Source organism: Lipophrys pholis (genome assembly GCF_963383615.2).
Source record: "Lipophrys pholis genome assembly, chromosome: 5".
Classification (NCBI taxonomy): domain Eukaryota; kingdom Metazoa; phylum Chordata; class Actinopteri; order Blenniiformes; family Blenniidae; genus Lipophrys; species Lipophrys pholis.
Genome location: NC_137628.1, coordinates 18,117,039 through 18,189,127, shown reverse-complemented (window position 1 = coordinate 18,189,127; position 72,089 = coordinate 18,117,039). Strand labels below are relative to the sequence as shown.

The 72,089-nt window shown below is 42.1% G+C and overlaps 2 protein-coding genes across 5 annotated transcripts in view; both read right to left on the bottom strand.

Moving 5' to 3' along the window:
* The window catches only part of grin2bb (glutamate receptor, ionotropic, N-methyl D-aspartate 2B-b), a gene marked incomplete at its 3' end in the record, with an annotated part of 108,689 nt that extends 86,091 nt beyond the window's left edge, over positions 1-22,598 (bottom strand). Inside the window, exons 1-2 of the mRNA XM_080464446.1 lie at positions 22,587-22,598; positions 2,516-3,211 (exon numbers count right to left, since the gene is read on the bottom strand). Of these exons, the coding sequence (XP_080320572.1) occupies positions 2,516-3,211; positions 22,587-22,595 (705 nt within the window). The 5' untranslated portion in view covers positions 22,596-22,598. The remainder of the gene's footprint in view (positions 1-2,515; positions 3,212-22,586) is intronic.
* An 11,549-nt stretch (positions 22,599-34,147) lies between these two features.
* atf7ip (activating transcription factor 7 interacting protein) lies at positions 34,148-68,320 on the bottom strand. Of its 4 annotated transcripts, none has more exons than XM_080463749.1 (15): positions 67,732-68,033; positions 46,887-46,930; positions 45,512-46,024; positions 45,369-45,426; positions 44,967-45,182; positions 44,363-44,547; positions 44,123-44,260; positions 43,926-43,997; positions 41,370-41,434; positions 39,779-39,843; positions 36,803-37,456; positions 36,487-36,588; positions 36,330-36,404; positions 35,635-35,717; positions 34,148-35,230 (listed from the first exon to the last, which is right to left on the bottom strand). In XM_080463749.1, exons 3-15 carry the CDS (start codon positions 46,016-46,018, stop codon positions 34,772-34,774), a joined length of 2,679 nt encoding a protein of 892 aa, XP_080319875.1. In that variant the 5' UTR covers positions 46,019-46,024; positions 46,887-46,930; positions 67,732-68,033; the 3' UTR covers positions 34,148-34,771. The 4 variants fall into 4 exon arrangements, with proteins under 4 accessions (XP_080319875.1, XP_080319876.1, XP_080319873.1 ...); XM_080463750.1 differs by having other exon boundaries at positions 44,363-44,544; XM_080463747.1 differs by having other exon boundaries at positions 44,967-45,426; positions 67,732-68,320.
* Between the last annotated feature and the right edge of the window lie 3,769 nt (positions 68,321-72,089).

Sequence of the window (72,089 nt, the reverse complement as noted above, 5' to 3'; positions counted from 1 at the left end):
CACGCTTTTTTTTTTTTTTACATGTCTGATGCTCTTATCTTCTTTGGCTCTAGGCTCAGTGCACACGACAACGAATAGGAGTGTATCCGCAAAACTTTCTTCACTTTTGGGGGGGTTCGTCTACGCGACACCGGTGTGTGGATCCACTGTAAGGTTTTTATACCGGCTCCTGAGGTGGAATATTTCGAGGCCATGCGCACGGACTTAACTGATTTACTCTCACTTTATGGCCTCCGTCTCTTTTTCAGCTCTAAGATGTGCTAATTACATGTTGACCAAACTCCTCGTCCTCCCTGACACCCACACGAGTTGTGCTATTTCATAACCTTCACTCCTCCCTCACTTGTTTATTCTGTTCTCTCCTTCTTCAGCCCCACAGTATCATAACTTCATTGTTCTTTTCTTTCTGCACTGGTATGCCACTAGAAGATTCTTTTTTTTATTTTGTTTTTATGCGAAAAGTCATTCACAGAAGGAGAAGAAGAAAAGGAGGCCGTGAATGGTTTTTTTCTGAATGTCTCTGAACCTGACAGACAGTTTCAATATCTCAGATTTTTTTTTTTGGGCTTTTATGACAAGGACATTGGAGCAGCTCTCTCCGGTTCGGATGTGCTTCCTCAGGTTTATTCAAAGTGATCCAAGTAATTTTTGACAAATGACTGCCGAGTATTTGCTTTCCAGATGACGAGAGACTGCCATATGAGTTGGTTGTTGTACTGAAATATTAATAATAATAATTACTCTAGTTTTCAACAGTGACGAGTCAGTAACTGATTACTAGTATGAAGTTGTCACTATGAACTGCTTCACACACTAAAGCTTTATCTGAGGCCACAACATTTTCAAGTGAAAACGGAAAACCTTTGTTGCGTTCTGTGTCGGTGTACACGACATGGCTCAGAGCCACTGAAAATGGCTCCCAAGGTGTAACTTTTTGGAAAACGCTTCATCTTCATCTTTTGCACATGTGCGAGCAGATCAACAATAACAACAATGGCAGGCAGCAATCCAACTTCACACAAACATCAGTGTACTTGCTGTTCTTTTATCGTTTATAGTGCACTGTTTTTTGCGCGAGTGTGTGTGTGTGTGTGGTTTCATTACAAGAAACAATCAATAGTGCCAACTCATGGCCAGCTATGCTAACTACATTTCTTTCAGCGCTTTGTTTCCGTGGAAACAACAATCACTTTCAAAATCGTTGCCGTGTAGACGTGGAACGTTTCTGAAACAAAAAATGCAGAAACGATGTGTTTTCATTTGAACCGTTTTCATGTAAACGGGGCCTAAAGCTGTGGTCTCCTTTAAGATGTGCAGCTGTGTTACTATTTCACTAAACTCCCGTTCACTTGAGGAGGAGCACCTCATTGATCCTGAACAACTCATGACAGCAACATGAGACAACACAAATCCAGACCAATAGTGTAAACTATAAAGGAGACCAAAATATTGCCTTACGTCTTAATCACAGGTGGGAATCACCAGATGCTCCTCGGCACAATATTGTGAAGATACTTGTCACAGGTGTGATGGATGATGATAATAATCAAGGGTCAAGATCTAATACACCACCCGTTAATCTTATCTACATTCTTCTTTTTGTTTCGTAGTTTTACTTGTATTCTCCACCTTACTCTCAATATTTTGTCATGAAATATAATCAGAGAAATGTATTTATTTATTTATTTATTAGACACAAAAGAGGCTAAACTGAAATAAGAGTATCATGATAAAACTTGAACAAAAAGACAGAAGACAAACTTTCCTAAGGGTGATAGGTCAGAGAACGGGCAGTCAAAACAACGGAAATAATTTAAACAAGACTAAATCAAACCTGCAATGTTTTTGAAATACCATCATCCGTACCCTGAAATGCCGACTGTAGAGAATCTGCTTTGCTTTACATTTAAAAGACAGCTCGTTGTGGTGATCGTCCTGTCAGACACGTCTCAAAGGTTATTTTTTCCCCATCATGGCATCCTTGTGCTGCCTGATTTAAGCCACGTCTCCTGTATCACCAACCCACTGTGACAGCTTTTGACTTGTTATATACTCTTTTGTTTCACACTGTGGGGAGCTTCAGGATGACGTTGGGCTCAGACAGGGGGTCAATTAAAAACACAATCAATCAGCAGCGAGGCTCGGTTTGAATAAAGTACTGAGCGGTACGTGTCTGGTGTTGCATAATAAAGAGTGCAAGGGGAGAAAAAAATAAATAAATTATATCATTTGAAGACTTGAGATTGATTCATAAAGTTGAGTAACTTGAAACTAAACATTCATTTTCTGTAAATCAATTATAATTTAGACGGTCGAAATTAAGCTGAATGTGATTGTTTTCGAAAGTACCACAATTACATACTCGTGTCAAGTATTCTAAAATAAACCACAAAGATTACATTCAAACTCCAATCAATCCAACATTTGACTTGCTGATTGTGAGGTGAAATTATGCAATAGTCACCGTGCAATGCTGACGTTTATCATTTTCCAGCAGAAGTGAACCCTTTCTTACCTTGGCAGCCATGACCATGGAGGAGCCTCCTCTGATGCCCAGGATGGGGAGATGCGTCTGTGCAGAGATGAAGTCCAGGATCTGAGCGATGGCCTCCTGGTCCGTGTCGTCACCGAACACAACGCCTTGCAGTGAGTTTCTGGTCATTTGAGCACAGATCCTATTGATTATACTCTTTGGGTCCGTCTCATTCATCAAGACCACCTCGACTTTGGGGGGATAAGGGATGTGAAGGAAGTCCTCTTTCTCAAGTCCAGCCCCTAGCGCTACATCACTAGAGTTTCCCACGAGGATGACAGCGATGCTGAGTGAGCTGATCAGCTTTGGATTGATGGGAGGCAGCGCCGGGGAGCCGGGAGAGTACTGAGGAGGGATGACAACGCCCCTCTGTGTGTTGCCTCCCCTCTGTCCTCCTTGTCCCCCCGGGGAACCTCCAGGACCTGTACCCGGACCTCCTCCTCTGCGGCACTCGCAGACAGGCACCAGGAGAACGGATAGCAGGAGCAGAGAGAGGGACAACGGGAGGATGGGCAAGGTTAGCCGAGGCTGGGGGTAACAGTGGTGAGGAGACTGGTCCGGAGGAGGAGGAGGAGGAGAAGCACGGGGCGAGGAGAAAGGGGAGACCGAGTGCTTGTCCTGAAGATGGGAGAGAGGGCGGAGGCTGACAAGCATTGTGGAGGAGTGTAAATGCCGTCCCTGCAGGGAAAGAGAAGAGAAACAAAAGAACCCCATCAATGCAAGATACCTAGGAAATAAAGTGGAACAATGAAAATGTGACCAACACTAGAAGAGTTTTGTCTGTCCGGACTATATTCACCAACATGATGCTTAAACTAAATGAAACAAAACATGAAGACGGAGCAACTTTCTGCGACGACAATGTGACAAGGTCATCCTGATGACCTCCTGAATAACTGTTATCGCAATATAGTGCTTACAAGGTTTTAGAGGACACTGCACCAGGACACAAATGTGAACTTTGACCTCTGGTCACCACAGCTCAACTTTTCATGAGAGTTAACATAGTTGTCCAATCTAAAGCAGTAAAATAGCAATGTAGAGAATCTAATGCAGACTACAATACATTTTCAGTGGTGACTGAGCGAAAAGAAAAGAAACTGGCAGCTCTAGCAAGTATTTGTGAAATCAATAGCATTAAAAATATATTAAGAAACAAATCCTCCAAGGTATTGTTGCACTGTTTCTACTTCTTCTTGTGTATAAAATAAAAAGGCAAAATATGAAGATGAAGTGAATTAGGTCACATCAAGATCTATGAAGCTTTTGAGTTCCATGGTCTGAGGATGTGAAGGGTGGTTGGATGGAACGGTGAAGCCTCGACATGACCTGACAAGCCACGGTAAACAACTGGGATTCAGCACCTCGGATACAGCTGGTCTTATGGGGGATGTCAGGAACAGCAGTAGGGGTGGGTTCTTCTCTATGAGCAGGCTGCAAGGTGTTGTTGGGGAATTTGCCAGAACATGTTCGATTCACAACAGCTTCAACTCGCAACTTAGTGGACTGCTGTGCTCCCAGTGCCAGAAACCGCAGGACGCCTTCAGAGGTTGTTGTTGACTTCATCTCAGTCCGCTGTGTTTGGCTCAGCGAACAGTAAATCAGATGGGAGCGGCTCATGTTTGTGGACAGCCGGGTGCTGAAACACTTGCACACGGACCGATTTTGGATCAATAACATAAAAACTAACCTCGCTGCTGTCTCATCCCAGCTTGTGTGTCATATCAGTGGATTAACGACACAACATTAGAATCAGCTTCAGGGACAGGAAGTGACTATCCCTGTTCTTAACTTTCCTGACGCTTCCTGCTTAAACCCCCAAAAGGTTGGACTTTAAAATGAAACAAAGCGACATTTGTAGTGCGTGAAAACACAGACAAACAATATATCCCAAAAAAAAGTAAAAGGTCTGATTAATATACACTTAGAGTCAAATTTTTGGGTCTGTAAAATAAGAACTGACACCTTATTTCAACTGTGCAAAATCCCACTCAAACGCCCACTCCGAAAGCATTTCAATCACACGCCTTTACTGCCGAAACTCAACGATCCTTCAGTAATCACATCCACTTAATGTGGCAATGTTAATTCAGAGTAATTTAACAATTACAATTTACAAATTAACAAACACTCAATTTTCCACAAATGGAACAAGAAAACAATTAACTATTATTATGAAAAACAAAAGAAGAAGAAAACGAATGGTGGTGAAACCAATCTTTGACAGAAATGTGTTTTAAATACGTGTAAAACGTGATATATATTTCATACACTGCTTTATTGTGTGGCTCCTTCAAGTGTTACTTGCCATCTCATGAATCCCGGTTAATAACATAAACTATATTCTCCAATAACGCTTGTGCGATGATCTTGAAGTGATGAATACAGCAACTAAAACCCAGTAATGGTCAGGGTTTGAGCACACAGATGACTCAGGCACCTTAATTGCCAACCCAAACTAATTGACCCACATAGCTGGATATCAAACTTGAGAGAGAGAGAGAGAGAGAGAGAGGGGGGGGGGGGGCTCTGAGCTCTCATCGAGCATCAAGTGACAATGCCACATCCATTATACTGTGCTATGACTTACTCCGAGGAACCCTGTGGCACACATCAAAGCAGGCATGAGACTGTGTGTGTGTGTGTGTGTGTGTGTGTGTGTGTGTGTGTGTGTGTGTGTGTGTGTGTGTGTGTGTGTGTGTGTGTGTGTGTGTGTGTGTGTGTGTGTGTGTGTGTGTGTGTGTGGCATTCTGACAGATTGACGGGCTCACAGCTTCATGGACTACTTGCCCGGCTAAGTGACCATTAGACACTCAGACCGAGCTTCACTGAGTCTCTCCCTCCTTTATTTTTTTATTTTGGTCTCTCCCTCTCACCCACACACACAATTTTATTGTTTTTCCTCCCCTTTACCCTTACGACCTTCTCCGCTCAGGCGCTCCCCCCAACCCGCTGAGATCCCCGAGCTGGTATTTGAAGTCAACAGCAGCCCTATTATTTACTATTATTGCTATTATTTAGTGCTCCTCTATTAGCAGACGTACAGAGATCAGCAGAGTAAAATACAGCAGAGAAATGATGAAGGAAGGGGGCGAAGAGAAAGAAAGAGAGAGGCGGAGTGAAAGATGTAAGCGGAGGGAGTCGACAGGCAGGAAGAAACACAATTAGTCATAGCGTGATGTGAAAATAGTGGCTGCTCGGTAGATGCACTTTCAAGTGAACAATTTACTTTTTCCTTTCTTTTTCTTGTTTTGTATAGATAAAGATGAAAACTCTTAATGAGTACATGTTCCTTCTCATATTCTAAACTGAATGGCCGAGCAGCACTTTAGAAGACGAATAATGGAAGTGTGGACTCAGGGGCCGTCCACACGAGCAAGCCGGTTAACCTAGACGAGCTGTTATTGACCTATCATCCAGACCAGGCGGTGTTTTAGAAGCGTGAAAACGGGGGCTTTTTGAGCGGGTTCCAGAGTGGTTAAATTCTAAAACCCCGGCTCGTGTGGACGAACAAAGACGATCATCTGTGGAAAAATAGATGACGTAATCACCCCCCTCCTCCCCCCACCGCGGTCCGCAACGTCACCTAATAACCACAACAATCACCGACTACAAGGTCGGGCGTAGCTGCAGAAGCTACGGAGTCTAATTCTAAATTTCTATGTGGTCTGTCTTCTTCTGCGTTTTTGTTGTGTTTGGTGAGTCACAGCGCCCCTAAAGGCCTGGCATGTGTACTACATGCCCTGAAACCTCGTGTTGAGCCTGTTTATAGTGAGGTGTGGAGAAAAAATATCACTTTGCCTGGTGTGGATGTGGCCTAAAAGGCTTTATCCTGTTCTTTTCTTACACAACACCTTGTTTAATGTTTTATTCATCAAGCAGCGTTGATGTTGTGGAGCTCAAACATTCATTCCCCCCCTCAAAAAAACAGCAGTGAGTGAATGTGTGAAACAAGGTGATCGTCGGGAGGAACGGCCAGAACGAGTCGAAGAAGATCTAAAGAGGAGGAAAAGTGATCTTTGCACAAGAACAAACAGTTTGTGTAGAAGGTCTAATTATCAGAGGTTTGTCAGGCTTAATTGCAGGTGCACATGCTAATTGTAAACAGGCTGGATTCTCCACGAGGGCCTCGGAGTGGAGCGAAAGACTATAGAGAGAGAGAGAGCGAGAGAGAGAGAGCGAGGAGGAGGAGGAAGCGAGTGGGAGGAAGGCAGCAGAGAGAAGAGAACAGGAGAGAGAAGAGCGGGGTGAGAGAGAATAAATAGAGACACACAAAAGAGATGGAGGTGGAGGAAGGAACAGCAATAAGAAAGCCAGCGCAGGGAGGAGGGAGAGAGAGAGTGAAGGAGAGAGGTGTCGAGGAGCAACACAGCTGAAGAAGTAAAGATGAAAAGAAGACATGATTAGTACAAGATGATAAAAAAAAAAAGCAGCAGAGGTTGGGGAGGAGGTTAAAGGAGTGTGAAAAAAGGGGGATTTAAGATAAAAAGAAAGAAACTCTCAAGCCGATGAACTTTGAAAAAAAAACAAAAAAAAAAAACGATCGAAAGCCTGCAAATGGGTCAGCGCGCGCACTCAGAGAGGGCAGTGAAGGAAAACTACTAAAAAAGATCTTTTTTTAAAATCATGCAAGAAGTGTGACGGCAGAGGAGGGAGCAGAGAGAGAGAGACAGACACAGAGACTCATCCGGATATGTGTTGCTGTACAACAGCCGTGCTCGGTTTCCATAGTAACAATTCAAATATGCCTCCATATAACACCCTGATGGACGGGAAGATACGCACAAATCGCAGCAATTTATGCAGTATATGACGTGCAGTGCTCGTCCTCTCTTAATAATACACAATTTACTTTTATCTGAGCTGGCACACACCGAGACACCGGTTCTCTTGAAAGCCTTGGAACATTAAATGGGGGGGGGGGGGGGGGGGGGGGGGGGGGATCACTGCCACACACACACGAGGCAAGTTGGTGCACTTCTGCAGATAGAGATGATCTGGCACTTCGCCTTTTAGCGTACCTCGCATTAAAAATGAATGTCTGCGAGGACTACAGGCAAATAAACAGAAATAACACGGCAAGTAGGAACTGCTGTGGCATTTGGACTAATCGGACCTTCACGCCACATCTCCACCACCATTAACACACCCAATTAATGTAATATATAATAATCTAAATGCAACGTGTCGAGGATTACTTACTTCGATCATAATACACCAAAACACTGTAAACGAATCCAAGTTGACATATAAATTCATGTGCTCTTATGTGCCCATTAGATGCTCTCACGCAGCAATTACGACAACTTATGCGGGGAAGAAGCAAGGCACAAACATGGATAAGTGGCAGTAAACACCTACTTGTCTTCATCTCTTGTATCCAGCAATTTTCCCGCAGCCGTCGCTTAACCATCCACACCGTGTCCCGATAACACACGCATGAACACTAAGTGAGCATTTTAAATGGTATCACCGTGTGCACTCTGGGTCAACCACACTTCAGGGGCCCCTACGTTCACACATCGGAGCCACCTAATTGTCTCCACACACACACACACACACACACACACACACACACACACACACACACACACACACACACACACACACACACACACACACACACACACACACACACACACACACACACACACACACACACACACACACACACACACACACACACACACACACACACACACACACACACACACACACACACACACGACCTCGCTTGCACCAGTGAAGTCACAGTGAAAATGTCCCGATTTGCCGGACTGTTCAAGTTAGTACAAGTTTGTTTTTTTTGTAGTTGTTTGTGTGTGTGTGTGTGTGTGTGTGTGTGTGTGTGTGTGTGTGTGTGTGTGTGTGTGTGTGTGTGTGTGTGTGTGTGTGTGTGTGTGTGTGTGTGTGTGTGTGTGTGTGTGTTTATGGGGGGGGGGGACTTCTGGACACTACAAACAAAATGAACAGAGTTGTTTATGGGAAATTCATCCAAATTTCAATTCTCTTAGAAATTAGGCCATTTTGGTAACTTTGTACAAACTCTGTTACTCTTTTTCTCTATATTTTCAGCAAAATAGTATGCCATCAACTTTCACTTATAAAAACATACAAACATCGATTTTAATCCTCATAGACGATACAAGATTTTGAGGGAAATTTTAGATAAAAACTTAATCATTTAAAATTCAACAAAATTTCTCCCCGCTCATTTTCTCAAAGTGTCGTTGAGCGAGACGATGAACTATAAATTGCACCCAATGGAGCCCGAGGGCTTTGTGAGGTGAGGTGGTCGCCATTGGTGTGTCAGTGTGAATGGGTGAATGTGACTAACAATCTAAAGCACTTCGGTAATGCTGAAGCAGGGAAATCTTTTCAACATTTTCCTTAGATTTGACCTCAAACCTCTGTTGCATGCTGCACCTGCATCTGGGAGCTTGTTAACCTTCAATACCCACCACAAATGTGTAACTAGTCTGCCATCAAACTGTTAACTGCCGAGCATTAAAAAAACTAAAAAAAAAAACCAACAAGGCTGAGCCGGATCATGCCAATAAGACTGAGACGTCAGGCATGTCGTTCTTAACATTTACACAGAGCATCGATCACAGAAGTCTGTCAAATGGCACAAACCGCAGACTGAATAACCAGAGCGGCTCGAGGCGTGCGCCCGCACACACTCGTAGACTTCCAATGTGCCAATAAGGATTCATCACGATCAATCAAGCCCTGGATACTGGATCTTGATCAACCTGCCGTTCCTCGGTTTCCGCAGTAACATGAGGACTTGTACATTTAGTGCACATCGCAGTGGATTACAGACTATAAAGGATATACGCTGCAGAGGCTCGAAGCGGCAGCCTGACACATTAAAACGGAACCTGCCACACAACTTAAAACACACGTAGGCCATCATTATCAGGCTCTGCTATATCCCCCAGAGACTTGATGCAGGGGGGGGGTTGGCTGTGAGGTATATCGGCTGAAAAGCGTTGTGGATAACAGAAGCTGACAAGCATATCTATTAAGGAGCTTGTTTACATTCAGTGGTTGGTCAGTTACAGGTAAGAGTGGTACTTTTTGTCATCTCCACTCAAGCACACACTGCATCATAGAGGATTTATTAATTAGAACAAATCAGATTAAACGGTACACTTTAATGTATAAACAGCATTTCAATTACAAGCACCCGACAGCCGAATACACGATACAAACAAAATCTTTTGAAGTGTTTTTTGTTTCATTTATTCCTTCCCCTGGAGAGAAACAGCGACAGGTGGCTGTGTTTCACATTTCAGGTTACTCTCACAACTCCAACAAATCATTAATAATTGAAAAAAAAAAAAGAAGACAAAAACCTTCCCCTACTGGTGGAAACTGGGCAACTGGTTTTTCTCATCCATCTACCAAATGTGTTTACTATTACATCTGTTCTCCTCCTCACGCGAATCGCTAGTAAACAAGTGACAAAACAAGGACACTGCCACTGGAGAGGCTTAGAATAATCTCAGGGTGAAACGCAGCAGGCTGTTTATATTCAGGATCCTTCCAGCTGAAGGATGTTTTTAAACATCACACCTCGGCTGCACCTTCCTGAATCGTGCGGCAGCGTATCAGCAACTGTGCTCAGGCTGTTTTACCGCGGAGATTTTGGCCCGTCCCAGTTGAGAGACACGTAATTGTGGCTTTATCGTCGATGGTGGCTCAGAATCTGTTCTACAGCGAGGACGGTTCCCAGTTGGCTCTTTGTCCCGCAGACAGCCTGAGATCATTTTCTGACTATTTAAAAAAAAAAAAAAAAAAAAAGTCTCACTAACAAAGCACGGCACGACTGCTGCTGCATGGTAATGCTACTAACTACCAATAGAACAAAAACCTTCCCAGGGAGGTAAAATGTTGGACCACGTCCACAATCTTCATCTCGAGTGTTTTTCCCTGCACATAACAACCGTTTGATTACCGGTTTAGCTCCATTTCTTTCTTTCCCTGAAGGCACTGTTGGCCAACATACACAGCACAGTGTAACAGCAGATAAACTTAAAACTGCTAAAAAACTCGACTCTTTACACGTCTCAATCAAAAGACACTACAATCGTAGGTTGGTAATCAGATCTATTTGACATCTGCAAGCAACAAGAGAGATTTATATTGTTTTCACTGTGGGCTCAGAGGGCTGCATGTGCTCATGCTGACAGAGTCACTGAAAATGATGGCTCAACAGAGTGGATCCACCGAGCCCCGTCGCTGGATTTTTGTCTTTCACTTCACCGTTTTGGTCGTTACGATACGCTTCTTTGCGCAGCATCGATATTAGCCGCAGCGAAACATGCATTGTCAGCAGAAAAATACAACTAAGGAACAACATATTTCCCCCAAGAGTTGGAGAAAAATCAAAAACAGGAGAGTAACTATTGTACTTATATTTGACAGACTGCAACAAAAAAAAAACTGGACAAAATTTATGTTTTTACTCTGCTGGTTGTTTACTTTTGGCTTCACAGTGAAGTTTCTAAGCTCTACTATAGCAACAACAAAAAAAAGAACACAATCATATGAAGAGATTGCATTTACTCTACTTCTGTTCCTGTTTTTGTACATCACACCAATACATAATAACGGGTGTGACACTGGATAGTTTTACATTACACACAAGAACTTCCAGAACTTCTAAAACAAAGATAAATGTGTGAGTACATACATTTATGGGATTATCATAGTGGCTTATTTCTCAGTAGGAACGTCAGAAGCAGCTGCAGCAGGTCTTTTTGTTGCAAACCATCAAAGTTATGCAGCATGGACGTGTGCATTATGATGTTTATTACACTTTGTTTTTAAAACTTTGAACGAATCTCACACCAGGATATATTGTGTTTGTGTGTCTCACAGATAGAAGCCAAACGACAAAATCTCGCTGTGTTCCACTTGAAACGTGAAAAGGGGATTTCTTCTTCTGTTAAATCTTTCTGAGGCGAGTATTCAAATAGAGCTGGTGAGTGTACATCCAAATGTTTGCTGAGCAACAACAAGAAGAGGGAAAAAAAAAAAAAAGGAGGCGAGAGACGGCATCGTCTGGGTGAATGACGCTGGTTGTGATTTGTCAGTACGAGCCGTGTGACATTTGTTGGGTTCAGACAGGTAATCAGACTTCATGTTGCTATAATGACTCCCCCTGTAGGGGCGGTGGAAGCCAACACAAGCTCTATTTGCATCCTCTGTAATTATTCAATTCACTTCTTACAAACTGATCCGTCAGAGCGGGTTCGATGTGGCTGCTGACTCGTTACCATACTGTCGCAGACGCTTCAAATTAACTTTATTGCGGAAATAAATCCCCCTAAACAATCAGAACCAACGAGAAATAAGTCATTTTCTCAATATTTACCGTGAAACACTGCCGTTTGTGATGTGTGCGTGCAAAAATGGGTCACAAGCACAACTTTTCAAAAAAGATGAAATAATCTCAACAACGCTGTGTGCTTTAGTTTCTACCGGCTGTTTCTCCAACACGACAAAGTTGTTTGTTGTGGAATACTTTCAGCTGTGAACAAATACACATCTGGTGCTCTAATGAGTATTGAAAGCTGCAGGCTTGTTATTTTGTAAGACAGACGTGACGTTTTCATTGTAATATAGAAGGTAGTCACTAAATGGAGTTGTGCTGCTGGATTGTTTTGGTTTTTTTTTTTTCCAATGGAGACACATTTAGTTGTTTGGTCTTTTATTTTTGGGAGATTAAGATTGCAAGAAAATGATCAAATATAGTTTCTTATATATTGTAAGCCTCTTCAGACACTCGGGATTGTGTAATAAAATCAAAAAAGCGGAAACATTCAGCAATCCTTATCATGATACTATAGTGTCCTTCGAGCCCCTGTTTAATCTCCTATAATAGTCGTCTCTATTGAATAATCTGACACCTTGCTGCTGTCTTATAGGAGCTCCAGAATGGCAGATAAAGAAAAAAAATCACTACATTATTGAAGAGGGTCTTGGGTGTTTCATTAAGTGCACTTTAGTCTGGTCAAGAATCCTCTCTCTGCTAATTGCACTTATAATGAGACACAGTACGGATCTACAGTCGTAGTGAGGCCGCCTCTGCTCTCTAAATAACATTATAGGGTCTCTTCATCAGGGGCAAATAAACTGACTGAGACGAGAGTGTGTGCAAACAGCCAACTGCAAGTACACCCACACCCACACCCACACCCACACCCACACCCACACCCACACCCACACCCACACCCACACACACACACACACACACACACACACACACACACACACAATCGGAGGCACGGGGGTGACGAAAATACAGCATTGAGGAAGGATCCATCTATCCCCGGGGGTCTTCATTACCTTATTGAAGCCATTTATTCCTCTGAGGTTATATCTCATGCTCTGGACTTAATTTAGCAGCGATGTGACGTGTCCCTTTCTACAGCGTTTCAGGGGCCTTAAGAGCCTCAGAGGGTCTGGACCACCACTGTTTCATGGCCACTAAATGCGTGCAGGCCCATGCCATGTCACTGGAACGCAGCACTACAATACCCCACACTGGATCCTATTGGTTTCTCTCCTTTTGTTCCTTCTTCTACTTTTCTAAAGGGTATTATAAGTCACTCCGATAGTATGTGTTACCCTCGGCGCAGACTATAAAGAACCAGTCACAACATCTTTTCAGCCTCGGCTGAAAATGTATTTTCCTTGGTTTCTTTCAGCGCGGGCTTTGAAAAGCTGAAAGACGATACTGAAGTTGTCTCATTCAGAGTCCAAGTGATTCTACTCGCTACTACTTTACTGGTGGCAAAAATTGAACATTCAACAGCTCCAGCTCTCTGTGGGGTTTGATAGTTCTCCTAAGGCACGCAAGACTCATGAGAGCCTTTGTAATGACTCTGAATATCTACTTCATCTCTGCTATAATTCTCCTTCATTACCTGAAGCCTCTCACCTGCCCGAGACCTTCGGATTTACCCACAAGCATCCTCATACCTCCGCTCCCTGCGCCCGCAGCAGGACAGCCGTCAAAAAAAAGCCCTCCGAGTCGGGCCAAGTCATTTTGTCGAATATATTGAGGTGTTATGCAAATAATGTGCCCCGGCTGTTAACCGCTGATAATAAATATTAAAGAAAAGTGCTCTGGATGTAACTCAGGGTGAGCTCAGAGTCTCCTGTGTTTCACAGTCGGCACAGGCTCATCAGGCACACGACATCCAGAAAAACATCTGTTCTGTAGAGAGGCCCATTTCCATTGATGTGCAAACACACACATCATATTGAAGATGTGTTGTTCTATTCTTTCACAAACCAAATGTGTTTTATTGATTTACTCTCCAGCACACGGCAAAAGCTGGGAACTCATGTAAAGACCCGAGTGTTGTCTGCACAATACAACAGGAACAGATATTAGCAGGTTCTGAAGAGCTCATCAAATCACTTTCCTTCAAATTGTTGTTTGCTTTTTTTTTTCTCTCCACCTGTAAATCACGAAAGCTTCAAATATATTATACAGTAACTTTAATAAAGACACAAGAAGCAAATTTATGCAGAAAAGATCATAATGACGACAATTAAAGGGGAAAACATTACCAAAGATAGTAACCAAATAGCTTTCTTCTGAACTCAATGTGTCATAATCACACTGTATTTTAAATGTTTAACTGCAGATTCAAAAGGACACATGAGCAGAAGGTCCAAGCACTTCAGGAAAACACAGATTACCTCACCAGAGCCTGAAATGTTTAACCCAACAACACAATTAAACTGGAGGAGTCACACACAGACTGGCAGTGACAGTAAAAGATCATTTACCACCCAACCCCTAATCAGATTAGAGCAGGATCACAGCGTATTATATTTAGCATGCTCATCAGGGACGGTGTGATGTGAACAGACTGTGTCTCACCTGTGTACGACAGGTGTATCAGAGCTTGAGGTTCACACTGAATATTAAAGGGAAGAAAATGCGATTTTTTTTTTTCTCCTCGCTTCTTATATACTCGTAATGCCTGGTCATGGGAGAGACCTGATCCCTTGCCCCACCCCACCCGCGGCAATTACGTGCTTAGCAAACACTGCCTTTCTCTTTAGACTTAAATGCAGCAGCAGACCCCAGACGCTCAGCTACATGTCCTCCTCTTCTCTTCCCTCACCTTCCAATTTACCCCCCCCCCCCCCCCCGAGAGGTTAGCACTACCTTTTGGCCTTGCCTCCGTCTCACTGATCACCCATTCCTCTGCTTCATTAGGAATAAAAATCACTGACAACTGCAGCTCTTCCCCACTGGGCCTGTGTTACTCCCTCATGTCCGGATTTGTGAGTGCGGAGGGGCAATTTTCATCTGCGCTTGTGCAGCCGTCTGCCCTTCAAGTCCACTCCCACACTCAAGTCACGGCTAATTAATTGACAAGTTGCCCCCACCGAGGGTCAAATGGAGACAGACTCGCTGACGCTTTGAACAGGTTTGGTAACCACAGGCACTGGACATGTCAAACAGATACCACCTGCCTACAGCACTGCAGGAAAAAAAAAAGAAAGAAGGAAATTACACTTCGCGGGTAAACACAGGAAGTAGAAAAATACTTTATTTAAATGGCTTTCCTACAGAAGATGGAAATAATAGCTATAATTTCAGCCTTTTGGGGAACAGGTGTTATTGTTGCTGTAATTTTTCCAAATAAATGAGCCACCTGGTGGCCCCAGTTTGGATTTTGTCTAATAATGCAAAGTACATCTGTTGCAGAGAGCTACTTCCTCTTTGCAGTCAAATATTTTTGCTTCTTTTCAATCTTTCATCAGCCCCCCCCCCCTTGAGAACTTAATTATGAGCTAATCATCCGCTCTCAGCAAACCCATCTGCATGACATGATTTCTTGGTCGTCCTGAAGTCTGCTTCTCCTGCTCCGTTTGAGGACACTATCATCAAATATTACTCAATCTTACTCAGCTATCAGCCCCTCTATCAGCTCTTCTCATCTCCGCACTTCGACCCTTTTCTATTCTCTTTTTTTCCCTGCCGCTTCTATCCATGTGAAAAATTATATTTAAGAAAAAAAAAAAAAAACCTGCCTATCTTCCCTGTCTCTCTGTAGAATAGCTTCAAACGGGCTCCCTTTGGCATGACATGAAAAGTGACCGTTTCTGATGAAATTCCTTCATGTGGCGGGCCAGACGTTGTGATCATGGCATTAGTGAACACATACAGGATGAAAGAACGATCTGCGGCTAAATTTCTGCACGTGAAACCCCAGTGAAAGATAACGTGTCTGAACATTGAAACAAGCTGCAGTTTGTACAGCGACGGTTTTCAGCGGAGACTGCGTAAATAAAACTGGTAGTGCGCCTGTTCAGTACCAGAACGGCACACCAAGAAGCTCAGCAACGTGGGTAGAGGCGGCATCACAGCATCGGGCCCCCTGTTCTCTATTCTTAGCTCTCCCTCCTTCTCTCACTGTCACACATGACTAGGTATTGAAGAGGAGAGGTAGAAGAGGCATCTTCAGCTTCTATCTCCAACAAAATCGGGATACTATCTAGGCTGCTTTATTAAAGGACGCTGCCTGCATGGACTTTTTCTAGGAAATAAAACAACTTTCTTTTCAATCTGTTCGAAGTTAAACACTGTGTCTTTTCTACCAGGTGCATGTGAGGCTTCCAGTCTGCTGTTGTTTTCTTTGTCAGACATCTCACGAACAAGATCAAAATCATCCGAGTTGTGATGTAAGGAGCTGCTCGTCTGCTTCATTTGAAAAGAATATCATCCATGACAAATGTGGCTCTTTTGTGGATCTTGCAAAGCTGCTCCTTTGAAGTAATATAGATAATGTGACTGAAGTGAGGGAGCAGAGAAACTGCAAATGAATAGATCAATGTCAATTCCAGGGCGCCATTTGGGATAAGGGGTCGAGTTATGTTATAAAACCGCTTTCACAACATGTTGTCCCACTTAATCAGGACCTACAAGTGTCTGTTTGTTCTGAAGGGCTTCACTTGAAAGTGTATTGAAAAACTGGCAGTTATAGAGTGGAGGGGACACATGATGATCATTAAAGAGGACATATTTGTTTCTCACACCTCCACCTCCACTAGAGAGGCCTTTCACGATTCACAACTCCGGCAAAAAAAAAAAAAACTTATTTATTTCATACTATGCTTGTTACGCATCTCTGCCTGAAAAGTTATTTTTAGCTTCTTTATCTTAAGGTAGTCCTCTTCTGAAACAAATTTCCAGGAGTCCGCTCTTTTAACGGTGCTCAGTCTGCCGATATGGAACACCAAGTGCCGGTAATTTGACACAACCTCGTTTTTCAGAATCCATTGCGTACATCACCCCCCCCCCCCCCCCCCCCCCCCCCCCGTCCTCTCACCAAACCCGCTAGAAAGATCATTTGTAAAGGAGCCACTTCCTCCCTACTCCACGCCTGTGCACGAGCCATTTCCCAGGAGAAAACAAATGTGACAGGACTCACGCTTTTTTCAGATTCACGCACCCAAAATGCATTGCGTGCTACGTCACGTCCTCTCAACCCTCACCCCGCCCGCTCGAAAGTCCGTTTGAAAGAGGACCGAAACTGGTGTTTTGAAGGGGAGCAGATTCCGCTTGAAAAATCAGGAACCAAGTTCGGGGTGCTTTCACATTTCACCAAACGAAACATAGTTTTACCAGAAAGTCCCTTAAGAGAACTCTGGTCCACATCAAACAGGGGAATGTGAACGCGTCCTTAGTGATCTGTAATAAGAACTACATTCACCCAGTCATGCACCCACATGAAAGCTCCTGACATTCTCAGTGTCCTACCCATGAACACTTCAGTTCATGGACAGGTAGAGATGGCGAACAAACACAAGGACTTGAAGACAAACTTGCTGTTGGTTTTCAACCGAAATTATTGATCCTCATGTACGAAGCTCTATACAAACAAATCACTTTGTTTGTACACATAACTTTTGTTGAAATACTCTTTTGTTTGACATTCACCAACGTTCTGTTCCAGCAACTCTTCTCCTACAAATGAGAGCATTCGTAGCAAGAGAAGAGTAAACATATTGTTTATACAGTTTAATCCACTCAAGTCAATTAATCATATAAAGCGTTGCATTACAAGATTTACATTCGAGTCCTTTCATTCTACAAACTGCAGACATGATTAGAGAACTGATATCGATGATACCGATTTAACATTTCACTTGTTCCCAACCTTCTGCTGAGACACCTTTCATAGTATCACAAATGTTTTGGGCTTCTGATCTTTAAGGTTGCCATAATGTCAGAAAACCAGTCAGTATCTGACCACCATTTGCCTCACGCAGTGCAACACATCTCCTTCGCATAGAGTTGATCAGGTTGTTGATTGTGGCCTGTGGAATGTTGGTCCACTCCTCTTCAATGGCTGTGCAAAGTTGCTGGATATTGGCAGCATCTGGAACACGCTGTCGTATACGCCGATCCAGAGCGTCCCAAACATGCTCAATGGGTGACAGATCCTTGCAACATGGGGCCGTGCATTATCATGCTGCAACATGAGGTGCAAAATGCCGTCAATATAATGCACCTGTGTTCGTTATCCATAACATACGCCTGCCCATACCATAACCCCACCGCCACCTTGGGCCACTCGATCCACAACGTTGACATCAGCAAACTGCTCACCCACACAACGCCGCACACGCCATCACCCTGAACAGTGAAAACTGGGGATCATCCGTGAAGAGAACACCTCTCCAACATGCCAGACACCATCGAACATGAGCATTTGCCCACTGAAGTTGGTTACGACGACGAACTGCAGTCAGGTGGAGACCCCGATGAGGACGACGAGCATGCAGTTGAGCTTCCCTGAGACGGTTCGTGACTGTTTTGGGAAGAAATTCTTTAGTTATGCAAACCGATTGTTGCAGCAGCTGTCTGGGTGGCTGGTCTCAGACGATCATGGAGTTGAACATGCTGGATGTGGAGGTCCTGGGCTGGTGTGGTGACACGTGGTCTGCGGTTGTGAGGCCGGTTGGATGTACAGCCAAATTCTCTTAATTGCCTTTGGAGACGGCTAATGATAGAGAAATTAACATTCAATTTACGGGCAACAGCTCTGGTGGACATTCCTGCAGTCAGCATGCCATTTGCACGCTCCGTCAAAACTTGCGACACCTGTGGCATTGTGCTGTGTGATCTAACTGCACATTTCAGAGTGGCCTCTGATTGTGGGCATCCTCCGGCTCACTAACACAGATTTAGACAGATTTGTGAACAATATTTGAGAGAAATAGGTCTTTTGCGTATATAGAAAATGTTTTACATCTTTGATCAGCTCATGAAAAATAGGAGCAAAAACAAAAGTGTTGCATTTATATTTTTGTTCAGTATATAATTGGGTGGATTTGCCTTTACATTCCCATCCCTTCCTCGCTGATAGGATTTGGCATGTGTCGTTGTCATAATGATGACTACAAGATTATTTATGATATGATATGGTTCTTCCATAAATTATGAGGAAACCAGAAGGCAGATAGATATGCATTTGCACCCACATACAAATCATCGAGTCATTACATTGGTATTATTCAAGAAGTGCCCAATATTGAAAATCGACCCAACGTTTTCATCCCATATGTGTCAGCAAATTTCTATTTACAAGCTTGCTTCCCTGATTAAGAGGCCACAACTGCCCCCTTAATAAATAAATCAGGTGCACCAGTGATAAGAGTATCAATAAAATTTACGGCATTTTTTTGGTCAATTCACTTAACATTGCTCCCATTAAAAAAACTGAAAAACAAACAAGAAAATAATTGAAAGGCATCAAAGGAAATTGCATTTGTATGAGGCCTACTGAGTCCCAAGCTTGTCACACAAAAAGCAGCTCTCATAAAGCGTACTGGCAGTTTTCGGCTGCAGGGGCTAAATTCAAGCTCATTCAAAGTGATAACGTGTTAGCCGGTCTAATTTGGTCAAACTGGACGTTTTCACAAACTGACAGACTTGTTAGATAATGCAACAACTGTGCCATCAGTCCAACCGTCCCGTACAACTTGTACAATCACATCTTCACTGCATGGACGCGACTAATAAAAAAACAAAAAAACAGAAGCACATTCTCAGACCGACAAAATCTGAACTAAACATTTAGATCAGAACCTTAATGACTGACCGTTTATTACATATCACTACGAGAAGCTTGGTTGGTTGGACTCCTGTCATAGTGCAGACGCATTCAAATAAGTGAAGCAGCTATGGGTTCATGTCTTAAAAAAAAAAAAAAACTGCCTTGTTAAAATCTCTAAACAAAGCTGGAGCCCTTCATGGAGACGAGTCTTTCAAATTGCCAGTTTAGTTTCAGCTTGGCTGAGGTACGTGTTATCTTTTCTCCAGCATGCTATGTGCATCATCTGGAGAAAATAAAATGGAAAATGCATGGATTAAAGAGGAATTTCTGAGGCACTGTGAAACTACTTTGCGCCTCTCCTTCCCTCTCTCTCTCTCTCTCTCTCTCTCTCTCTCTCTCTCTGTCACTGAGTAAACAATAAACACCAGGCTGCTCAGCACCTGTAATCCTTCAACGACTCAATCAACATTTGTAAAGCTGGTCACATGAGGCTCGTATCCAAAACTGACTCAGCCGGCTGTCTGTGAGTTTCAGCATCATCTCCACACCCGTATAGTCGCGGCGGCAATTCACTACTGCCGCTCTCTTCACGGTCCGTCGATCAGAACTGGGAGGTGGAGGGGGGGTGGGGGGGACTGCGTGTACCGCCTGGCAGAGAAAACGCTCAGATCCAGTAATCCCCTCTACCCAGCCCACTCTCCAAAAACATGCGGCATCACGACGCCGCAACAACACACCCCTCCTTGGGCTCGCTGCTTACGCACTCAGAACTACATCTGTCTACAAAGCTGCCTCCTTCATCCACTGTCAGTGAGGCTCCCTCAGGATTTACCGCCTGCGCCTGGATCTTTGCCTGTCTGTCTCGTTCTCTGTCTGCCACTCCTTAACCCCTTGTTTGCGCTGTGCCCTCACCCTCGCCCGACCGCTCCTTAACTCAAGATGCCCTGCAAACGCTGTTCACACGCTTTCCTAACGCTCATCTGTTGAGACGGAAAAATGACTTTTGACCCAAACGTGATGGCCAGTAAAGTGAGAGCTGTGCAGTGAAGTGTCTGTGAGGCAATATGGTAACAAGTGATCAGCACGACAGTAGGTTGGTTCTCTCTTGAAGCTGTTGTGTGATGAGTGAGGTCCAGGCCAGCTGTCACACCTCCTCCAAGTCACGCTTCACCAAAAGACGAGCATCATAATCACAGAGTTACATCGAGTCTTCTGATTTGATTATTGCAGGATTACTTCAGATTTAAATGAGAAAGAAAGTCAATGCAGCCAACAGTGTCATCTACGGCGCCACAGAGAGAGAGAAATCCTGGAGCTGCTTCATTGGTGGGAGCTGGACAATGTAGCAGAACAAAGGAATTGACCACATTTTCTGTGTCAGAACTGTTCATGCATGTGAGGAGGGTTGAAACACGTCTTCTCAAAGTGCACCAGAACGCCGCGCCACTTCTCCGTTTGAAATGATTTCACTTACATCTCATCGCTTTGTCAAAGCGCCTCTTAGTCGGGTCTTTCTATTATCTTTACTCGTCCCTTCAACTTTTAAACATCTTTTATCAGTTGAAATCCTCAGCGGCTGCAAAGCGAAGCACGGGCTCAGCAATGAGGAGGAAGAAGAAGAACAAAAAAAAAAAGGTTCCAGCTTCTCGACTCTGTTGCTTTATACGGTTACAATAGTCTCTAACCTGTTTCCTCCCCCCCAAAAAACTGTTCAACTGCTCATTTTGATGAGCTTTTTGATGCTTCTCTCGTTATTCTTTATCTCGACTTCGGGCTCCCGCAAAGCACCACAAGGACGAACGTGGGACAAAAAAAAAAAGGCGATTCACTCTTTCTGCTTTTCGCTCTACGAATGTGTTTCCTGTACTTTTCAAGGAGGTCTTTTCTTTCTTGTTTGCTTAAAAAAAAAAAAAAAAAAGAGTTTACTTTAAACTGAAGATTTAGTTGCAGATCAAATCAAGTAAAAAACTGTGTGTGCAGCCAATTTTCCTGAATATTTTCAATAAAGTCAATGTTGTCAGAAACAATACAACCCAGTGGCTGTCTATTTTCTTACCACAAACCAGCTGAACTTCACTTGAAGCGATCATTTCATCAGGCATCTTTGATTGTTGACCTAAAATATGGATTTATGTACACCTGTGTATGTGTATAAGGCAACAAAGAAAAGTGTTTGATAGCCGAGGCTGTGAGGCTTTAGCTCAAACAGGACAGGTACAGTAGCTAATGTTGTTGTTTGGATGTGTTCAGGATAAACCACTTTTTCATACTATGAATCCTTGTTGTGGAATAGAGAACTCCAGTTAGAAATACTATCAAGAAATACCATTTTTTAAATTTGTAGTGAACTAATCAAAACTCTCTTTTAGCTACACGTCACTGCACTTATATAACTAACTCACACTTTAAAAGAATTTTAAAACATTTCAACATTAGGTGTGCTGTGGCGAATCTCTGGAAGTTTAATGTGTGTGAATACCTGTTATTTTGTCTACATATTCATCATATCTTGTTTCATGTTGTGATCTTGAAATCATCCACCACACAGAAATGATGTGAGCTGAGAAAATTACCCAAATCTTTCCTCCAATCAGTAAATCGATAGATAAAATATAAATCAATTTCAGTTGTGAGGAAAACCTCACAAATTCTATCCCAGCTTTGCAGCTTTTCCACTCCATGTCATTTTAATCATAAACAAAGTAAATAAATTGAAGACGGACAACTGTGACAGCCATTTGACTCTCACTGTCTGGTGACAAAATAAAGACTTAATTATTGACCGATCCAAAGTGACATTGACAGCGAGAGTGACATCATAACTTAAAAGAGCCTTTTCAATCCAGGCAATCTGACGCCAGACGTTTCAGCAGATAAGCGGTGAGAGGACGTCTCGGCGTGAGACGACGTCTCGGCGTGAGACGACCATGTTGGTAAAGTCGGTGGCCTACCTTGAACATTGCCAGCCCGGATCTCCTCTCTGCTCTTCAGAACTGGCATGATGGAGTGAAATGGGATTCAACTCCTCCTCTCATAGCCTCGGATGTAGGGATGGCAGACAGTCGAAGTCGCGCTCAGGAGTGAAGTCTATCGCGCTGAGGGTCGGACAGACTCGGGCTGAAGGGGGGGCAGAGGGCGGCGGGGAGGGCTGCTGTCAAGCCGTATGGTTGAAGACGTCTGCAGGAAACGAAACGACTGATCTGGTTGGAAATGTGCTTCGGATTTAGATTTCACAGGAACTTTAAAAAAAAAAAAAAAAAAAAAAAAAGAAAAAGAAAAAACTGACCATCAACTTAAAAAGATGAGAGATGGGAGAGCCATGGAAGGGCGGCTCTTTCGTTCGTCTCTTTCCATCCACTTGTCTTTTCCTCTCCTCCAAAGCTGGTGATACAGCTCGTCGAGGTCTCCTTCCAGAAGTCTGCAAGTGTGTGAACACTGTTGCCGTGGAGATGAGGAGATGAGCAGCAGTGTGTGTCTGTGTGTGTGCGTGTGTGAGTGCACTCCTCCTCCTCCTCCGCCACCTCCTCTTGTTCTTCTTTCCTTTCCTTCTTCTTTATCCTCCTTTCTTTCACTCTGTGTCTTTGTTTAATTTAGCCAGTCATGATCATCAGCCCGCTCTTCGCTCTTCCCTCCTCAGTCTGACCGGGGAAAAGAGAGAGGAAGAGTCAGAAGGCAGAGAGCAGGTGTGATTAAAGTGCTGTTGAAGAAGGCTGAATGCCACGATGTACACAAGCCTACAGCGTCTGAGGTCAAGTCTCTGGGTCCACATGTCCCTTCCACTGCACTCTGGATGAGCTCAATGCTCCAATACCACTGTTATGTTGTTTCGCTCCTCCCTTTCTTTCTTTCTTTCTTTCTTCCCTCACTTAAATCCATTTTCCTAAAGTATGAGTCGTCCAAAGTGGGTCACTGAGTTTATGGGTGATATCCTCATGTAAATTTATCGGATGCTATTCAAGACAATCTGCATTAGTCATCAGATTCTCCTTGCATCTATTATTTAATATCAGCGGTTGCGTTGGAGCACTTGTTGCAACTCAAGACGGAGCGTTTCTATATTGCGCTCTGGATTCATGGGCGTTTTATACAACTGCTGCTGTTGTGACCTGACCTGTGGTTGGTGAGAATATACATTCACGCCTGGTTATCTAAACTTAGAACGTAACGGATATATATCACACTATAATGCTGTATTCACTGTATCCACTAATGTGTGATGGTTGGTGAATAAATCTGCTCGTCCACCTTCACCTCAATCAATTTTTCAAAATTCTACATTTAGACAGATATTTAGAATAACGTTCTCTCCGATGCTTTTGATGCCTTTTAAAGCATGTTTGTTTATTACAGGCCTGCATATAGCACAAGATAGCACACTAAAAAGACATTTACTTCAAGGTTGAGAGTGTTATCAAATATTCGATTAAATAAACCTTTTTTTTCTTCTTTTTTTAATAGATGTGATATTTTGCTTGAATCACTGAAAAAATAAGCTGATACTAGCGAGCAAAACCAACGAACCCAAGCTGGCTAATCACGGAGTATCATTTGTATCACAACATGTTGTAGTGAGTCACTCCAGTGTTTAGTTTATCCTCACTCCCTCAGGAGAGAAAGGACAGGTTTCAACACTCAGAAACGGGACAATATCTGAAGCGCAGAGGCAATAAGTACCAGCAAACTGCGACAGCTCTTCGAAACAGACTGAGGGCAGACTGGTTCACTACGTTCACTCACAACCAGTCTCCAATTTACTAAACCTTTGCAGGGAGTTGGTCAGTATCTGGCTCAAATGTGCGCCATCGTCAATAAAGTATAAGAAAGGCCTGAAACCTGATAACACGTTAGTCAGCATTTTTGCACTCCCAGTTCTATTGTATATAATCCTAAGGATTTAGAATTGTTGTTTTCTCTTGTTTTAAGGCAGATCTGAAATTGTAATCCAATAAATGTGGACATATTACTCCCGTTTTCTGTGCTTTAGTCAATACACTGGTTACTTTTGGACTGTTTTGACATTTTCCAATTTTTACATTTCCGAGCGTTTTAAGGCTTTAAAAAAAAAAAAAAAAACTAACTATTGCTAAGACTCTTGTATAAGACGATTCAATAATCGGAAGTTGAATGATTTTTGAACCATGTGACGATTGTGTAGTTTGGGTTATGGCTGTCACAACATCAGATTTTCACGTCTCGATTATTGTGGGCAAAAACAAATCCACAGAATCGATATTACGTCTTTACAATATAAAAGGAAAGCTAAACAATAAGGACACAAATTGGATCAGATAATATCCCACAGTCTATCAAACGACATCCCTAACTTCTTTTTGTGGGCTTTCGGATATTCTGTCATATTTCTGACCTTTTCTGTTTAAACAGCACGCTCGTCTGTACAAGCTTGTCTAATAGCAATAATTCTCTCTTTATTTGATGCCGGGACATTATGGAGGGGAAATTATTGGGTGGTAAATTCACACCTCACTACATCCTCCACTGTACTCTATCCAGCTGCCGTCTGTCTTTCTACTGTCAATTGCTCCTCTCTTTTGTGAGGTTTTATTCTGTAGCTGTACCACAGTTGAAAGGGAAGCTGGCTTCAGAAAAAAACTGCGTGTTCCCAGCTCTCAAGGCCAATTATTGATATCATTTTATGTGCATTTTTAAGCACATTTTCATTTTCTAATGTCATGGTTATTGTCAATACTAGTATGTGACAGCCATTGTTCTTTTTGCTTTCTTTTAATCTGGTGATCACATTTAGGCAACTAAAAATATTTAAGTCTTGTTCATTAAAATGTTTATGTGCCATAAAACCATCCGTCCTAAATGTTATTTTCTACCAACAGAAAACCTGGATATGGTAAGTTTTGACTACTGTCCCAGTGACACTGCTTGGCATAGTCACCAGAGAAACAGAAAAGGGAGAGAGAAGTTTCTAGAAAACAGATGTTCCAAGGTGACAGAAGCATTTGCCCCCTCAGTGCCAGCATGCAGCCAATTACTGACTGTAAAATGCTTGAAATCACATGAACTTAGCCATGCAGCATCTAAGCAGCCATTATTTCTCGCCCGAGGCATGGTCAGCAGGGAGAAAAGACTGAGAGTCTCCTTTTCGTTCAATAAAATCCTGTAAACTAAATTCACGTGAATTATTTTGGTGGTGCATAAAACCGCTCGGCCCAAAACAACTGGACATCATAATAGGGGCCACAGGTTATCCTAAAAGCCGGGCTTCTAATTGGTAGAGCAGGGTAGCTTGCTGGACGCAGTCAAGCAGATGGAACATTCAGCTTTCCGTGCCTACTTTTAAAAACAGCAGGGACATTTACGACATAGACTGTTGGGGACATAAAACATTTATCTGGGAAAATTAAAGAGTATCCATCAGCCAGTCCGATGCGTTTTTAGCAAAGATGCTCCTCAAGAGGCCATCAAAAACTCTGGACAGCACTGACGAGTACGTGTGTGACATGGTGGACCAATAATCCAATACAAATTAAAGGAATACTTAAAATAACTGTGACTCTTTTGCCCTTTAGGTCTCGAACAGATTAAAAGAGGGCATCATTTTTATGTAGGTGCATGCAGGGATCTGACTTTTTTCCGGCAACATGTATGTAACGATCTGGATTTTGAAGAAGTCGGATATTTAAGTACACAGTTTAGCCTCGGAAAAATTGTCAGAAGATATCTACATGTGTAGAATTTTAATCCTGTCTGGCAGAGTAATGAATTATTCATTCAACAAATTTTTATTGACAAAACATCCATCCCTCTCTCTCTCTCTCTCTCTCTCTCTCTCACTCCTTCAATGTCTAATTATCTTTGACTCTCATAGTGACATTAATGTGACACTAATAGCTCGACTCATACGGAATGTTACAGGATATCCTTAAATAAACCTCTTGCATTAAACTGAAAAAGGCTTATTTGTTTTTCTACGACCCTCACCGCACATCGGCAGCATTTTGCAATACTGAATTATTCAATTCCAGACTTTAAAGTGTGTGCGGACGGATATAAATATAAACATTTCATTTTTCCTTTTTTTTTTATCAATGGTTTTTCAAGCACATCACTTTTCTCTCCACTATTAATTCCTGTTTAAATATAACAAAGTAGATTGTTTTCCTTCTTTCTTTTGCATTTCTGATGCATAAACTTTTCAGCAGCATTAGCAGCCATAATGGCTCCTGTTTTAAACATAAATCCTTCATTAATCTGAAAACCCAGAGCTGAGGAAGCCCTCTCAGTGCCTGTATATTTTAACTGCTGTGTGCAACATCACACCAAAGACGCCCTAAATAAATCAGAGTGTTTGGGCTAGATGCTGAGTTCAAAATCAGCTCCAAACTTTAAGAGTCACGGCACAATTCCTCACTAGATGAGGACTCCCGCACTTCAGCTATGTCAACTAAGACTTATTAATGACAAAGGAAAGCTACAAGGCAAATACACTCTTGTGTAAATGTGAAACATTGCATTGGCTAATAAGCTCTTTTGAATTGAAGTGCCTTTTGTTGTGGAAAGGTAAAGACTGTGTACACTACGATGCGGCACTGTGGGAAATGCAGCCAATTTTGTCATCCATAGTGTACTTGTTACTCATTAAGGTCACGCTGAAGAGTCTACTTCTGCTAAACCGATGCACGAGTCCCATTCGATCTGTTGGTATCTACATTTATTCAGATTCAGAGGTCTGTTGCAGATTCATTGAGCAGGAAACAAGAAGAAGAGATATGATGGAGGAGGAAGAGGTGGAGGAGTAGGACGAGGAGGAGGAGGAGGAGGAGGGCATCACTGTGGCACTGGGTAACAATGCTCAACCAACTCATATGCACAATAGCAAGAGGAAGAGAACTAAAATGAATGGATGTAAATGCATGCACCTGCACACTGAACCGGACTAATTGAGTGAGTCAACTGACGTAAGCTGATGGAGGAAGGTTTGACCGAATCAACTTGTTTCCACCAGGAATTAGAAACAGTGCCCGAAGAAGAGACGTGTCAAACGTTACTACCAAACGGAGTGAAAACCAGAAGCAGTGGGGGAATTCATGGAGATCGAGACAGTAAATGTATGAAAAGGGATAAAGATCAAAAGCGTGGCCGGAAAAAAACAATCAATTAGTCACAGCAGAGTGAAGAAAGGCTAAACCGTTCAAGCAAATGCGGCGGAAAATATCTTTAAAAGAAACATTTCACTGGCAACCCGCTGGTGAAAGTTCATGCAGAATACAGTTCCATCAGCACCATGCAGACATTCAAATGTACACACCTACACACACACACACAAACGCACACACACACCTTCTATACATGCATGTGCATACACTCACTTGCGGAGAAGTGAGCGCTGTATCAATTCACTACTCACCGAATTAACTCTTTCTGTAACACATAATTTATAGACGGGAGTGGAGATGTTTAACAGAGGAGCAGAGTTGAGAGACAAAAACAAAGACAAGAGAACGAGTGGTCCTTCATATTCCTTCATGACGACATCCCACTCTCGAAACGAAAGAGGGATTTATTAAGCCTCTTTATCAGTCCGTAAGAAGCGGGTGGGCGTGGAGACTAAAGTAGATGGTATGGGGCCTTACGCTTCTGGCCATAAAATTGCCACCTTACGCTTCAGTGCACGGGCAATTTCGGGTAAATGTCCATGTGTATGTTGTTCTTATCGAGAACTGACGAGTGGTGGCAACGCTTTAAAACAGCACGTCAAAAAGGTGTGGCGGTGAGAAGAAAGAGACGAAGCACCAAACGAGACGTAAAGCAAGGAGATAGCCAAAAGGAAAAGAGGGAGAGGTCGTGATGAGATGGTGATGTTAAAACTATTTGAATCTGTCTATCGGTCTGTCTCTAGCTACGACCTGCACATGCTGCCTCCTGCACCTCGAATTCACAGCACGGCATCACCCGCTTAAATCCACAGATCCACATCCAACTAATGGAAACCCGTCTGGATTGCCTGGGAGAGGATGGGAATGGAGACAAGTGGAGGGCTTCAGGAGTGTAAAACGGCCTGATCGGGATGAGAGGGCAAGGAGAAGTGAAGACATGCAGGAGCAGGAGGACTCGTTTCTGAAGAATATTTGAGATTGTGTGTGTGAGTGTGTGTGTGTGTGAGTGTGTGTGTGTGTGAGTGTGTGTGTGTGTGTGGGATGGGAAGGAGCAGAGAGGCTGTGAAAGAACTAACGGCTGCTGATGGACTGGCAGAATGACTGGAAGCCCAAATCAAGCATGAAATGGGAATACTCTAAATGACTTGAGATGGCCCGTAACTCCAAACTGTGAATGCAGATCAATGAACAACATGAAGGGAAAAGTGTTTACGAGGAAAAAACGGCCACCGTTTTCCCAAACTCGTGCCAAAGCGTGAACAGAATCGCAGGGAAATGTGACTGGAAATGAATCTCGTTCTCTTAATGTTTCACAACAGGTTGCAAAACAGACGGAGGCTTGGAGAAAACAAACAGAGGGACTTGGAATTGGAACGGTTAATAAGGAACGACTCTGAAACACGACAATTAAAAATGGACACAGTCGGCTGTGGTGAGAGGGACGGATGAGGATGTTCAGACCAAAATCGACTCACTGAACACTTCTTTGAGGCATAGTTTAGTGTGCGAGTGCATGTGTGTGTTAATGTGTGTTTTATGTATACGTAAAGCACACACAAATACACACCGACAGACAGATAGACAGACACTAAACAATAGTTAACCTACCTAGAGTAACATTTAAGAATCCCGCAAGAGTTTGATGCAAAGAAAATGGGTGTGGAGGGACGAAAAGAGAAGGAAAAGGGGGGAAAAAAAGAGTCATTCATGAGGAGTTTTTTGGTTGTTTTTTTAAAATTGTCTTTGAAGAAAATTCATCCAAGTTCATTTAACATCAGACTTTAGAGACAGAAAGAGGCGCAGAATGTGGGGGAGATGAAGTAGAAGCAGCAAGACGAAATTGGAAGGAGGGACTGACAGGAATGGTGAGGTTTGGTGAAAGGGAGGGAGGAGTGATGGGGGAGAGGACAAAAATTAAAACAAAAGTCCTCCCTCCTTTCTCCTTTCTCTCACTCATAAATATAAGAAATTATACACCAGGTAGATGGAGAAATAGATGAGGAGGCAAATGATGGAGAGAGAGACTATATGAAAAGATGAAGCACCTCCCAGCACCGCGATGAGGAATAAGAAAAATATAAAACGAAAGAAAAAATTGAATACTCCAAAGCCTTCCGTTTTTGCTCTGTTTAGTGAGGCGAGGGGGGGGGGGGTGGTTCAGTTTTCTCCCCCCTCTCTCTCTCTCTCTCTCTCTCTCTCTCTTTCCCAGCAACTGGTCAGTCTTCTGTTATCTTCTGTCCTCCTCAAAGCGAGGTGCTGCAACCTTCCCTTCAGATGAGCGGTGACCCTCTGCCAACACAGCTGTTAGGCATGGCACTCAGGCTGGCTGCATGGCTGGTGCTGCTACGCAGAGATAGAGCGTGTGGAGCCGAAAACACACCTCTGGCAGGCATAGAGCGCAGAGCTCAACTCTGACTGCACCCGCTCGCTCTCCTCCCCCTCTGAGAGAGAGAGAGAGAGAGAGAGAGAGAGAGAGAGAGAGAGAGAGAGAGAGAGAGAGAGAGAGAGAGAGAGAGAGAGAGAGAGAGAGAGAGAGAGAGAGAGATGTGGAGGTGGGTCCTTCTGTGGGACTGTGAATTGAAAAGATGCCACAGTGAAGATGAGCTGCTGCAACAATTGTCAAGAAAACAGTTTCACTAGGAAAAGCAATGGCTCCCTCTGTTGTTGCACCGTGCAAAGACGCAAGAAATACACGGAAAGGCGTAATTGAAGATCAGTTGCTTGGAAACTGAAAAAAAAAAAAGATGCAGCAATACAAGTGGTTAAAGTACACATTTATTGTATGTAGTTTATGAAAGGTCTCAGAAAAATATGTCTCATGAGTGTACTGAAATACACACATATTATATATATATATATATTAGTGCCGTCAATGCAAAAATAATTTTTACTGATTAATCGCCTTGTTTTTCGACTGAAGACTGAAGCTTGTAATGGATGTTTTTTAAGGGAAAACCACAGAATTAATTTCGACTCAACACACAGAGTCTATATTTAAATTCAAAGACTATTTTTATAACATCCTTTTAGCTTTGCATGAATGCTGTTTCTCTCCAAGAGAGCTAAATTATAAAAACATTAATCAATTAATTAAGTGCGGATCCACCACTTTGAGAATTTGAATATTTTTTGAAAAAAAGATGTAAACTTGAACAAAGTGGCAATAATATACTGTAATATCCACACACGAGAGACGGGGGCGCGCGCGCGCGCGCACACACACACACACACACACACACACACACACACACACACACGAGAGCCAGGGAAAGAGAGAAAGAGGAGAAATTAATATTTTACCTGCAGTATTTCCTCCAGCGTTCGAAGTTTGGTGGCTCCTGGTCAGCCAACATGGCAACCTGCTGTTTTGTTGCAGAATTACTTCTGTGGTTGTTAAATTCGGCTTTACAAAGTAAAGCTAATGACTTTTACTTTCTCAATCAGCCATCAGGGAACTTTTTAAATTGAAACTTTCTACCTTGATATTATTCCACTAGGTACTATGCTGCTCTGTAGCCAGTGTGCTGCAGCCAGAGACGCTGCACGTGCGGCTGGTCCGGTACGTGAGGGAAGAAAACCGGAAGTAAACAAAACTGAGTTAATTACTTTTTTCTTTTTTTTAACGAGTTAAACGTTTCAATCAATTAATTTAATTAATTGTGTGTGTTTTGTGTGTGTGCTGTTCCATACAATTAATCAATTAATGCGAAAGTCATATATTACATATATTATACTTGTTAGAGGTTTGTACTTTTACACAAATTGTGACGCACTCAAAGTTTGGATATTTGAAGGGATCACCTCGTGTGTATTTTACCTGTGTATCGTCCACGTATCACAAAGTTGACAGAACACAATCCATTCCAATATGTATGTGTATAAACAACTCAATTGTATGAAAAGTACATGTTAAATAGTAAAGCTAACATAAAACCTGGAATGACTCGTAAAAATGTACCTTAGTTGTGAGTATATTTTATTATTTCAATTGAGTATCCTCTTTTAATTTTATTGAAACGTACATTTTAGTAATACACTTTTAAAGTTGCCAAACTAACTCACGGGTTCTCTAGACTACAATTTGTGGGGTTTATCTTTTAGCAGTCAAATCTGGGGCTGTGACATTATCTGAATAAATATTTGGATTAGTGTTGTACAAACAAACAGAAGAACCGGAAAAACATTAGTGCAACTAAGGTTATGTTATTAAGTAGTTTAAGTGATAACCTATATAAATATTCTTGCTGGTGACTCATGCTTGGATTTGAACATCTGACAGTGGGGGAAAAAAACATTGAAATGAAGTTTGGTAGTTCATGTAAAGTGCAGGAGGAGTTAACCTACCGTATATCTCCGGGATACTGTGGAGTTCAGGAACGACCGGAATCAATAAAACGGCTCTTTAAAACGAACCAATTGGCTGCGAGTCGCGCTTTCTTCTGATTCACGGAGATGTAAACAAACACTTTTCCTTTCACAAGGGGAGGACTAGGACGAGAATAACAGTAAAGTCAACTGCAATATTTGCTAGATAATAATTCATTCATGTTCAGGTCAACAGATGCTAAACCTGAACCATGAAATCTCTCGAAGTACCGGACACATAACATGTGAAGGCCTTATTGCTAATCTAATCATTTGTAGACCAGTTTGGCTGGACTTTTCACATACAAAAAAAAAAGAATATAGTATGTTAGAAGATGAAATTAGTGACAGTGTGGAGAGCAAAGAAGCACAGCCATCCCTGTCCTATACAATTTCTTCCACGTCTTTTCTTATGGGACCCCAAGCCATTGTAATATTAATAGTAAAGTGTTTACGATGTGTCAATAAAAGTCAGTCAGCACCACAAAGGTGACAAAAGCTAAATGTTTTGAGTGCACACAGTTTGTGGTCATGTGGGAACTGAAGGGTGGCAATGCTCCATTGTGCAGATGAAGTTGCCCTTTTGGCACCATGACGGTCTCCAGCCAGTTGGTCACCACTGAGTGTGAAGACAGCATGACCCCGACATGCAGGAGGCGGAGAAACTTCACCAGTTGGAGGAGTTTGAATATCTTGGGGTCTTCTTTATAAACAATGGGGGAAGGAGCAAGATATCAGCCACAGATCACTTTGCAGCAGTAATGAGGTTGTTGTGGTGAAGAGGAAGCTCCGCTTTGCAGCTGTCTGTCTTCATCCTGATCCTCACCAAAAATGAGATCCTGTAAACAAGTGGCTGGAACAACGTCAAATACCAATGAGTTTGTTCATTTATCTGTTTAAAGGGTTGTGACTTTAGAAATTAAACAAGTATGTTAGAATATTGCTTCATATTTATCCCAGCATGATTTTACAAGCCGCAAAGAAGGTGGTATCGATGTGGACTAACTACATGAGTAACTAGTTACCATGGAAACCTGTAAATCCAGTTACCTCCCCTTTAAATCTAAATTCCAGGAAAAAGGTTGCTGCAAGCCAACTGCTATGTGACCATTAATGCAAAAAGCTTCAAGTCGGTGTGACTCTTTATATTGCCATATGGTGGCAGTCATGCAACAGTCTACTGAAATGAAAATTAAATCGCTAATGCAATCGGTTCCCAGAATTTGGTGTGTTAGACACAGGAAAAATGGGCAAATGGAAGAGTTTGAAGGAGTTTCATTATGTCCAACTTGTGATGGATAGAAAACAGTAAATCAAAGGGATGGGTCCTCTCAAACGCTCGGATGTTACTCTCGAAGCACACTTGTAGACCATGTGCACTCTTTCCAGGGATGTATATTTCTTGTTGGCCACGGCCTCCTTCAGCAGGACAGCAAAAACTAAATGGCTTGAGGAATATGAGTTTGTGGGATTTTCTGGATGAACAAGACCAATGTTTCGACACAGCTTTTGCCATACTGATGAACATCTGTTGCTTTTGAGCCTGTCTGAAATGGTCTTTTATATCCTGTCAAATTAACCCTAACTGGTTATGAAATGCTCCTCGGGGTGTTTTTTTGTTGGTACCACCATTTAATTAGCAATTTATTTCCCATATTAAGTTCTTCCAAGCATCATCTACAAGGGTCCTCCATGATGGTCCTGCCTCACGATTTCATGGTAATGATCCGCCGATGAAAGCTTTGATATTTACATCAGAGATCACTAGAGCAGAACAACACATGCAGGTGACCTATTAGAATTGATCTTCAGTCGATTCCAATCTAATAATAATAATGTATAGGTTTTATATAGTGCTCTTCTTGACACAAAATGTTGTCGTCACACTGGTAAATGTGCTTTTCTTACTCCACACATTGCCCTTAGTGGTGATCAGGGCAAGATGGGCACGTTATTAGCTATAATGTGTGGAAGTGCTGTACCTCTCCGAAAAGAAGAAGAAAAATCACGCAGTGGTTCTGTGTAATACAATGTTTATGTATTTGAGCCGGTTTCGTCACAAACAACCAGAAGGGTCGCTGCTGGCTTCAAGCCAGTAGTTTGGACTCGTCTTGAACTGCAATGAAATGCTAAAAAGCGACTGAACGTGTCACAAACTCGGTAAGCCTCAACTTTAATAAAACCTTTTATTATGCTTGTCAAAGTCTGATTACCAGACAGAACTTACAAAAGTTATCGTTCCGATTTAACACACTTAATATACATTTCTGTGCAATTCGGTATACTGAACAATCCTGTCACCTATCCTCAACTTTAAAAGAAGTTCTGGGTGGGACGAACAGGAGCTAACAACATAAATATCTGACTTGGCTGATGGGGCAGAGTGATTCAATTATATACAGAACAGTTGGAACAAAAAATATATAACATACAATGAACCAGACAAATGCAACTGTTCGCAACTGCAATGCTCCAAATCAGTCAGTAGTCCAGTTAAGTGGAGATGTATTTACAGACACTGTAGGTTTCCATAGCTCAATGTTTGAATTTCTATTATCAAAAAGAACCAAAAAAAAAAAAAAAAAAAAACCCCAAGAGAAATAAGCCATTTATTCCAAAGGCAAAAAAAACGGGTTATTGGTTTAGCTGGAGCTGGCATTGATGACATTTGTACACTGAGGTTCACAGAAAGCTCCAAAACGTCCATAAACGTCTTTGGCTCGAACAGCAAAATGGTACGTGGAGCCAGACTGGAACTGGGTGAGTGTGCAGGCCATGGGGAGAGGAAGGGCCTTCACCTCCCCGATCTTCTTCCAGTGCTGCTGCGCCGCGCCGCCGCTAGAGTTGTCTTGATGGTAGGCATAAAGGTGATAGCTGTCTACGGCCGCACAGGTCCGATCCGTTTCTGACACGCACCAGGACAGCACGATGCCGGTCTGGCTGGGGACCAGCTTCAGCTGAGGCTGCTGGGGAGGCGAGGTGCGTTCAGCTTCCTGGGGTAAGCGAGGCGGGATGGGGGCAATGGGGAGAGACGGGAGTGTCACGCTGGAGCCTCGGGTTACTGTAGTGTTGTTCACGGTGCGGGATTTCAACGGAGAGTCCTGCAAAGCAAACAAGTGTCAAGAATTTTAAGTGTAGAGCCTTAAGATTTATTCTTTAACATTAAATCTTCTAAATTTAAAAACAAACATTGGCATTTTTAATGCTGGACCAACAGCTACTACAGGTATGGGCAACTGCTGACTACCCAGAAGTCACACGATTAGTTTCATAGGTTAGAGAAGAATTAAGTCAGTTTAATGACAAGTCAACTTCATTTCAAATCCCTAGTCTGTAATTACAGTAATAGATTAATGAATGAATTTACTTTTTCATGAAATCACTAAGCTATAATTCTGATATATAATCATACAGAGAACACAGCAACGGAACAAGAATTATGAAGTCTGGAGGGAAAAAACAGCAAATAGCATGAAATCTGTGTGATGCTGTTCTTCATCCTTACCAGTGGGGGGCGATGATGCACAGTCAATTGAGGAATGCTGGGGGAGATTTGATTGCTTTGAGGGGAAGACTTTGCTCCTGCACCTGAGGACAGAACACACACAGAGATTAGTTGTGGGGCTTTCTGACTGCGTGAGTTTGTTTCAGCAAAGAAGCAAAACTGCAATCGAATGAAGCAGAGAATTCAAACTGGATTTCACAGAAAATAAGAGCGATGGTAAATGATTAATTAATTTATTCCATGGAGCAAATACCACATGAATGTTAAACACTCAGCAAAGTACGCTGGACTGGGGTTCTCTGCAGTGGATCATCTCTCTGTCCTCCTGTAAACATCTCAGCATCTTCATCCTGCCACCTCCACCTCGGCTTCCTGTCTTTGAAAAAGTGCTAACGTCTCCCAAACATCCATCACAGGAAGTTTAGCAACGTCCCAAAACCTCTCACTCCGTCAGCCCTGGCACTTGTCTCCATAGTAGACTCATTATACCCATCTTCTCGACCTCGACTCTTTGCGCCGTCATATTTCTCTCCCAGACCTTCACCTCTCAAAGCCTTCTTGGTCCTGCCCTCTACTCTCCCTTTGGTTCACAATGTCATCAGCAAACATCAAGGTCCTGGGAGCATCCTGCTTCAGCTCATCCCTCATTTCACACCGATACCTGAATCAGGTTCAATGAAATGTAAAGATCTTACTGCTGGATATGCTGACGACTGTGTTGGGCCGCAGGATCGGTGAAGGAGGAACGGTGGCATTTTGTACTCCAGTCACTGTAACAGTACAACAAAATTAGTCAAATGAATGCGTTCCAATGATTTCATTGTATTGGCGAAAACATCAGTTCAGTTTTACCTTGCACATCGTCATCGTCCTCCGTGAGATCGATGACTGAGCCTTTGGGTCGTGCGGTTAGCGCTGCTGCTTTGGATGAAGACACTCCAGTAGCCTGGTTATCTAAGGAGAACAGAAAGATGTTGATATAGCCTCTTGTTTGTAAATGTTTTGTTGTGTCACATCAATGTGCAGCATGTTTAACCAGATCCTACGATAGATCAAGAACAATTTAGACTTTGACTTAATTTTAGCAATCACTGGTGGCGTTGACCCACAACCTTGCATAGAAACACAAGATGTGAGTGTAGCCTCAGTGTTGCTCTGTCACACTCACCTGTCTTTGACGTCAGCGATGTTCCTTGGGGAGGTCCTGGAGCAGTGGAACCAGTTGCAGCCGGCCCAGAGGCAGCAGGTGAAGAGGCTGCAGACATCGCTCCAACGACAGAGACGGACTGAGCCGGGGTCCTGGCCGTGGTCACACTCACCCCAGCGTTTGGTGTATTTATTCCCCCCGTGCCTCCTTGGTAAACAGCACGCGCAAGAGAGATCTGGGTGGAGGACATTTGACCAGTGGAGGCCTGCAGGGTGGGGACAGTGGCAACAGTGGGGGCGGAGGCTGATGCCGTTGTTGTGATGGGAGCAGGCTTGAGTATAAAAGTGGTGGTGGAAGCAGTGGTTTTGGTCTTGTTGAGGGTGGTGGCGGCGGACAGCGAGGAGACGGGGAAGTTGACCAATGTTCCTGGCTGGCCATTCATGGATACCGGCAGCTGGATGAGGAGCGGCTGGCCAGCAGTCATCATGCTGCTCCCAGAGGCCGTCTTCAGCAGCAGCGTGCCGGTTGGACTCTGCGTGTTGATGCCAGCGGCCAGGGTGGTGCCCGCATTAGAGGTGGAGGTGATGAGCTGGAGGATGGGGGTCTGTGAAACCACAGCATTGGTGGTGGAGGTTGATGCTGCAACAGTGGCTGCCAGTGCTGGTGAAGCTTGAACTGCAGAGAAACAGATGACACTTTGAGAGGACAGGTGGGGTCACGGAGGCACTCAAATAACCTGCAATCTGTGCATCTTCACCCACTCAGAGAGAACATCATCATCATCATCATCATCATCAACACATAACAGGTCTCCCATCAGTCATCAAGCCGCCATAACATATTCCTCTGGTGGAAGCAGCTAGAAGTTTCAAGTTTGGGATGCCAACACATTCTCTCAACTCTTAAGACCTAAACGTTTGGATTGGCTATCACACTGGACCACCTCCATTGGTTAGCTGCTTTAAACTTAGACCGTTTCGCAAAACGCTTTTGCAAAGCGTTTTGCGACCTTTAATGGACTGAGCTTCTCTTTTCTATTCATTCCCCAAACATTAAGCACAAGCATAACTTTCTGTCTCACTTTCCCTGTCCGAGTTGTGTCCACTCAGTCTATACCTTATTGCAGGAATCTCTGGCTATGGGCTTTGCCCCCTCGTTTTCTATAATCAGCCAATCATTTCCAGGGGTTTAACTGTGTCCCTGGTTAAAAAAAATTAAATAAAAAAAGGAGTTGGTTTCATTTTCACTGTCAAGTATGTTTGCTCATTTGACTGTTAGTTTTATCAGTACACCTCCGATTGCAACCCGACAATTTTTACATTCAACTAAAACAGAAAAGAAACAGAGTCTAAGCATTACACTCTTCAGCGGGTGTACAGAAACATTTGATAGGAGCAGTGATGGTATGATGTCACTCAGCTAAAGATAAATACTTGTTTTCTCCCAACAAAACACAATGTTTGTATTCAAGGTAATTCAATGATACATTTATACCATTAGGTACAGTGAGGTGGAATCATTGCATTAATATACTGCAGTGCTATTACCAACAGAGAATTAAGCATTTAGCATAACAAAAGGCTAAAATGGGGGAAAAAAAGGAACAAAACAAATAAATGCGCTGGAATTTTTAAAAAGTCAATGAGAACATTGAAATTATAGTTAGACAGAACAGTGTCTTGTATAATGGAATATATGATGATGATAATAATAATAATAATAACAATAATAATAATAATGCAGTCTTTCTGGAAAACAAAGACTGCATTTTCTTCTTAATTATGCCTCATGGGAGGTTTTTCCAGACACAATTTGTTGCTTTGTCTCTGGTGGAAATCCAGAGTCTCCCTGAAGCAGTATCCAGAAAAGTTTCCTCAAAACGGCTCCACTTTTCAGACCACAGACAGTTCAAACCTTCTTGTTGCTTGTAGCTCTTGTAACAGCACTACGAGAGCTTTTAGTCACTGCCAGGTTTCAAGAGCCACTTCCACACCGACAAGGTGCCTCATCATCACATCAACATGAATAAACAAGAAGGCTGTGCGAGCAGCAGTCTGACTGCTCTGTGAAGCTGTTGGCACGATCACATCATTCTCTTCTCGCTACAGCAACCCGCAGCCACAAAGCCTGCAGAGGCGGAATAAGAGCGTCCACTGTCTCAAGAACCAGGAATTGGTTCTTCGAGTCTCGGAGATGCCAACAGGATTCATGCAAGACCCGTCAGTCATTCCAACTGACTATTAAAACTAGAACTAGGCGCAAACCTTTCACTACAAATGAGCAGATAATGAGCATTGAGAAGAACAGGGTTTCTTCCCGTCTCTTTCCTTATATTCTTCAGAGGCTGCTACTGCAATGCAAGGCAGCAGAGTTCACCTGCATCAACACAACTACATAACATGTCTTTGATGAAAAAAAAAACCCACATTGACACTGATCTTCAGAACTGCATCTACCGGTATTTGACAATGAAATATGCCGATACACCAGGGAAACGTCTCGGTTGTCCATGATTTGAAGCATCGTCAAAGCTTTAGTACCACTACTCTTTGTGATCTACTATTGAGGAAGACTAGGTTTTCAAATTTGGATCGTAATGCAGACTTTGTTGGAGAATGTCTTCAAAAGATGGTTTCTTTTGAAGAATGTCATATTCACAATACATCAGAAGTAGCCTAGTCAACTATCATCCAGCAGCACTACAGGTTACAATTTCGCAGCATAGCTACAGATATTAATTTGAAAGTCACGCCTTAAAGTTTTTGACATTTCTTCAGATGTAACATAAATAATTGTGGAAGTAGCTATCTAATACTCAATGGAAACAGGACTTAGTTTCACAAACGTGAGCAGCTGTCTTCATTGAGGATGCAATTACAAACAGAACACACAAGGCACACACAAAGAAAGCTCTTAATTTTGTGGTTAAAAAGTGACACTGCTCACCAGAGAGAGACTTTGTACACCATTAAGCTTTAAAAGAATGCCGCTACTCACCAACGGTGGTGGACGAAGAAACAGCCGTTGGGGTCTGCTTTAACTCAATGGTAGTGCGGACTGGCCTGTTCAGAAAGATCACGGATGCTTAGAGTGGCTAAAAAGATGAAGTTGTTAACAATGACAGGATGACGAGTTCATGGGGTGGGGTGCTAATGTTGAATTTTATTTTGTTTCATACAGTCATCTTTGAACATGTTGCACCATGAGGTCAAGTCAGAAATAAAGTGCACATCCACATTTCCATTCAAGCAGCCGTAGAGTTAGTTACTAGGAGTTTAATGAAATGTAATTTTCCACACATTAACTTTTTTCAAAAACTGACGAGGATGTTAGTGATTAGAGTCATGTTTAGAAAGAATAGTTGATAGCCTCCACTACGAATAACGACAATTGTCCCAGTATGCTTCTGTATGTGTAACAGAGAAGTGTCACAACAAAACCGCAGTCCGGTCATTGTACTCTCGGAAAAATTCCGGTCTCCTCTTTACTCGCAATATTTCATTGATAGCGTCACGGATCTCTCTCCACTTGTCACAAGACAGGAACGGGAATCGATGCTCGATGTACATCCTCAATGTTCTTCGTAAGTTTGTTGGTAGCGCCTCCTTGCCCAGCAATCCAACATAGTTGACCTTCGCAACCCAGTCACAGTAGACGTCATATGGGACTAAGTAACGGAAAACGTAAGAGGCATAGCGATCAGGCCTGGGATCCCCTGAGCTTCTCTTGCAGTTGTGGTACAGCACATTCTCCAACTGAGAAGAAATTGTGCGCAGCTTAATGTCTGCTCTGCATCTTCCTTCACTGTAATCTGACAGCTTTCTGGCCATTCCAACATGGCGTGACATATCTGTCTTGTCCTCCTCCATTTCCTCTTCTTCCTTCTCCTTCTTGACAGACAGTGGAGGAGTCTTACCAACAGAGGGCACCACTCCCTCTCTGGGCACCTCAGGACGCGGCCCCACTGTCTGCCGTCGGAGCACGCTGTTGGGAGGAGAGGTGCAGTTTTAACTACACTCTGCACTGCCTGAAGAAATGCTCAGGCTTCAGATTGTAGAACGTCACAAGACTCAGGACCTGGACCTACGAGGGGTTACTTTACAGGTGGAGAGCTCAGACTGGGACGTGTTTGTTTACTCCAAACAAAATATTGGGAGCAAATATGAGGTTTCAAAAAAGTTAATCCTGGAAAAACATTTTCAAAACAAATAGGCCTTGGAGGATGTAAAGGTTTGTTATCCGCTCTATTGATTACAGTTAGCAACCTGGGACAATGTCAACTATTCACTCTGTGAATGGCTCCATGTGTAGAATTGGCGTCAGTCCGGTATTGTCACGTTCATACAAAAGCCAAATTATTTTCAAAGAAAGTATCATTGTGCACAGACTGCTGCATCATTCAAAGTCCACATGTTGAAATACACTGATTCTGATCATTTTGTGGAACTACTTATTTTGCCTCATGACAAAATAGTGTGAACAAACATTTGAGCTTGCAGTGAAGTGAACGAAATCTCTCCCCAAAAAAACCTTCCAGTTAAAATTCACAGCATGTCTGACAGGGATCCAGAAGCATGAGCATACATACCGCTGAGCTTGAGGGCTGTTTGCGACAGTTGCAGCCTTTGCGGCAGCGGCAGCAGCAGCAAGAACCTGAGGTAATCAAACACATAGAAGGCTTTTAGGCAGCGCTTGAATTTCATTTTCAAAATGGGGGGGAATTCTCCACTACCTGCTTCACATGGGGGGGATTTGTACACTCAGGGGGGATAGAATGCATGAGCCTAATTAAAGGTCTTAAATTGTCCGAGTCATACCGGTGATCAACAGATCATTTAAATCTTCTCCTTTCTCTCTCTGCTGCATCAGTGGCTCCCTCTTCTCTCCAGGTTCTAATCTTTCTAGTCTCCTCTTTTCTCTATGCTCTAGTCTTTCCCCGTCGTGTCTACTCTTTCCAGTTATTAACACAGAAATTAAAACATATTTCTGAGCCTGAAAAGTTATGCAGCATCTAATATTAACACATAGTGTTAACATTATCACAATGTACCTCAGATGGATATAGTATGCAAAATACCCGTCAATATTCAGGGAGTCCCAGTCCCCATCTCCTGATTGTTGCGCAATAACGATCTAAATTTCCTCTATATGCAGTATGTCTAGCACATTATAATGTTTCAAGCATACAAGCTAAGACTATTAATCTATTCTATAGCCTACATGACAACATATACAGTGTAAAACACACTTGTCTGTAAGCACAGGTGTCCATGTTCTAACAGGGCTTGAATTTTCCTGCGGGATTGCATTTTTTTTCTTTTTTTTAAGTTTTAACACGGCAAGTGAATCACAGCAAAATTTACACAAACACCGGTTTTTTTTTTTCTTTCTTAATATCTGTTGATATCTGTATAATATAATAAATATTTGCTGATTGTGATTCCGAGAAGATTTTTCTATGAGGACGTTGCTCAGCCACGGAGTGCAGCAGGGCGGAGTTACGTGATGCACATGAACACACCATCCATGTATCACCTGCATGAAGTTTGTTTACCCGTAAAAATCTACAATTTAGCATCATTGTTTAAGCCACCAGGTTCAAAGCGTGTAAAACAAAGTAGGGGCTTATCATCCAGAAATTATGGACAGTTCCGGTATGCACTGTATGGTAGAAAAAAGTCCCGGTACGCTGAGGGGTGATGTCAAAGTGCCTACCGGCCCACTTAAGCCACGTTTCCATCGCACAAAAAGTGCAGGGAAGGAGCGGAGCGGTTCAGAGCAGAACGGCAAAGCAGACCCCGACCAAAATTTGGGTCGCGTTTCATTTAACATGTAGGCGGGGTTTAGAGCTCCGCAGATATGTGACATTGCAACAGTAATCTCAGCCGGGGCGACAGATCTGGACCTTATGAATCCTCTGTTGTTGTTTACATACTCCACTTTGCAAGAGTTTAGTTATTTTATTTTCATCTTTTGCAGCCACAAAGCTGCAGCTGCAACTTCCGTGATGGTTCCGAGAGAGCGAATGTTGCCCCGGCGAAGAGTCACAAAGCCGTTCGGTGCCGGTGTCGCGCCGCTGGTTGTGACGGCTGCAACATCCGCATGGAGGCAGAGATCGCGGACTCGACGCCAGGACAGACACTGGGGCTTGGACCAGCTCTGGCATCCCGGCAGATTCCAGCGTCGGGGAACCGGAGCTCCGGGGCGACACGTGGCGGTTCACGCGATGGAGCACCAGCCAGCGACACGACGTGACTTAACGAGTGGACTCGTTAAAGCATCGTTTACGGCCGTAGCGTCTGCTCCCGAGTCCCGGTCTCCGCCCCTGCCTCACGTCTGCTCTTTCGGGACCAACATGAAAGTTGCGCAGCAAAAAACTAAACAACATATTCAGCTTAGCACTGGTTGGTTTTTTTAACAACAGAGGATTCATACAGCCGACATAAACGATTGAGGGCGTGTAGTAAATCACTGACCAATCAGCAAACTGCTCCTCAAAACCGGACCCGTTCCATTGTCCCGAGTACCTAGACGGAGGGGTAGCGGAAAAGCGTCCACCTTTGGAGCGATATTTTCAGAAAACTCCCAAATTCTTGCGGTGGAAACCCGAACCGTAACGGACTATACCAGTCCATTCCCGCACTTTTTGTGCGGCGGAAACATGCCTTTAAAGCACCGTCTAAAAGTGATATTTGTCTTCCTGACCTCGTCTCGCTATAGTAGCCATCACGTGCTGCCATGAGTGATGCGTTCAGGTGCATCATGTAACTCGGACCGGTTGTGTTCTCGCTCCTCACGCTCGCTCACCCATGTGCCACGCCACCACGGAAGCCGTGTTTAAAACTAGTTTTTTCGTAAAAATCTGTATTATTACTTTTTTTTTAAATCCAACCACACCCACAGGTGTTGTCAGATCTGCCGCTAAATGTGGAGTTATAGCGCTTACAAGGTGAATTCGCGCGCACACAGCCGTGCGGGATTTTCCCGCACTATGAAAGACAGATTTGCAGGAATTTACGAAAATATGTGGGATTCCGTCAATGAAATTCAAGCCCGGCTTTTAGGGACTTTTTTTTTTAAAAAGTATCACTTTCATGTAAAGATTTCAACAAGTAAGAAAAAGAAATAAAAAACAAAACCATACCTCTTGTTTTCTTTTGTTCTCTGATGCCTGGTTAGCTTCTCCAAATTTTTTTGCTAGTCGTGCTATCTTGGCCTAGAAGAAACAGATGGATTTCTGCTTTATGCCTTGCCAACTGGAGTAAGAGTATCTTTAAATGTTATTCCTTATATTGAATAAAAAACCCAGTAGCCCACACTACAGTGTCAAAGTGTACATACTTGGAGTGTGTTAATGGCGGCTTGGTGTTTAGTGGCACAGTCAATTTTGTCTACTCTGTCCTTCAGTTCTTGGAAGTGTCTGTCAAAAATAGTCAGCTCCATGACCCTCATTCGCTCTTCCACCATCTGCTGCACAATCTGAGGAAACACAACAGGTAAAGTGACAAAATGTTAAGCATTTCAAATCTAAAAGGAAATGGTTTTGTAAGCAGAACTGTAGCTGGGTATTTAAACACTAACCTTTTCAAGTTTAGTATGACTGCCAGCTTTTGCAGTAATTTTAACTTCCAGTTGGGCTTCCAGCTCATCTCGCCGTTCCATCTTCATCTTCTTACCCTCTTTTTTCACAGTTGGTTCGTCCTTTTCGTAGCCTTCTGATAAAGTACGCTTCAGTCCCGAGGCCGAGGACTTCTCCTCCTTAACTGCTTGAGAGAGAGAAAAAGACAAAAACTGACCATCAACCTTTATATTACTCAAGCCTTTCGCTCGTTTGTTCCTTTCATTAATTTCTATCTCTGGGTTGTCGGTCAGTCCAGTCCAAGACTTTTGCATTCAGGTTTGAGGTGTGAGAATTAAAAAAAACTAAAACTATGTGTTAGTGGTTAAGTTTTAGTTCAAACTTCACCAAGAAAAAACTGCAACAAAATTTGCGCTCACAGGGTGTAGTTTTCCATATTTGAATCAGATGTGATCATTTAGCTTAAAAGGGCAAAGTACCTACGCCAGTACTACTTTGTATAGTATACCTAGGTCCACTTCTTTCATACGTCACACACTTAGTGCTGATTCAGTAATATGGATGAACCATTTTGTAGCCTTCTCTTGAGAAGCCACCATCTCATACCTGTGTTAGATGGTGGAGTGGATGACGGTCGAGATGGCTTTCTTGTGGATTGTCCTATTTCATCTTTTAACTTTTTGGGCTCCACCTTCGGTGAGTCCACTTCCATCTTTGTATCATTTGATGATCGTTTCTTCACAGCTCCTTTTTCAATCTCTTCTTTTTTAACATCCCCCTCTTTGATTTCTAGAGATAGCTTTTGGTCGGTGCAAGAAGAAGCTGGATGAGACGGGCCAGATGAAGAGGGACAATCAGAAGTATTACGTTTAGGGGAAGAAGGTTTTTCATCTTTTAAGTTTTCTGCAGAGGGTTCAAGGTCCACGGTGTTTGTACTGTCACTGTCTGCGTCCATTGGTTCTGTGTAGTTAGATACTGGAGGCGGAGCAGGCAAACATGAAGCCGAACCTTTAGTAGAATCTTTTGCCAAGTCGACAGCTTGTTCCATTGGTGTAGTAGCTTTATCCTGAGGCAAAAACATAAATATTATAGCTTCGAAACTTGACTTTCAAACACACATGACACTTTCTTGAGTAATGCTAATGATTTACCTTCTCTTCCGCTCCTGAAACGACTTCTGTGTCTTTTTCCTGTTCTTTACATTCCGTTGGCGCAGGTGAAACAGAGTCTTTAGACGAGGACAGCAAACACTTGTTCTTCTCTTCCCCATCTTGGTTTAGTTCAAAGGTTAAATTGTGGAATGGTGAAGTTGGGGGGGAAGTTTCTTCCTGCCCCTTTGGGCTGTGTGAGGAGGGAGGTGAAGGTGACAGGTTTAGGGACAGGAACGGTGCCGGAGAGCTCAGGGAAGTTAGAGAAGCCGGTGACTGAGCGCGGGGGGAGTTTGATCCAGAGATGCTGGTCTGCTCTTTTTCACCAGCTTTTTGTCCATCTTCTTTATGTGTGCCATTCATTATTGGAGGTGGCGATGGGTTGGATAAACCCGGAGTTGCTGTCAACAAAGTGCTGTGGAGATTCTCCAGCTGGTGTCGATCACTGATCTTCATGGTTTTCCTTGCACGGAAAATTTTCTTCTTCTCTTCTGTGACGAGAACTTCCATTTCTCCCTGTGGAGTGACAAGGAGAATTTAGAAGCAATAAAAAGGACAAAAAAAATACAAAAAGACTACTGAAGCAGATAGCAGAGGTACCACCGTGTAAGTCTGTCCTGATCTTTACGTACTGCACTGTGGAGCAATGGCTGCACATTCTCAGAGAAAACACTAGAGGTCACCGGGGAGCTCTCTGGGCTTCTTGTTTGTTCTTTTCTAGAAGGTTCTTCTTTCACAGATGGCGCATACCAAACTGGCCATTTCTTCTCGACAGATCTGACTCAGTATCTGAGCCAAATCAGACAGATCCTCCATATCTGATCACACATTGCTGCATTTGTTCCACAGTAACAACAGTTAAGCAGCAGATCATAATTTTCTTTTGGTGCTATAGCAGCTTGACAAATCTCCCATGCCCCAATTTTGTGATTAGCCTATGGATTTGATGTTTACCTCAGCTAAAATTCAGGAAAGAGAAATGACATTGAGTTAACAAATGCTGCAATTCAACCTTCCTTCCATCCCCCCACCTTCCTATTGGCTCGATCACGAGCCAATCAGAACAGCTTACTTGAGGGAGAGCTGGCAGCAGTGAAGAGGTTATGTAAAAAAAATAAAAAAATAAATAAACCATCAAGGACTTTCCATAGATCATAATTGTTGCACATAATGCAGTGGGGCTTGAGGCTAGTTATTCTAATGTATATGTTAAATAGTACATGCAAACAGGTCTGTGAGGCCTTAAACTTGTTTTCATTGAAGAAATTAGAAAAGCTGCTGTGTTCTGTAGCAGGGGTCGTTTCGCAGCAGTGAAATTCTCTTTTATTAGGATTATGACAAGAAATATTAAACGGTGCCTATAGTGACTGTAACTCACCTTCAAGCCAAACAGCTGGATTCACCACAGGCTTCGTCGACAACCTGAGGACAAGAGAAACACTTTTGTAAACATCACATTTCTTTCTCCAAAAACAAAGAAATTGCATTGCAATCAAATCCAGCAGGGACTCGTAACTTTCCAGGACTTTCTCCTTTAATTACATAACAAAGGTCATACTTGGGTATCAGATTCGGGAAACAGGCTTTTGGACAAATTCAATACAATAACCTGCCTTTTTAGCAAATATGAGCTGTAAAAGTGCATACATTGGAATTTCTTTTCCAGATACTGAGATATTTCCTCCATGGCTGGGCAGTGTGTCACCTCTAATGTAATTTTAGAAATCTGATCCACATGTAAGACATTCTATAGTTGTCAATCTGGGTAGCAATTCATATTTTATCAGGTGAGAGCATTAAGCCGCATCAGTTTAGCACTGTAAAGTTATTTAGCTTTACTGTTGCTGCTTTGCTGCCTTGTAAAACCGCAGCCGACAGAAACTGAACAAATCTTCTGCAACATCTAATTTTGCGACCCTGCAGCTACCACATGCATGAAAAAGAACACAAGGCTGAATCTGGATCAATGGTGTCCTGGACACTGAAGCTAACAAGCACACTGAGATGATGACACACAAGTAACATTTCTTGTTTAAATTCTTCGTCAAATCAGAACGCATACTTCCTGCAGTGGCAAAGAAGTCAATAAAAGCATGATGACATATTTTCCTAAACAACTTATAAGAAGATCATAAAAGGTAGTCCATATGGAGAAAAGAAAACAATGCAAAGTGATGTCCTTTGTAATAATCTCCACTGCCACAGTCCACATTCCAGTGGTATTATACACTGCGCAGAGAATATGATTCCCCTCCCCCATCCTACGGTCTCATTTGCTACGCTTGTATTTCGTGCAGAAACTCAAAATGGCCGTCTGCTGTGCCGTTCGCTGCCAGGCTGAGATCTCAGGAGCTATATGAAAAGAGTTCCCTCTCAGATCTATCAGGTTACAGCACCACCAGTCCTCATAAGAATTATCTGTTGGGCCTGAGGCATCAGCAGAATGTCAACGTAAACAAAATGTGGAAGAAAACATTCATTTTCCATACCAAATAATAACTACATTTACAAGCTAAAAAATAATTAAATAAATTAAATTACACAATAGATGCCATCTTTTATAGTTTGACTGAGACACAATGACTATTGAAAAATATGTTATCTGTAAATAAAAACTGTAAGATTTACAATATCATTATTCCACTGAAGCTCTTGACCAAAGATGATTCAGAAATGCAAAAACATGTTTCGGATCTGATGAAGCTAGGTCATGGACTGCAATGTAAGTGTAAAAGAAATGTGTTCTTGAAGGGCAGAGATAAAGTCATCCACACTTGAACTTAACAACCTGGGAAAGCCTGATTTCTGTTGCGAGGGTTACAAGTTTCTTGTGATATTGTCCACTGAGAGCTCATGTGGAATATTTCTCACCGAGATAATCACAACCCTGCATCTTCTTTCAAATGTTTAACATACAGGTTTAAAACAAGATTAACAAAACAACCTGACTTTAGTGATCACAAAAGGCAGATTGCAATTGAGGCAGTAAAGTGTTCTTGATCAAGCTTTGACAAATGAGTTTGGCCAGGTTAAAGAAGTATTCCTCACATGATGCTCAAAGTTTAAAAAGTACCAGACAAACCTTTCATCTCCAAAACACAGATAACAAGTGCTACCAGATAGTTGCCTTGCTCACTGAATTTCTTTGGCACGCAACACTTTAGGCTGCTTTGCGGAAAGTTGATCAATAATGTGAAGGACAAACCATTAATATGCGACTTGGGAAAACCTGTTGACCTCACGAGAACAGCGCTGAAAGTGTGTAAGATGTTCTTGCCTGAGAGGAGTTATTGCCAAATTGGGTACACATGAAAACTGACCATGGGAATATCACGTTCATCAAAACTAATCTCGATGAAATAACCCGAGGTGCGCCATAAAACCAAGAACTTTCTCGTCTCACAGACCCAACATATTTGAATGTAGGGGGGAACATATGGCCATCTTCCTAGCTGGGAGAAACCAACATTTCACATGTATCAAGAAGCATTGGTGTAATTACATAAAGTTAATAAAAAGAAACCATTCCTGTTTAGAGATATTTAAAACTCAATTATAGTGTTTAATTACAGACCACCCAAAATGGGTGCGCAGTGCCAACAATACATACCTACATGTACAGTCTGCTTCATAGCTCTACTTGCTCAAAGGGAAAATACCAACAACTTTGCTTTAGAAAGCGCTTCTCTTGGGAGCACGCACAGGTAGCAACACGTTTATTTCAGATGTCATCGAGAAGCTAGCTAGTCAGTGTAAGTTTACCGTAGGCTAACAGGTATCACAAATGTTCTGTGAGTCTAAGTAACAAGCTTAAAAGGTGACAATTGAATGTTTTCAAGTAGTATTGTGAGAATCAAAAACTGACCTGAAGACGAGTGTGAGGCAGCAATGAAAAACTCTTGTATTCATTTAATAACAGAAATGTTGAACATGCTTTAATAGCAAAGAAATAACATACTTTAGCATGATGTGTGAGAGTGAGGCCCTCCATGTAATTGTTGATTGTGGGAGCAGGGAATGGCTGAGAGGCCAGCACCACAACATAAAAGGCAGGAGGAGGGGCTCGGTTCAGCCTAGTCCACCTCCTTCCTATTAGAGGTAAGTTCAGGGAACACTGTGTGGCTAATGTGAGCCTAAACCGGGCATTTGTCAACAATATTTGATTTAAGAAAACCCAGATCAATGTTCCTAACAATAATGTGCTGTGTTCTGAACATGACATGGTAAAGTTGTTTCGATTTTTTCTTCCTTCTGCAGATTGTACATTTGCAGGTACAAAATATACATCCATATCAACTTATGTGCATAGAACATGTTAAATGTTGCATGGCAATCATTAAGAGTAACCCTAGCTAGCGGCGCACAGACAGAGAGGAAGTACACTGCACAGACTGTTGCTTAGCAACGCCCATCCCCCAACTCTAGCACAAACTAGTCCAAGGTATGGAAAGCTACAGCCAGCATGGACTGAACCATTCAGAAAAAAGACATGGGGGTTGTTCTTTTTTAACAACATCAAAGGCAAGGGAGGTTTCAAGATTTTTTAAAAAAAATCTAACTTCTAGGCTGTGTCAAAATCAAATGTTTTTAAAATCACTGCCACTGTAAATAAAACCCTCCATAAAAATGACACCACCCACGTTAATCTCTGCTGAACCTTTACAGACTGTATTTGAAATAGATAGGTATAGATGAGCACATAAAGTACTACAGGAGAACTGCTGTGGCTGAACTGAACAGACTGCGGTTCCTGTAGTGAGTCCCCCACTGAGGACCTTACTCATATTCTAATACGACCACACAGGCTAAACTAAAATGATGACATATAATAAACACATTACTTATGTTTGACTATCACTTCACTGAAAAAAAATAAAGGAGATTTCCAAAATTCTTTAGCATTGTCTGCAATGTGTAACCCTTCCCAGCCAAGTTCGGTCGAATAAATGTTCAATACAAAAGTAAAATTGTAAAAGAAAAACAAAAATCAAGTGTTCAGACTGGAAGCTGTCACAGTTCACACAAACAGCTCCGCCCCTGCAGAACTGGTTCAAACCGGAGCAAACCGGAGCGACTGAGACAAAAAGGGTACAACAAAACTAGAATCCAGAAACATTTTTACTGATAATAGTTCAACTTGAACAGCAGAACTTGGAAGAAAACCCCAAAAAAACAAGGCTACCTGATGAAAGTTTTTTTCTTTTCTTTTTTAATTTGTCATTATGCCATTTAGTTAAACAGCAACACAAAAGATCAAAAATAAAGAGAATGAGTCAGATTTAAAAAAATTGTACCAATTCAAAAATTTAACATTTTTAACAAAATAATAAGGCCATCTGAGAGGGTCATACATGGTATCTACTACAATACAACTATTGAAAGGATTATCACGTGGACTATAACACCAGAGAAAATAGGACACTGAACATGGCGGAGCAAAGCAATATGAACTTTAGTCAAAGCTTAGCTAGCGGCGCACAGCCAGCGCTAAATTGCACACCCAAAGCACTCTCAACCCAGAGGCAGCTGCCCCCACCCTCCCCCTTCTCTCTCTCTCTCTCTCTCACTCTGACACCCACACACACACACACACTCTGTCTCACTCTGAAGCAGCCTCTGCTACTCAAACACGGGCTAAACCATTCTGGCGCGGGGAGGAAGTGGGGGTGGGGTGTTCAACACAAAAGAGGAAAAAAGAAAAACTATATTTAAGTAAGTAAACCTTCAAAATGTGGTTAGGGTTGTTGGATGATTGCAACAAGTTGTTGTTTTTTTTAAAAATAGTTTTACACAAAGTTTTTAAATCATCCATTGTGCTTTTTTTAAGCAAAGTTTTCAAGGCAACTTCTTAAAAGTGGTTCATCTTAGAGAATAAAGTATTTTTCCCCAAAACATAAAAATAAGTACTTCATATGACCAATTACATTCACTGCTTATTGACAATATATTTATATATTATAATTAGTATCACGTATGCATGGGCTATTTTTTTAACCAGAGTTCTTTTTACAGCCAAGAAATACTACATTTTAGCCATGCAGTCTCATGCTAGCTGCACACGACCAGGAAAAAAAGAGAGCACAGAGTGATACACCAAGCAGCTTCTCTCCGCCCAGTCTGAGAATCAGCAGGGAGGGCTGCTGGAGAGCAGACTGAACCATTCCAGCAAGGGTGGTGGGGGTGGAGGGGGGGCTCTCCTTAACAGAAACAAAGAAACAAATCACACAAACCTAAAAAAGAAAAAAAATCAATTAAGAAGTGCGCTGATTTACTTGAGGTTTTTACAAGTGTAGTCACAGTTATATTCTGACATGACTAATAAAGACACATTAAATACAAATCCTTCCATAACCTAGGAAATGTGATTTAGTTAAATTCACTTTCATGTACAGTATTCACCTGGAATAGGGCTAAACTCTTTAGTGAGAGTCAATAAGTCTTGCTGTGCACTCCTTGCACGACCCTCCCTTCTGCCAGCGCAGAAACACAAAATGGCCACCAGTGTTGCTGCAAACAGCTTGCTGAGCACAGACAAGAGCAGATCATGTAACAAGCTCCGCCCACAGAAAGAAAAAAGAACAGTACAGTGTATATCTGCACAGATCCACTTGCATGGGACCTTTAAGGGGCACACACCTAATGAATTAAAACATACATAACTAAGTAATCATCTCAAAAAGCTGCTTTAGTTTGCTGTTTGAAAGTCCCACATTCACAGTGCAGTGGTCAGCAACATCAAGCTACACCTGAGCTTTGGCTGAAGAAAAAAGAGCACTTTTGTGTTTTGTTTAACATCAAATGAGAGCAGAGCTGTAAAGCTAAATACAGTATGGAGCTCAGTTTAAATAACTAGGTAATAAAACCACATCTTCCATCATTTTGACAGCGGTAATTACTTCAGTAAATCTGACACACGGCTGTCTGTCAGACATTGTGGAAGAAACACACACCCCAAAAAATTAGGGGTTATCTAAATTAGGAGTTATCTTATATGAAGGCTAGATACAAAGTGGAAAAAAAAGACGTCAGCCAGTGGGAGCGGAGGCTGCATTCCAACATTACTGCGCACAGCGCGCGCTGTCTTCCCATCCCCCACCTTCAGCATCTGCATCTGGATTCACTGAAACTCAAAATGGCCACCTGGTCTGCTGAGCGCAGCCACACTGAGCTCCTCAACGTCTAATCATGTTTCAGCAGCACACCATGGAAAACAATCCATGTGTACACAGGTCTCACGGACTCTTTATTTTAAGCTGAATTGAGCTACTAAAACATTTTGCTAAATGAAATGAAGTGAATTTGATCCGACTCTCCTAAATATAAGTAGCCAATGGCCATCTAGTCAAGGCTTCACTTAGTTTTTCCCATTTTTAAAAAAGTTGACATGAATCCAGTTAGATTTTTTTCGCTGTGTCGTTTATTTTTAACACTCAAACTCAGTCACTCAATCTGTACAAGGACTCAGTAGCAGTGGGTTTCTTGAAATATGGTGAATAAAATGCTACAGTTTCGGCTTTTGTCTTGCCAACTGATTCACCCGCGGATGTCCTTGTTAGAAGATGTGCCATAATGATGGCGGATCCTTTGCAGAGCATTGCCATGTCGGACCTTATGCAATCCTACCCTATTTTTAATAACCTGGGAATCTTTCTCCAAAAAGTCAGCATGTCTTTTCTTTTTTTCACGCCACAACATGCAAGTCTGCCCAGAGGTAGAAAAGTGATTGAAGTAGTCTTTGATTGGATTTTAGGGATAAGACATTTCAGAGTTTCATGCGATCTAGCCAACGAAAGTCAATGATTGAGCTATTCCGAGCTTTCCTGTGACATTCCTTCATCCGTTTGTGTCCCTCATTCATTCAGGTCATGTAAGCAAGTTTCCTGTCAATCGTTAAACTTCAAGAAAAACTACAGAGTCCACATACTATTTCTATACCTTTCTAATAACACATGAGAGAACAAACAATACAAAGCTAATCTATGAAGTGTTATTGAAAAGTCTACTGAAACACTTTTCTATTTCGGCAAATGTTTGTTCAAAGTAAAGAATTGATAATTAAACAATTCCTACATGCTCATTAATAGAGCCATAGTTCATAATTAAACTATGCAATAACAATCTAGGTTTCTTAACTGATTAGTTTTTTCTGACTTTGTTCTGTTCTTCAAATGAAAAACATGAATACCAGTAAGAGCAGAGTAGAAGGAAAAAAGGGAAGAAAAACGGGAAGAGGTGGGGGTGGGCCAGACAAGCAGTTTTCATGTGAATCCAGAAAGCACATGGTGATTATTTAGCCATGCGCAACGGAGAGAAGCTTGCAATCATAGCAACAGAAAAGGATGAATTTTGACCTAAATGAAAAAAAAAACAAAAAAAACAACACCTTAGGAAAAGATCAAATCGCCACAGTTTTTCTGAAAACATGACAATTAAATACATTTGTTTAGTTACAAGATGGTTGTAAATGCAAAGGTTCCTTTTTTTTTCTGCTAAACTGACAACCTGTAGATCAACTCTGCAGAAACTACGGTTACTGTCGCATGGTCTAGCTCTAGCTAGCGCCACACAGCAACAACTTAAGCCCTCAGCCTGACACAGAGCACCAACACCCCTCCCCCACACCTGCAGTCTGCTCCAGAGTTTTACAGCCAAGCATGGACTGAACCATTGCAGCTGAAGGGGGTTCGCGATAACCAGGAGGGATCTATTGAGGGCAAAGCCAAATTGAAACCTCTTCACACAATTCTACCTCTGAGGTTACATGTTGTTAACTGAATTTGATTGACACTGAAGAGACGTGTATTGTTCAAGAAATCTATTATCTTACATTTTGAAATAGTTCCACCCCTAGCCAAAAAAACACTGTTTTTGCTTACCTTTGAGCTTTTTTGATCAAATGTTCTCCCTTTCTCTTTAGCAATAGCTTGTCTATGTTGCTGTTTAAACATGGACTCACTTAGTCATCTTTTCTGTCAAGATCAAGTTAAATACATATGTACACATATAGATAGGGAGGAATACATTCTTTGTATGAGCTGCTTTTTCACTCTTTCTCTTAGCACATATCCAACCACAAACATAATGTACTTTCAATGAAAATCTGGGAATACACGCAACATTTTTCTAACTAAATAGTTAAACATGCTAACCCACTCGATACGTCCCCTCCCCCACTCTCTCTCCTTTGATGGATCACTTGCAGTGAATGCTACAACACAAGATGGCTACTGCTGCTGCAGCATAAACCCCTTCTATCAGGAGCACGGCTGCCTGTTCCCACGTGCCACTGTCTCCTGTGACGTCAATTCATCTTTATGGTATTTGTTACTTGTAGCGCTGCAGTTTTCTACTCTGCAACTTACTTTTCTTTAGATGATCAAAAGTTTTTCTTAAATAAAGAATTGTTTAATGCTGATTTAAATTCTGTTCAAATGACACATAACTTCCGACTATGTCCTCTGTAAAATACTTCACTGTTGTTTCAATGCAGCTACATCAGTAGTGAGCAGGCATCTCTTCTTAACAAGACAAGTCAAAGACTATCAGTTTACGATAAAGTTGTGAGCAGACCAATAATAACTGGTGGTACCAAACTTAAGATTCACAGGGTGATAGTTTGTTGAGTACTTAAATAGCATATATAAAACAGTTATGTATAAGTTTCTGGGTTAAATGTTAAATATTGAAAAGAAGTTAGCATTATTGTACTTAGTGTTTGCTGTACTTAGTGGCTTTGTCAGATCCATCTGCCAAGTCTGTACTTTAGGCAGACTCAACTAATCCATACTCCATAATGTAAAGTAGCTCAATCGATATAAACTCTACTAATAAGGATACATGGAATTAGTTGGTTTAACAATGAAATTTACAGCTGATAACCCTTGATAGTCGACAGTAGAAGAGATGTTCTCTCAGAAAATACATCATGGTTTCTCAGTGCTTCTGTCAATAATAAAGGGTAGCACTGTCAGAACAAACTACCAACTCTACTGGAGAGATGTTCAACCACATTCAAATCATATTGATCTGCATGAAAAGACAGCAGTTGGTTCTACTTGTGCTAGCTACCCAGATCCATACCAATATGACATTGTATAATCACTGTGATTCCACCCAGTCTAACATAACGCGAATCATACCAACAATGAACCTCCCTAGGTATGTTTAAAATTCATGTTGTAGAAGGTAAAGGCATAAGGAAGTTTGCGGCGTTGTAAAATAATAAATTCCACAGGATCGAATGGTACAAAGTGGCTTGTAGATCGGAGGCATTGAAAATCTGATGTTGACCATTCAGATGGAATAAAAAGAAAAAGACGGATTGCAGACCACATTTAATTATAAATTGTGCACAATATTTCTGGCATCCTTTTTAGGCTCGTCTAAAGGACACATTTGCATGTATATGAATTCATTATCTGGTCATGGTTTATCCAACAGCATAAATACAAATGGACATGATTGATATTCTTGAAGATGTTTAATTACTCATCCATAACCTTTGGCTGACGAGAAGGCGAAGAACATCATGAGCCTGATCGGACTTCTCATGGCACCAGCCCCCAAAAAAACAAAAAAAAACACACAAACACAGCACCCACGCGAAACGCCATGTTAAAACAACATCGTATTCAGCGTTTCTGTTGTTGTCGTTATGTGTAGGGTTAATGTTTTCAAAACGTTGCCATCTAAACATGAAACTTTTCTGAAATGAAAACAAAAACAGTGTTTTCACTTGAAATGTTGTGTAAATGGGACCTGAGGTTGAAGTCAAGTCAGGGTTTGTATCCCTCTCCACAATTGACTCTGGCGGCATAACAAGCTTTGCTATGACAATATGTTTGTTGCTTTTTACTTTCTGCCCAATCTGCCTATGCTTGCTGATGTGGAAAAGTAGCATTTTTCTCTGTGAAATGCCTTGAGATGACTGTGAGACATTATAACAAGCAATCAGAGATTTCTGATATCCGCCAAAAATTACATTGGTGAAAATATGTCATGTAGTTTTGACGTAATCCTTAAAACAAAATCCTGATCCAGAATCCAGCTGTGGACTGTCTCCAAAATTGAATGGACTCCTCCATGGCCTAATATCTATTTGTGGTGAAAATATTGACAAAATCTGTGCAGTTGTTTTAATGTAATCATGCTAACAGTCATACAAATATACAGCGACGATTTTATTACGTCCTTGACGGACGTAAATATAAATGAAATCAATTTCATTAATTCCCCCAAATACCACGAAACGTTTAAATATTAAGTGTAAAATCATCCATCACTAACATAATATGCTTATCATTGGGAATGTCCTTGCTTAATTGCTGCACAGTATGGAACAGCCTAGTATACCGGATGCATATGTATTGTCCTTAAAAAACACTGCTTCCAGTGGAAAACTAGCATTGTGGAGAGTTTCCACAGTTGTGCCTGGTGTAAATTAGGGACTAACTGTTTAGTTGCCACTTCATCAAGTGGAAAAATGTTGAATCGATAATATACATTGTGATGAGAGAACTAGGATTTGAAGCAGGGTCCTCAACACTTAAGACTTGGCTTGATGTCCCACTATGGAGGGCTATTATTAGGATTATAAGCATGATTTAATAATGGCTTCTGTTGGTGGAAAATATTACAAAAGGAGTACTAGCAAGAACTACTAGATTATATTTCTCTTATAATGCTTTTCCTTTATTAGCTTCACCTGAAATCTAGAATAGGTTCAATATCTTCAAAGCATAAGCAGCCACTGTGCTGTTTGTGCCGGGATGGAATGAGGCGGGACGGGTTTTCATGCGGCCCTACTGACAAAAGTTGTGGATGGCACGGAAAAAAACGTAACCACTAGTTACGATTTTCGTCGCCCCTCCGTTGAGGTACCTCGCACCACGGAACATGTCTCATAATGAGGACCAACAACGCAGCTGTCTGCTGATTGGTAGTGACGATTGTCACTCTCGACTAGCCAACAATGTTTAAATACTTCATTGGCCGTAAACCGACCCGTTGTTGTTTACATCCGCCGGTTTGCGCACATGGAGTTTTGTTAACTTGGTTTATTGAAACATCGGCGCGGGACACAGCAGCGCGTCTCCCGATGAGGCGTAAACGCTCCTCTCAGTAACAGGAGAGGAGGAGATTAAGGGGGAGCTGCTGTTCAGAATGCAAAAATTTAAGCTGTGTCACAGAGAAAGGAGGCTCAAGGCTTTACTGCGTTCTTCGTCCGACACATACCCACGTCGTTCACAACCCCACCTACATTTTAACTGTACTGTCTGCGGTGGGACCGCGCGACAGTGGTGGGTCTGGGTGCGCTTTGCCGTACCGTACCCTACCGCCCTGCCCCGGCACGTACTGTGCAGTGGGACCGCTGCGATACACTCCACTTTATTCGGTACACCTTGCAAATACTAGTTTGAATCCCTTCTGTGCTCATAACATTCTTGATTCTTTGTGAAACAAATCCAACAAGGTGCTACAAAAAATCCTCCGATTTTGTTCCATAGTGACACACAATTGCTTTAGATTTGTCAGCTGTACATCTATGTCAATTTTCATCCATCCATCCATTGTCTCTCACTTATCCGTTTCCGGGTCGCGGGGGTGGAAGTCTAAGGACTGTCACTCAGATTGTCAATTTTTAGTTCCACCATATCCCAAAGGTTCTCTATTGGATTGTGACTGGATGACTGTGGACTCTGCTAGAACACAGTGAACTCATTGTCATATTAAAGGTACCAGTTTGAGATGATTTCAGCTTTGTGAAATTGTGAGTTATCCAGCAGTGGCCAGAAGATGGGTATACTGCAGCAATAAAGGGATGGACGTGGTCAACAAGACTCCCGTGGGCTGTGGGTGTTCGCCCAGGCCGGGAAACCAGCCAGGTCCACTACTGACCCGTGTGTCACTGCAGAAGTCAAAACTCAGACCAGGCAATGATTTTCAAAACTTAAATTGCCCACTTTTGCAGCCTGTTTTCACTGTGTGGGTAGTTGAAGAATGTCCACTTTCAAAACCGACATGGTTTAGCTGTAACTTAAAAATAAAAACAATATACATGCAGGTCATGTTAGAAAACAATACCGTTCAATCAATACACGTGACCAATGTGCAACCACATTCAATTCCAGCACTGAAACATTAACCTGCACTGAAACATTAACCTGCACAGAACATCTTCTGTTGCTATGCAAATCACACTCACGCCAATGCGTCATCCTTTACCCACATACACTCTTAATCGTCCCGATCAACACACTATGGCAATGACTGCACAAGACATAATTTCCGATTAACTGTGTTGAAGGTGACAACTCCAGTTAGTTATTGGTTTGTGTTAAGCCTGAATACCCCATGCTGGGACATAGAATGATAACTGCACAAAAGAAAATTCCAGTACCAGTGAAGACGCAGTCGTCTGCATGCCAGGCCATCAGCAGGTGCTGTGATTCTTTCTAAAAGAGTGGCCAACACAAAGGCTTCTATCAATTATACTTTTCCTTTGATAGCCAATCAGCACAACCCTACTCTAGGGTCAAGAAGCCCTTGATCACTGAGGCAAAGGTTACCCCGGCATTGTTAAGCTTAAGCACAAAAGAGCCTGACAGCCAGGAATTGGAAGAAGATTCTGTGGTCAGATGAGTCCAGTTTCCAGCTTTTTCATCCTCCTGCTAATGTGAGGGTATGCTGTAGGTCAAACAAAGCATTATCTGGGCTCAACACATGCGTCCAGGTCGGGCGTCCGTCCCCACATAATGCCCAATCAGCGCCTCCGCAGCCGGCCTGCACCTCGGGGATGCACGTCTGCACCTCAATCTGTGCATTGGTCAGCTTAACAGCTCATCGATGTATGTGGCTAAGCTAACAGCTGCCTGATGAAGTTGGCTTCATACTCGATCATCTCAGTAGAAAAAAGATTAAAGCGCTGTGCATCCCAGACAGAACAGGACAGGTGCCACCCCAATACCAGTTGTGTTATACATGTTGGATATATAATTTGCACCTGATTATAAGTCGCAGGACCAGTCAAACTATGTAAAAAATTGTGACAGTCCAGAAAATAAGATTAGAGAAAATCCCCCTTTTCCATCAAGGAGAACCAGGTGCTAATTCAATGCTAGTGCTTGTGCCAAAGCTTAGTTGCTTCAAACCTCACACCTCTGAAGAACCGGGTGCTTTTATATTGACCATTAGCTATGTAAGAGCAACATCATTTCATCATTGTAAAATGTCAGTACATCACTGCATCCATTAAATATACCCATAAAAGCCCTGTAAAGAATCCACATCATGTATGAAGCCTTTGCGGCTCATTGGTAAAATATTTGCCACTCATGCGAGAGATCTGGGTTTCAGACCCGGTTGCATCAACAAATCTTTCAAAATATGCTTAGTTTATTTTAAAGACACAGTTTTATTCTTTTTCCGCCAATGTCCAGAGCTTTTTACCAGCAAACGGTCTATAGTCTTTATAACGTCTTAATTTGGTGGAGGAGCTGGTGGAGGCTTCGCTGGTATCTTGCTGCAGGCGACTCCCGCTGTATTTCCTCCAACACTTGCTTGGTCCAAGAGGCTCTCCAACTTATTTTGTACCTCGGTTGCAGACCACAGTGCCAGAAAGCAAATTTAAAAAAAGAATGAAGACACTCAGCTGTAGGCTCACAAATGGCTCCACCTCAAGCCCATGATACATTGGTGCTCCGCTCTGGCCCAGCAAAGAGTTGGTACTCGGAAAAACACCGGTTTTCAAAGCCTGGGTCGGAGTGGGGGCTTTTCTACTAGAAAGAACCACATGGTAGTTCGGGGCCATGGCCAGATTTAGTAACAGTTTTTTGCGTTTTCACCACCAAAGCCCCGGCCAATCAGGGTCTAAACGGGTGCTGAGCCGGCCCCACATCAATGCTAGGCCAGAGCGGGATCTGACACGTCATCAGCGGGGGGCGGCGTTATCACTAATTACGAGGCAGAAGAGACGCTGTACCAGCATTTTAAAATCTGTAGCGAACATCACCAAAGTACGGAGAATAATGTGAGGGAACATTGCAATTTAATCCGCGATTGTGGAGCTGGTGGCTCAAATTAAACTGTTGTGCTGCAGTTCACCTGCGACATCACACAAAGTCAGCTGCGTCAGATATAGAATTCAGAAGCAGTTTTCCGTTGTAGTTTTTTTTTTTTTTTTGCACTTTTCATCATATCATCATTGTAACTAACTTCACTACCAGGTCTTGTGTCGTGTTATGACCGCAGGCTGAAGTCTGCATGTGGGCTGCGTTGCCTGTGTGCTCTGTTAGACGCCCCATTATTTTCTACCCCACAGAATGTCTTTATAATAAAGCGATACTTTTGGTTCATCAGCAACTACAAAAACTACAAACTACAGTAAATGAAAGCTTGGATTTTTTTTTTGCCATAAAATGTGCCTTTTAATGGCGCTTCATGTGAGAGAGAACTTTTGTTTTGTGATCAGCGAGTGTATACGTAGGTTGCCATTTCAAACAGCTGTAGAGCTGCGTTCTACCATTCTACACCTCCATTCCTCCCCAATGTTGAAGCTTTTGATTCAGACACATCCAGAAATAAAGTAAAAGGAGCAGAAGTTTTCCATGGTCACTACAGGGCTCCGTACTAAAACAAGAAGGACGTGAAAAAACAATGGAGTGACGAGGAGGCACAATGTTTTCTCGTTTTTTTTGGTCTGCATCCGAGGTGCAGGCCAAACTAGATGGAATGGCCGAGACGACATAGATGTGTACAGTCCGTCCCGTCGTTCCTGTATGCACACTGCTGGCGCTGGTGAAATCAGTGACGGACGACGTTTTTGAATGACGCAATGACATGGCTCTCACTCGACTCCCTTGACAATAGAAAAACAACCGGTTCTTTGGCGGTGGGCATTTAAGAACTTGCAATAGCGCCGGCCCTGAACTAGCACCTGGTTCTTTTTGGTGGGAAAGCCCTATGCTAGGTCAGGCTCTGGCTCTGACTAGCACTGGAACAGCTTGGTGGTAAAGGGGCTCATGGGAACAGGCCGGTTAGGATTAAAGCTGTTATGGTAGGACAACTAAATATTAGTTTGATGATATGATGGGTTTTTTGTTTTTATTTTTTTCAGTTTTGAACACATTCTGTTATTTGTTGACTTTGATACCAACAATGTGGAGAACTGACATTGAAAACGGTCAAGAATTTAGTTTAGTTTGCTTTTCTCGCGAATAATAAACAAAAAAATGAGGTATTTGTCTGTCTGATGCAGCCACACCTTTTGAAACACACAAAAGATTTTTCCACAAATGTTTCATGATAAATTCTGAGCTTGCGTAAAATTCTATGGGTGTCCGAAAACTTTTTTTCCACCACTGTATACCAGGATGAGTGTGTAAAATACCTCACACAAAATAACATGCATATTCTTTAAGAGTATTTTCTCAAGCAAAAAATATTGATTAAAAGCTTAATTTATTCAGCAGAAAGAAAGCACGATGTCTTTGTAGAACCAATCCAAAGGCACACAGACATCAACTACTGAAGTCATTATTTAATTGCAAGTCATATTGTAATGGCAACATTCAACCATATTATTACAGGTTCAACTAATATCATCCAGCCCTCATGTAGGAAATTATAAACTTTTCTGATAGATTCTATGAAGTTCTACAGCACTAAAACATTTCTGATCATGCCTTCAACAGGGGATGAAATGAAAGAAGATGTTCCAGGATTCAATAACCTAAATAATTACAATAATGGTAGTACAACACACAGATGCAGTTAAACTTAGAGGGAAACCTTCACAAAGTGCCAATGGCACTTTTATGGCCGTAGGCCCATTGGCTGCATTTATATGGTCTCTTTGTCAATCTCTGTGATTTTCTTCTTCTTCAGATTTTAGGATCAGATCGTCATATTTACATGAACACTGAATAAAGTAATCGGAATGTTGAACTGGTTTATATGATATATACACCAAGATGTGACGAGATTCATTTCAGTGGATCAATCCCATAATGCTTTGCACTGTGATGTTTGTGACATGCACACAGAATCGCACATCTGGCATTATCTGGAAGTCCGCCAGTTACAAAAATGAAATTAACTAGAGTGATGCTTTTTTTTTTTTTTTTACATTTTTAAATTGCGACACCAAAGATACATTACCACACACTTGGTTAAAAATATAATCAGGGAGAGGGGAGCACGGGTCACTTTTTTGATGTGGCATGAATGATAGCTTTGTCAAAACACAGACGTGTGTACGCAGTCACGTCATGATGGTAGCTAAAGTAATGTCGCAGACATACACGCAACGCTCTGACTGTATGAAGTGACCCGATGTGCCATTTGATGGACTATTATCAGATTAAAAACCAGACTATACCATCCCCTACGATCCGGTTGTAATTTCAATTGAATGGTGCATTTATAATCAGATAGAAGTGTTTATATGGTACAAATTTAATCAGGAAGGCATTTAATCCAATTACTTTTGGTCCATGTAACTACAGCTTGTGTGAATCAACGTTGACTAATCATTGGCATATAGATTATTGTACTCGGTTGAGGACTAAAACTGAGCATCACATACGGTGAAGAAAAGAGTGGCAAATGTTAGTTTAGAAATAAATTGGACTTAGCTTAAATTCGAAAACATTCAGATCATTGCTCAAAATAAAAATATTTTCCTAATGATTCGAATAAAACTCTTTCTCAAGCGGCCAAATTAATGGACGATACCTGTAGTAAACAATGCAAACACCAACACGAACAGGCTTCTGGTATCTAAGAGCAATTAACTTTAAGATTTGAAGCGTGGGGAAAAAAGAATGGCGTACCTCCCAACAATCACTTTATCACAAAGCAAAGCGAGGGTTTGTTATGGATTTGGTCAGCTCGCTCGCACAAACTGTAGATGTTTTCTGACTGGACTAACTTTTCCATAGTTATGAGATCCTACGTGGGCACTACATCTTAAGTGTGCATTTGCACCGTTTCAATTCTCCCAATGGACAATAGCATTTGGATTGACACCAGAATACGTAATTTCCCCTATCTGTCGACATCTTTTAGGAAAAAAATTGGTGATTTCCCTGTTCCTTTGCTGTATTTCTTTTGTTCTATTTAACTAAATCTTGACAATTTGTTGGATTATACATTTTATTATAAAATCTAAATACAATGCACGAGAGATTAACATGTTGGTATTTTTACTAGCCAAAAACACTTTAGACAACTTACAAAAAGTACATCGGCGGTAATGCAGAAAACAATTTCTTCCACAATGCACATCAATACAGCATGTTAGAATCCCATGGTGTCTCATGTTTGGTTTTTATAACACTATGGACCCTCCTGCAAACAGAATTTGATTAAAACATACTAGAATATGGAGACAAAGTAGAACAAAATGAACTCAGTCCAGCAATCACACCAGGATTTGAGGATTTCTACCAAAGCTGACAATTGTGAGATACCCCAAGTGTGAGGAAACTAAGGCAAAATGTTAAAGAATCTAAACAGAATCTGATCTCAGCAATGGCTGGCTGGAGGGTTCTGTGAGTACAGTTTGATGCCAAGGTGTTTCCCCTGTAAAGTATCCTGGTATTGCACATTGCATACTTATACCAGCATATCAAGGGCCTAATGTGGATAACAAATTAGTATGATACATTCCAAATACAGGATTGCTTGCGTTGATCTTGGGCATGGATAAAATTAAACATTTATTAAACATTATAGAATTGGAGTGGATTCAGACGCTAGTTTCATTACTGACCTGGAGAGATGCTCTTTTTCTCAAAAGATCCTTTTGGTAAGCATTTCAATCATTAAGAAAATTTTGATAAAAGTAAAAAATGTGTACCTGCCTACTCTTAAAAATAGCATCAAAATAATTTAATAATCAGTGTAGATCATACAAACAAATGTTTTAGTCATTTAGTGTGGTTTGTGTGGAACAAAACTAATTCCAAAATGAACTAAAACTGTCAGTAGAAAGAGATTAAAACTGTAGAATAAGTACTTTGAGCTTGGATCGAGATCATATTCTTCATTTCTTGAAATCAGCCTGAAGCAAATGAACCGGCTGTAACTGGTTGAAACCGGCTCTCATAAATTTGGCATGGCTTCAAAAACAAATAAAAAGAGAAATATGCTTTCAGTACCGACATGGACGCTCCAGTACCATAAGTGTTAACTGAGAATATCTTTGATTCTACAATAACACAGCACAGATATTAATTAAACTGCAAAATAAATAGATAAACTATTTATGCAACTTTAGCTCAGATTCATGTCTGTATGTTTAGTGACATTCCTTTTTTCTATATGCTAAGTGACTTTACTATAGACTACTTGTTGTGATACATGTCACAGTAACTCAATTTTCTATGTTATATCTATGTCAGGGGTTCTAAATCCTGGTCCTCGAGGGCCAGTGTCCTGCATGTTTTAGGTTGCTCCCAGTTGCAACACACCTGAATGCAATAAGGCCTCGTTACTTGGCTTTTTCACAAGCTTGATGATGACATCAACATCAGATTGAGGTGTGCTGAAGCTGGGAGAGAGCTAAAACATGCAGGACACTGGCCCTCCAGGACCAGGATTGAGAACCCCTGATCTATGTCTTATCTAAAATACAAATTGAACAGATAAATCTTTGGACCAGAGCTTGGTTGAAGTGACCTATCGTCAGAGTGAACATGCAGTTTGTCAGCCTTTCAGTCTCAAAACATCACATGTTCCCGTATTCCCTCGTGTGTACATGTTGTAGACCCCTGCAGTGAAACTAATTGTCTTTTTTATTTATTCTCCATGTGTGGCCTAACCCTAACCCTTTATGCTTTTACACTGCATAGTGCTTCAATATAGACAAAGACAGAAATATGGCACTGACCAGTATACCCAGGAGACAACTACGAGTCTCGGTAGGTCTTTGGTCATGATCATGGGCCAAAAGCTGCACAGCACTGCTGGGCACACAAAGTCTCTTTTTCTCCAAGTGGAGAATAAATGTATGCATCTCAAATTTTGCAAGACAAGAGAGAATCATAGTCTTCAAAAAAAAAAAAAAAAGTGTCAGTATCCAAATCATACTGTTGCGCAATTAGCAGGGAATTCTAATCAATCATATTGGTAAATGTAAATATGTGGTTTCAATAATGAAACCACAATGATCCTAGCATTAGCAAGAACTCACTCGGAAAATGTAGGTGGCGCCTTTAAAGGCTGCTTCCTCTTCTGCAGTTATAAAAACAGCCTGTGTAATGAATTACAAGTGCACCATGTGATCACTTCCACTGGGTAAAGTGGGGGATGGTGAAACAAAAAAAGAGGGCAGTACCATTTGCCAAAAAGGTTCATGCAAAAAAAAAAAAAAAAAAACTTTGCAAAAACTGTTTGCATGGTTAGAAATTAGATTATTTTTAAAGAAACTATCACAAATCTGATGAGAGTCTAAATGTGAAGGCTGACAAACTTCTACAAACTATGGCTGATTTGTGTCTGTGTGGCTCAGACAGCAAACAGGCAGTCGGTCACTGAACTGCACCTCATTTTACTTAAATCAGTGAAAGCAGTATTTTGGTTTGTTATACGAACCCACAGGATATGGAAAGGAGAGGAACTGTTCAACTCTTTTTACCATTGACATTAAGCCACACCCACAACTGAGGACAGTGAGGTGGATGGAAAATTACTGGAACATACCACTTTACCCCAAGAGGGGTGTCAGCTTTACAAAGTAAGGAATGCAGCAGTTTCTTCTTCACTTGGACACATTTATCAGGTTCTTTGTCACATTTAGGTGCTCTTTTTTCTTTACAGACTATCAGTTAAGAGATACCATCTAGTAAATACCGTCAATCATAAGTTAAAAAAAACCAAACAAACTCTGCTCTCCAATGAAAGTTTTCAAAAATAACTATAAATAAAGTAATGTCAGGAATATTTGCTTTCCATGATCTCACATTAATAATTTATCACTTACATGTAAGAAAATTCACACTAATCATCAAAATCTGTCTTCCCTTGTTGCCCCTCCCCCAAACTGTCCCCTCTCCAGCATGCAGCATGTGCTGCCTGCTTGTTTTAGCACCAGCACAAGATGGTCGCCCTATTGACTCGATAGGGCTGGACCTTCAAAATGTAAGCGAGAAACAGAAACATCGAAGCAATCATGACAACAACACAGGAAGTGATCGATTTGCAAGGGGACTTATCCAATAGCTTCTGTTCGACAAAATGAGAAGTTTAAAAGGCGTTTTTCTCCCAAAATCAACAGAACTAGATCCGGTCTGTCTTTTTGTTCACATGTAGGCTCCTTTCCAAAAAGTGTTTCTAACAGAATGAAAACAAGAGTTGTGTCATGCTTTCAGGTTAGCACTGTGCAAATGCTAAAACCATGAAAATCGCAAAAAGGACACAACATTTGTGATTGCAAATGAAACAAAAGCAGCCGTTCGTTAGCGGGTTTTCTTTGTGGGGTATCTTAGGCGAAAGCCTTGCTATTCTTCAAAAACTGTGAAAAGTCTTAATGTTTACAAATTATATGTATATCTGTTAAGCATTTTACTTCAGTAAGGTAATAATATATAACACTAAACATGTTTAGGAGAAGAAAATCCATATAGCGTATTGGTATCGAAAATTCAGTCTCAAGGGCGCCATTTAACGAACGTGACTTTTTAAACGAACTGTTGCATTAATTCAACATATATCAACAACAAACACTCTACTACAATTTCAGAACTGTTACTACAACAGACATTGAAACAAAATTTAGCTAATACAGCAAAAGTCTTTTTAACACTTAATACATGCTGTCGTTTCGCGATACCTAACAGCGACTTTACAGTTAACAATTGTACCTCAGCGTAAAAATCTGGTAATGACTTAATGCATTATCGCACATAATTTCACAAAAAAATAATTTTTATAATAAGAATGAAATATAAAGTAAACATAGCAATAAAAAAAAGATCAAAAATCAAAACACCCTTACAGCTTTGCCTGTTCGGGTAACTTCGCAACCGCGAGCTAAAACCTTGCTATAGTTTCACAGCCCACTGCGTAAAAGGTGAGTCCAAAAGAGAAAGCAAGCACAATGGAAGCAGTTAGTAAATATGTTATTATGTTAATGAACCCACGTTCATCAAATTAACACTTGAAATGCAACGCAAGGTGAGATCCGCTAAGGCTAGCATGCTAACTGCAGTACCACGACTCACCGACGTTGCCGAGCGACGTTCCCGCGATTTTCTTCCCGACTTTGTGGCACTCTGGGTTCCTCCCGCTGCTGGTAGTACAGCTGCCAAACTCCTCCGGACCTCCGTTCTGTGTACGAACCGTGGCGCTGGAGGATGTGTGGTTATCGGGGGGGACACAGACTCCACCGGTGTCCAATAGCGGCGGAGGGAAAGTAGTGAGCCGTGAAACAACAACTGTGTAGTTGAGTGTTGGCGGACTCGAGTCCCAGTCCTCCTCCTCTCCTCCTCTTTCACGAATAGACTCCTCCTCTTTTCGAGCACAGAAAAAAAAAACAAAAAAAAAACGGCGTTCACAGGCTTCAACCGCCGGCGTTTGCGGCTCTGCAGCTTCAAGAGGTGGTGAGGGAGGGAAGGAGGGAGGGAGGGAGGGGGGGGGAGGTCGATCGGTTGGTCGGTCGCGTCGACTAACCGTTGCGCGTCGTCAGTGAAGGTGAGTGTGGAGGGTCCGGGAGGTGACAGGTCGGTGTGTTCTGACGGGGGAGCAGCAGCAGCAGCAGCACCTCTGCCTGGAGAGACGGAGCTGCAGTAATGGTTGAGGCAGGCGCACAATAACGCGACGGTAGTTGGAGGTAGAGACAGGAGGCAGTTAGCCTGAGAGGGAGGGGGGTTGGGGTGGGATTGGGGGGGGGGGGGTAGAATCAGATTCCTCCTCCAGACAGAACGCATGAGCCGGGTGGGAGGGGCTTCACGAGATAAGGCGGAGCCAACCACCAGCGACCTGGAAAATTATCTCCAAACTACAGACTGATGTTTTTCTAACAAGCTGTCTGTCTTCCTGTTGTTCCTAGTCGCTTCTGGATAGGTTGGAATTTACAGCCGAACCCCCCCCCCCCCCCCCCCCCACCACCACCACAACCACCACCATCTGACCACCCAAGATCTTGACCTATTTTGAAGCAGTGACATTACAGACCAATTCACTGAAAACATCCTCACCCAAGAAATATTTTTGTTTTTCTGTCTGTGGATTTTCCCTCGTGTATGTAGAATCCGGCTGTGCCTGTCATTGGGAGAGTTTTAAAAAAAAAGGAGAACAAAAACAAGGCAAGACAGCTTTATTTATATAGCGCCTGTCAGCACAAGCGCTTTTCAAATTCACGAGTCCACAGAGAGCAGGAAAAGTAAATTAAAACAAGGAAAGTTGTGTTTTTGCATCGAGGTGTCATCAAGGTGAGGCTAAAGAAAAATTTTACTTCATGGATTTTTTTTTTTTTAAAAGTTAAATCTTGCAAAACATCTGCACCTTCATAAATCCTTCTTCTATAGTGCTTCATCTCGTTCAGGATACCTGGATGCTGAAGAGGCACCCTGGACAGGTTGCTACTGCAGGGCAAACGCATGGCGACGGGCAACCAGACACACACTCGCATCCTTTTCAGGTCATTGACCTCAGTGTGATTTTTGCCCCTGGGAGGAAAAGACACACACACTCACACAGGGAGAACATACAAACTCCACACAGAAGGGATTCAAACCCACAACATTGTTAGTGTGAAGCCAGAATGCTAACCATTGCACCACCATGTGGTGTGATTGTGTAACATGTCACATATGTCAAGCTTTCAATGCTTTGCTTACAAACCTATTTTTAAAACCTTTGGTTTACCAATTTCTTCATTGTGTACTAGTTCTATGTTTTAGTTTTCATATTTAATCCAACAAATAACATTTCCAAGCAGATTTTTTTTTCTTCTTTTTCTTTCACAATGGCATACATAAAACAAAGTCCACCTTAAAAAAATATTTTTGATAAGTACTAACCCAGCAGATGTGGTTTGCTGCCAAGGCATTGTTCTGTCTGTGTTGTAAGCAATGGCAGGTCAGTGTCTGTTAGCTATCCCCTGTCATTACACAACATCAGTCACGTCAGCCATTTTGTTGACTCAGTGGAGCAAATGGGACTTGCAGTTCATCAGGAGGCCAGCAGAGAGCGTGTTGTGGTACTCTGTGGTAATAAGCATAAAGTGCTTGTTCATGTCCGCAAGGGGGAATAGCCTTTTGTTTTGCATCTGCCATAATCTGTCTCGGGGCTAGTTCCTCTACAGGTTGAATGCTCATTCAGCATAGTGTGTGACATTAAGGGGTGTGGGCTGGGTAGCTGTCCTCTCTCCTGATGCTTTTCTCTTTCCTGCACACATCCACGCACACCAGATGAGATCTGCCAGATAAGGTCCTCAGTGGAAGAGGTAGCCTAACACACTGAGAACTTCACGTGAGACAAGTACCTCCGGTGACACACATGCGTGAGCAAACCCAGCAGAATTACCCCGTGACATCGTGCACCCGAGAACACTGGCGTTTCAGATGAGATAATGACATCGAGGAGAACTTGTAATTTTGGGTGTGATTTCATGCTGACATTGAGGAGACGTGACATGACAGGTTATTTTGGACAGATTACAATGCGATTGATAATAGATTTGTGATTCACTAATTGCGAGTAATTTACAAATATACACTGTTGTGTTGGAAAACAATAATCCCCATACATTCAGAAAAGTGTTATTTTTAATCACTCAAAAAGTTTTATTTCTTAATTACAAAAACACATTTTAATCTTTGTTTAATAAAAAAAAAAAAAAACAGTGAAAACAAGTATGATATCAAAAGGATCCAACAGGGTTATTGCTATCATTATCAGTTTGTTCCAATGTAATAAGCTCTTTTAAATGTATTAATTTCATGCTGAATAAAGCATTTATATCATCGTTGTTGCTGTCTTTTTTCTTGCTGTGGTAGCTCGCTACAAAATAGGGACAAGAGGGGAAAAAAATAAATCCAGGGTTGTAATCTTTTATCAATACGGGACCGCAGAATGTCGCAGCTCGGTGAACAGCTGGCTGTGAAGAAGAGGTGTCATACAGACATTCCTTAAATTTAAAGGATGTCATGCAGGGTGACTCCCCAGGATCTGTCCCTCTCAGCTGGAAGCCTTCACAGATGCAAATGACAATTCCATGGTTACGCACACCGTTACTTGCTTACTTTTTAAGTGTGAATTTAAAAAAAAAAAGAAGGCAATTCAACCCGGACAGCAAACGTCACGCGTCACTTTTTGCTGTGACTGATGTGAACGTTTGAACACCCCGATGGGGCGGGTTCTTCTCCAGCAGATACCATTGTCTGCAAAAGCCAACAGCCGCTTTAAATTCCGTTATATTTTTCGGTTGTTGTGCACATGCAGCATGCTTCAGCTCTTTCTATTGATTTTCACTAACGAGCATGTCAGAGGCTTTTCCAAAAGCTTTAGGTTGTGCCTCTTGCATTAGTACATAGCACAATTCCTACATCGGGGCTCGTTGCATTCAAGTATTTTATGATAATAAAAAGAGGGAGTTGTTCCTCTTTTCTGAACTACTGGCTACTCAACTGAACCCAAAAGCAGAACATTTCCACCAATAAACATGGTCTTGGTTTCACAAAATGCCTTCCTTTTTTCTTTAAGCGTAGCTTCGTCGGTTGTAGCTAAAGAGTGTAAACTGTTTCCGAAAAGCATCATTTCTAAAATTAGCTATGTGGGATTGTTGTGGTGAGGTCAGTGGTAAAAAGCTTCCTTCTGATGGCAACAGAGGAAGTAACACCGCTCAGAAAATGTGACTGTGGCGGTGCTCCATTGTTATCTAAAGTCTTTACCCAAGGGGCCGTCCACTCGAGAACGCTGGTTCACGTAAACGAGCTGCTTTTGGCCGATCATCCACACGAGGCGGCGTTTTAGAAGCACAAAAACTGGTCCCAGAGTGGGGAAATTCTAAAACCCCGGCGAGTGGAGACGATCATCTGTGGAAAAAAGATGACGTAATCGCCCCCCTCTACCCCCCACCGCGGGGCCATAGACCTATATAACTCAGAGTTATATAGAGGTTTACAAGCAGGAGTGTACTTCTAAATTTTTATGCGCTCCATCTCTTCTTCTGCGTTTTGGTGTGTTTGGTGAGTCACAGCACCCCTAAAGGCCTGGCATATATACTACATGCCCAAAAGCTTCGCGTTGAGCCGTGTTCATAGTGACCTGTGGACAGAATTTTTTTTGGATAACCCTGGGGAGAAAAAAGATCGTTTTGGCTTGTTTGGATGTGGCCTGAATGCCCGTTTACACCTGGCATTATCACTTGGAAATTATCACACATTATCGCTCCATTAACAAGACAACGAAATGGAGTATATCCGCAAAACATTCTCCACCTTTGGGGGGGTCTGTTTACACAACACCTTTGTTCGAATCCACATAATCTGTGACTTTCTTTATACCGCTTCCTAAAGTGGAACTATTCTTTCACGCTGGCGCAGTGAGCACCGCCAGGTCGGTAAGCCTCCCCCGG

Bases quoted from the DNA above. Each gene is read 5' to 3' on its own strand.
- atf7ip (XM_080463747.1), bottom strand. From the start codon at position 46,018: ATGGAAGTTCTCGTCACAGAAGAGAAGAAGAAAATTTTCCGTGCAAGG. The intron at 45,427-45,511 runs GTAAATCATTAG...TTTTTGCCTCAG, and splicing joins TTTCAGGAGCGGAAGAGAAG to GATAAAGCTACTACACCAAT. The intron at 36,405-36,486 runs GTAAAACTGAAC...GTACTGTTACAG, and splicing joins GGACGATGACGATGTGCAAG to TGACTGGAGTACAAAATGCC.